General features: G+C 45.0%; 2 protein-coding genes across 2 annotated transcripts in view; one reads left to right on the top strand and one right to left on the bottom strand.

Moving 5' to 3' along the window:
- Positions 1 to 1,198, top strand: part of MKRN2OS (MKRN2 opposite strand) — a gene marked incomplete at both ends in the record, with an annotated part of 5,429 nt that extends 4,231 nt beyond the window's left edge. The window contains 2 exons of the mRNA XM_080718157.1: positions 33 to 195; positions 982 to 1,198. Coding sequence (XP_080574283.1) covers positions 33 to 195; positions 982 to 1,198 — 380 coding nt within the window. The remainder of the gene's footprint in view (positions 1 to 32; positions 196 to 981) is intronic.
- Positions 1,199 to 8,209: 7,011 nt separating this feature from the next.
- On the bottom strand, positions 8,210 to 33,893 carry TSEN2 (tRNA splicing endonuclease subunit 2; the record flags this gene model as incomplete). The annotated part of the gene is made up of 11 exons (XM_080718156.1): positions 8,210 to 8,269; positions 9,343 to 9,432; positions 12,670 to 12,781; positions 15,094 to 15,130; positions 16,552 to 16,690; positions 19,284 to 19,334; positions 21,532 to 21,609; positions 23,713 to 24,232; positions 25,804 to 25,840; positions 29,531 to 29,612; positions 33,705 to 33,893. The coding sequence occupies 11 exons, from the start codon at positions 33,891 to 33,893 to the stop codon at positions 8,210 to 8,212; spliced, it is 1,395 nt and encodes a 464-aa protein (XP_080574282.1).
- Positions 33,894 to 68,800: the final 34,907 nt, after the last annotated feature.

The raw sequence follows: 68,800 nt of genomic DNA, 5'->3' as shown, positions 1-68,800 counted from the left end.
CGGCGCTGCATGACTTTGGTTTGAGTTTGCAGGGGTTGTGTATAATTACAATGAGCACGGCGTCCAGCGAGACGAGGCGGGATGGGAGCAGAGCCTGAGCATTCCACTGGTGCAGCCCACCATGTTCGGACTCGTGGACCAATGGGACAAGTACCTGGAAGACTTCTCCGCCTCCAGCGCGTGGCTGCCCCACAGGTAGGTGGCTCCGAGACCACGCACTCTGGCACTCCTGTGTCACGAGAGCGATTCCTGCTGCGTGGCCCAGCTGGCCGGCCACATTTAGTCTCAAGTTGAACCCACACAGAGACATTAGAGCCTGTGAGGAAATTTAAACAGGGTTGTATTACTTAGGTTTTCTTTTTTTTTTTATTACTTAGATTTTCTGCAGAGGTCAGTTACCACATTTATGGAGGAAAGTCAATGGCATTGGTGCTATAATAATAATAGTTATTAATATATAAACATAATTATTATTAATATAAATATCATTATACATATGATTTTATTAATATATAAATATTCTCATAATTATAATGATATGTGAATATTATTGTAATTATAATAATTATTATTAATCCTGATGATTTAAGCCCAGAGGCATACTTTATCAATGAGCTATAGTCCAGCTACAAAATCACACACCCCCTTTTTTTTTTTTTTGCGGGTCTGGGGATTGAACCCAGGGCCATTCTACCTCCAAGCTAAACCCCCATCCCTACTTTTTTTTATTCTTTATTTTGAATCAGAGTCTCACTGAGCTGCAAAGGGCCTCACTAAGAAGCTGAGGCTGTCTGTGAAGGGTCTCACTAAGTTACTCAGAGCCTCACCACATGCTGAGGCTGTCCTCAAACCTGCGATCCTCCTGTCTCAGTAAGACCCTGTTTCGAAATTAAAAAATAAAATTGGAATTTACACACACACACACACACACACACACACACACACACACACACACACCTCAGCCTTCTCTTCTCCCAAAAGGTACGAAGAAGCCCAGCACAACTGCTACAGCTACACCCTCAAGTTCATTAACTGCATTCTGACCACTGAAGGCAAAGACCCACTGGACAAGGCAGAATTCACAGAGAAATATGTGATTCCCAGGACGAGGCTGGCCTCCAAGTACATCACGCTGTACCGGGCAGTAGAGGAGCGCGGCTTCCACGTGACGGCCCATTCCAAGCAGGACACGGGCTGAAGGCAGTGGCTTATGCTGAATGCTCTTTTTAGAAGATGCGGGAAAGGACATGAAGGGGTCACTACCTGTTGTAACCAAACAGTGGAGTTCTAGATGCATCCAACTGTGCTGAATAACAATGGGTGTGGTCCTTTCTTTCTTTCTTTCTTTCTTTCTTTCTTTCTTTCTTTCTTTCTTTTCTTTTGCAGTACTAGGGATGGAAACCAGGGACATTCTACCTCTGAGCTACACCCCCAGCCTGTTTTTTTTTTTTTTTTTTGTATTCTTTATTTTAAAACAGGGTCTCACTGAGTTGCAGAGGGCCTCACTAAGTAGCTGAGGCTGTCCGTGAACCGCGATCCTCTGGTCTCAGCCTCCTGAATGCTGGGATTACAAGCGTGCGCCACCACGCCCGGCTACGCCTTCATTTTCAAACAAAGCTTTAGACAGTCTTACTTCCCTACTTTAGGGCTGCTCTATAGTCTGGAGGTGATGTAGGCAGTAGCCTTTTATTTCTACTCTTGTGTCAACAGGCTAAGAATATCCTTTTTTTTTTTTGTGGTACTGAAAATTAAATGCAAGGACATTCTACCTCTGAGATACATCTCCAGCCCTACCTTATTTTCTATTTATTTATTTATTTATTTATTGTGTGTGTGTGTGTGTGTGTGTGTGTGTGTGTGTGTGTGTTACTGGGGATGGAGCCAAGGGGCATTCTAACTCCAAGGTCTACCCCCAGCCTGATTTTCTAATTTGGAAACAGGGTCTTGCTAGGTTGATGAGAGTCTCAAAACTTACTAATACTGTCCTCAAACCTGTGATACTCCTGTCTCAGGCTCCCAAGTACTGGGATTACAGGCATGCACCACCACATCTTCTCAAATTCCCTACTCTTAGTAAACCATAGTACTGAGCTGAGCATGGTGGCGCACGCTTGTGATCCCATTACTTGAGAGGCTGAGACAGGAGGATCGTGCAGGACCGAAGCCAGCCTCAGCTACTTAGTGAGGCTCTCAGGAACTTAATGAGACCCTGTTTCCAAATAAAATATAAAATAGGTCAGGGGTATAGCCCCGGAGGTTGAAGGCCCTTGGGTTCCATCCCCAGTACCACCAAAATACATACATACATACATACATACATACATACCACAGTACCAAATCTATAGGCTTGCCCATAATAAAGGAAATCAGGCCTGGAAATATCACCAGCAGGTGGCAGTGTTGCTCAGTCGTGGAGTGGTGGGGAGACTCCCTCCACAGAACTCGGGAGCTTTTACACTTGCTCCATACCAACCAAAGCACCCTCCGGAGGCTCAGCACCCACACCAACTGCTCCCAGGATGAAGCCTCAGCGCTCTCCCTGTCATCTCCCCAAACGTGCACTGCCAGGTCTGCATAAATGCTCCTGGAGCTGGGTGTGGTGACACACGCTTGTAATCCTAGTACTTGGGAGGCTGAGACCGGAGGAGCGCAGGTTCGCAGCCAGCCTCAGCTACTCAGTGAGGCCCTCTGCAACTTAGTGAGACCTGTTTCAAAATAAAGAATAAAAAATAGGGTAGGGGGTGTAGCTTGGAGGTCAAATGCCCCTAGGTTCCATCCACAGACCCGCAAAACAATAATAATAATAATAATAATAATAATAATAATAATAATAATAAATTAGGGCTGGTGGTATAGCTTGGAGGTAGAATGACACTGGGTTCAATCCCCAGTGAAGGAAAAAAAAAAAAAGCTCTTGTACTGAAATGGAACACATGGGCTGGGCGTGGTGGCGCACGCTTGTAATCCCTGCCCTTGGGAGGCTGAGAAGGAGGATCACACAGGTTCGAAGCCAGCCTCAGCTACTTAGTGAGGCAGGCTCTCAGCAACTCAGTGAGATCCTGTTTCCAAATAAAAATATAAATATAGGTCTGTGAGTATAGCCCGGGGGGGGTAGAAAGCCACTGGGTTCCACTCCAGTACCACCAAAAACAAAACAAAACAAAACCCACACATGGACATTTTTCCATAGCCTCTCTAGCAGATATTAAATGCTCTTAGAAACAAAAAAAGCTCAATGACCTTATGAAAGAAAAAACAAAACAACAAAGAAACGAACTCCAGCTGGGCGTGGTGGAGTAGGCCTGTAATCCCACACTTGGAAGGCTGAGACAGAAGGATCAGAGGTTCAAAGTCAGCCTTTGCAATTTAGTAGAGCTCTCAATAATCTAGGGAGACCCTGTTTCCAAAGGAAAAATAAGCAAAATAAAACAAAACAAAATAAAATAGGGCTGGGTTTGTAGCTCAGAGGTAGAATGCTCCAGATTTAATCCCTAGCATGCATACAGCGCCCGCTAGCGCCCGCGTGCGCGCACACACACACACACACACACACACACACACACACACACATTCACACATGCTAGCAACAGTAACCAGAGTGTATCTTTGTATCTTTTTTATTAGTGTGTACTCTTGGTAATGTTTTCACAAACAACCAAAAATAAACAATGACTTCTTGTGGGTAGATTCCAAAATGAAATGTAAGTTTTTACAAATGAACCTAGTTGTATCGCAAGACAAGTGACCCGCTACAGATGATGGAGAAGGACAAACTAAGAAACTTTGAGATTATGTTGTCTGTGCTTGGCCCAGAGGATATACTCAGTAAACACTGGATTAAAGTAGTAATTCCAGTATTTGGGAGGTCGAGACAGGAGGATCACAGGTTGAAGGACAGCCTTAGCAATTTAGCAAGTCTTTTTTTTTTTTTTTTTTTGCGGGTCTGTGGATGGAACCCACAGGCATTTGACCGCCGAACTACACCCCCAGCCCAGTTTTTTATTCTTTATTTTGAAACCGGGTCTCACTGAATTGCAGAGGGCCTCACTAAGTACCTGAGGCTGTCCAAGAACTGCGATCCTCCAGTCTCAGCCTCCCGAATGCTGGGATGACAAGTGTGCGCTACCACGCCTGGATATTTAACAAGTCTTTCAGCAACCTACTGAGATCCCTTTCAAACTAAAAAGTAAAATAGGGCTGGTGGTGTGGCTCAGAGGTACAATGCCCCGGGGTTTAGGAAAAGGGTAAAGAAAAAGAAAAAAGAAAGAATGAATGCCAGGCACGCTGGCACACGCTTGTAATCCCAGCATTCCGGAGGCTGAGACAGGAGCATCAACGGGTTCGCAGCCAGCCTCAGCTACTTAGTGAGATTCTTTGCAACTGGGTGAGACCCTGTTTCAAAATAAAGAATAAAAAATAAGGCTGGGGGAGTGTACCTTGGAGGTAAAATGCTCCTGGATTCCATCCCCAATACCGCAAATAAATAAATAAATAAATAAAAATACAAAAAGGATACATGAAAGATTCTAAAAAGCCAGGTATGGTGGCGCACACTTGTAATCCCAGTACTTGGGAGGATTGCAGGTTGATGGCCAGTGTCAGCAATTTTTAAGGCCCTTGGCATTTTTTTTTTTTTTTTTTGCAGTACTGCTGTGGATTGAACCAGGGACATTCTACCTCCGAGCTACATCCCCAGCACTATCTTATTTTTTCATTTTGAAACAGGGCTCACTAAGTTGCAGGGGGCCTCACACAGTTGCTAATGCTGGCTGTGAACGTGTGAACCCCCCCCCCCCCACTTTAGCCTCCTAAACACTGGGATTACAAGTGTGCCACCACACCCAGCTTTAAACTGACCACTGAACAATTCGGTGGCAACTTGTATGCTCCCAATATTGTGGGAGATGGTTACGCCAAAAGCAGATTCCATACCCACGTTGGCCTCCCACCTCTCCCAACCTGTAATCTCTGGTCACCACCAACATGCATTCTGTATGGATTATGAAAGGACAAAGTCTGACCACACCAGACCACCTTGTAGCCAACAGATTTATTGGGGGGGGGGGCTGATATGAAAGGAGGAAACAAAGGGAGAGACAGGGGGAGAGAAAGAATAAAGGAAGGGAAGGAGTGCATGCTGGGATCAGTGTTATATAGGGGCTTGGGGCTCCAGATTGGGGGCTCATAGGCTAGGAGAAATGCCCTTTGAACTAACTGGCTAGAGTTTCATGGGAGGGGTCCTGCCGCCAGGTAATTGGCTGGGGTCAGCGGGGAATGTCCCTTTCACTGATTGGCCAAGGGCACCAGGAGGGGGCAGGTCTCCCAGGTAAGTGACCAGGTGTGGTCAGAGGGGGATGGTAGGTTAACTGATCAGACCAGGGCTTTTCAGGAAACTTACCTCTGAAGTAAGAACTTAATTCACCTAACAAATTGACGTATTTATATTGGATATTGCACGTAAATGTATGCATGGAATTGTGTGGCAATTTCCCGTCTGGCTTCTTTTCCTTGGCAGTTTTTACGTTCATTTTGTTGTGGCAAGTGTCTATGCTTCCTTTCTTTTGATGGCTGAATCACGTTTTATGTATGTACACCTCAGTAACATCCAATTTATTTATTTATTTATTTATTTATTTATTTATTTATTTATTTATTTATTGTGTGTGTGTCTGGGGTTCCTGGAAACTCTTCTACCTCCAGGCTACACTCCCAGACTTATTTTATATTTTTTTATTTGGAAACAGGGTCTCTTAAGCCAGCGAGGCTGGCTCTGAACCAGCGTGATCTGCCTGTCTCCGCTTCCCAAGCACGGGGATTACAAATGTGCACCACCACACCCGGTTATTTATTTATTTTTGTAGTACTGGGGTTGGACCTCAGGGGCATTCTACCTCTGAGCTACACCCCAGCCCGATTTTTATTCTTTATTTTGAAACAGGGTCTCACTGAGTTGCAAAGGGCCTCACTAAGTAGCTGAGGCTGTCTTCGAACCCAGATCCTCCTGTCTTAACCTTCCCAAATGCTAGGATTACAAGTGTACACCACCATGCCCCACTTATTTTTTGCGGTATTGGGAGTGGGAACCCAGGGGCATTCTACCTCTGAGCTACACCCCCAGCCCTATTTTTTTTTATCTTTATTTTCAAACAGGGTCTCACGAAGTTGCAAAACAGGGGAACCGTGATCCTCCTGTCTCATCCTCCCAGATGCTAGTAACATTCATACTAGATTGAGATGAAGATACTGAGGTTAGGATTAAGCTGGTACACTAGCTGAGCTAGTATAAAGATACATTGGGTCTCACTGTAAACTGCAAACCAAGGAATCTTGACTATCCTGCCTCCACCAGGAATTGCTGATGCCTAGAACCCAAACCATAGTTATAAACATGTGTGTTGCTAGGATTGAATCCAGGGGTGTTCTACCTCTGAGCTACATGCCCAGCTCTATTTTATTTTTTATTTTTGAGCCAGGGTCTTCTTGTGAAGTTGTTGAGGCTTGCTTGGAACCTGTGATCTTCCTGTCTCAGCCTCCCAAGTACTGGGATTACAAGTGTGTGCCACTACACTCAGTTCCTAAACACCTTTTTTGGTGGTCCTGGGGATTGAACCCAGGGGCATTCTATCTCAGAGCTACACCTCCAGCTCTATTTTTTATTCTTTATTTTGAAACAGGGTCTCACTGAGTTACAAAGGGCTCAGTAAGTAGCTGAGGCTGTCTGCAAACCGTGATCCTCCAGTCTCAGCCTCCCAAATGCTGGGATTACAAGCGTGTGCCACCACGCCCGGCTCTTTACTTCAAAACAGGGTCTCACTAAATTGCAGAGGGCCTCACCAAGTAGCGGAGGTTGGTGTTGAACCTGTGATTCTCCTGTCTCAGCCTCCCAAGTAGTGGGATTGCAAGCATGCGCCACCGTGCCTGGCTCCTGAACACTTTCCAAACCCAGAACACTGTGGGCTGCTAGCTAACCTGAGGAGGGGGTTCCCTCAAGGAAGGGTAATCTGCTGTCACTGAGGCACCCGTATGCCCGCTCACTGCTCTGCCAGCCGCTCCAGCACCTTCCAAGGGGCTCCGGCTCTTAAGTGAATGGGATGAGGGCGATTTATTTATAACAGCCCCTCAGGCACCCAAAAGGCCTCCATGAAGTCTCTGGCCTCACGCCCCAATGTCCACCTTTGTCATCTGGGCCTCCTCTCCTTCTCAACTAAAAGGGCACTGCGTCTTCTTGGTCTCTGGCCAGCTTGGCGGGTTTGTGTCACTCGTGCCCGGAAGGAAGGAACACTCCAGTGGGGGCCAGATGCTTTTTGAATCCTCTTGCTTTGTCCATATGACCACATGAGGAAAGCGTGATCAGGGTCCCATTTGAGAATTAAGGGCGTCAAGGTGAATAAAGGGCAAGTCGGCCGCCCGAGGCCACACACCGCAGAAAGGCAGACCTGAGATCTGACAGCCCCTTTCTAGAAGGTTCACTCCAGTGCACACCCCTCAGGAGCGTTCTCTCTGGGAATCCAGTGAAAACAGCACCACACATTGTAGAGAGGTTTCCAAGCCTGGGTCTGCTGGGGGTCTGCACCACCATGCCCGGCTTAAAGAGTCCAAGTTGCTGAAGGTCTTGGTTGGCCTCGATTCTCCTGTCTCAGCTTCCCAAGTGCTAGGATTACAGGTGTGCGCCACCATACCAAGCCTTACACTTTGAAACGAGGTCTTACTAGGTTGCTGAGGCTGGCTGAAACCTGTGATCCTCCTGTCTCAGCTTCCTAAGTACTGGGATCACAGTGTGCACTGCGCCTGGCTGACCTTGTAGGTTTTTTTTTTTTTTTGTAGAACCCAGGGGCATTCTACCTTGAGCTATACCCCAAGGCTGATGGTTTGTTTTTTTTTTGGCGGGTCTGGGGATGGAACCCAGGGGCATTTGACCTCCGAGCTACACCCTCTGCCCTATTTTTTAGTCTTTATTTTGAGACAGAGTCTCACTAAGTTGTGGAGGGCCTCACTAAGTAGCTGAGGCTGTCCGCGAACCAAGATCCTCTGGTCTCAGGCTCCCAAATGCTTCGATGATAAGTGTGAGTCACCACACCCGGCTCAGCCAAAACTCTTAATCAATGGGTGTTTACAACAAAAGGACTTTTTACTTAGCCCTGAACTTGACACACTATAGAAAACCTGAATAAATAGTTGCTGGTGACATGACAAGTCTGAGGTTGAGTCTTCACAGTTCATCTTGGTCGCTCCTCTCTCGTGAAGAAACCCAGCGACTGAGAATCACCTCCTGCAACCAAGCAAAACAAACACAGAAAGAAGAGAACCTCTGAGGATGTGACATCATGGCTTCACACCAGGGCTACTTTACAGAGCTGTCCATGGTCCCTGTGTTCTGATACTGTTACCAATTTCCTGACAGAAGGAAGGCAACAATACAACCCTATGCTCAAATAAGTGTCTGTGCAAAGACTTTTTCTTTGTTTTGCAGGTCTGGGGATGGAACCCAGAGGCATTCAACCTCCAAGCTACACCCCCTGCCCTATTTTTTTTCTTTTCTTGTTAATTCCTTATTTTGAAACAGAGTCTGAGTTACGGAGGGCGAAAGTAGCTGAGGCTGTCCGCAAACTGCGACCCTCCGGTCTCAGCCTCCCGAATGCTCGGATACAAGTGTGTGCCACCACGCCCGGATAGATTTTTTTTTAAAATGAACTTGCTTCTAATGAGTTATGCCAGCAACAGGCAAGCAGTATGAAAGCCAGTGCCAACATTGGAACCAGGTCTGTGATGGTGCTGGCATAGCCGGATCAGACACTGAGAAGGGAAAGGCGGATTTTGATTAGGGTGTCATGGACACAGTCAAAGACGTAGACAAGGCTCTATATGTGGGGCCCACTCACAAACACCAGATGACCTGAGTAGAAACTTGGCAGCCTTGACACAGAAAACTCAGCCAAGAAGACAAGAGGAAGGAAGTTCAACAGGGAGCCCCATGAGAGGCCCTGGGTTCAATCCCCAACACACACGCACATACACATGTGTCTGATGAGAGGGTCACGGAAGGAGGGAGCCAACAGAAACACTTCTCCCTGAGAATGAGACCTGCGAGGGGCCCTGGCCTGGCTGACTGCCAGAGAGTTAACAGCAGGTAAGTGACGGGTATTCCAGAGCCAAGAAACCAGGGAATTTATAAACAGTGGGAATTCAACGGGTTCTGTGGGGAGAAGTGCAAGACCTGAGAAGGCTTCTGTTGCCAAGGTGTGATGGTTTGCTTTTGTTTTCCTGGGACCATACGTTGCAGAGGATTCCACACAGGGCACAGAATCTTTGGGATAATGTCAATTTGTCTCTGGGTTCACCCACCTGAACTTTAATTCTTTTTATACATTCCGGGGACTCCATTTCTCCCCCGGTCATGGTAGAGGGTTTAATCAAATAGCACAGCATAAGTTCCTGTTGAGAAAAGAAAAGCAATGTCTATATTCCACGAAGTGATAGCACAGACTGGGTGCGTGAGCAGGGGATGCAGGCAGGTTCCACCCGCACACTGTGTGCCCCTGGAAACACCACCTCCTGCAAGCGCACAGAGAATATCAGTTTCCTCCTGGGAGCTTTAAAACCAAGGCAAGGTGGCGCGTGCCTGGAATTCCAGTACTTGGGAGGCTGAGAAAGGAGGATCACAGGCTCAAGAACAGCCTCAGCAACCTAGTGAGACCCTATTTCCAAATAAATAAAATCGGTCTGGGGGTGTAGCTCAAGGGTAGAATGCCTCTGGGTTCAATTAACAGCACTGCAAAAAATAAAAGTATAAAAATAAAAGAGCAACTAACGTGGCGGCTCACGCTTATAATCCCTCCTCCTGAGACAGGAGGATCACAGGTTTGTGGCCAGCCTAAGTAACTTTGCAAGACCCTCTCTGCAACTTAGTGAGACCTTATTTCAGAATAAAAAATTAAAATAAAGCTGTGGATTTAGCTTGGAGATAGAATGCCCTGGATTCAATCCTTGGTATCACACACAGAAAAAGCAGACCTACTGATTATAAATACTAATATAAATATTAAGCGTAACCAGGTAAGGTGGCACAAACCTACAATTCCAGCTACTCCGCAGCCTGAGGCAAGAGGACCACAAATTCAAGGTCACCTTGGGCAACTTAGAAAAACTTTGTCTCAAAAAGATAAATCAAGTTGGGCACGGAGGCGCACACTTGTGATCCCAGTACTTGGGAGGCTGAGACAGAAGGATCACAGGTTTGCGGCCAGCCTTACTTAGAAAGGCCCTTGGGAACTTAGTGAGACCCTGTTTCAAAAATAAAGAATAGCCGGGCGTGGTGGCGCACGCTTGTAATCCCCGCGCTTGGGAGGCGGAGACAGGAGAATCGCACAGGTTCAAAGCCAGCTGCGTTGGCTTAAGAGACCCTGTTTCCAAATTAAAAAAATATATATATAAAATATATATATATAAAAATATATAAATATATATATAACATATATATACATATAAATATATATATATATAAAAATAGGTCTGGGAGTGTAGACCGGAGCTAGAAGGGCTTCCAGAAACCCCAGTTCCACCAGTTTGCAGACAGCCTCACCTACTTAGTGAGGCCCTCTGCAACTTAGTGAGATCCTGTTTCAAAATAAAGAATTAAAAATAGGACAGGGGGGTGTAGCTTGGAGGAGGTAGAATGCCTCTGGGTTCCAGCCCTAGATACCCCCCCCCCCAAAAAAAAAAGTTTAGGAATATCACACCGGAGTTTAATCCCCAGTACTAAAAATAAATTAACTAAAATATGTTACAAATCCTATAAGGTGGACACATAAAAATATTAGAAGCCAGATCCCATAAAAATATTAGAAGCCTATAATCCCAGTACTTGGGAGGCTGAGACAAGAGGAATGCAGATTCACAGCCAGCCTCAGCAACAAAAGCCACCTAGCAAGACCGTTTCAAAACAATAAATAATAAGCCGGGCCTGGTGGCGCACGCTTGTAATCCCCACGTTTGGGAGGCTGAGACAGGAGGATCGCACAGGTTCGAAGCCAGCCTCAGCTACTTAGTAAGGCTTTCAACAACTTAGTGAGACCCTGTTTCCAAATAAAATATAAAAAAGGTCTGGGAGTATAGCCCGGAGGTAGAAAGCCTCTGGGTTCCACCCCCAGTACCACCAAACAAACAAACAAACAATAAATAAAGGGTTTGGGTGTAGCTTAGAGGTAGAATGCCCCTGGCTTCAATCCTTAGTACCACAAAATAAACAAATATATTAATATGCAACATTAATATATAAATATATATAAATATATGAATATATATAAATATATAAATACAATGCATAAAATAAACATATAAACAAAATCTATTTATATTTACAAATATATATGTCTGTATGCATATATATATATATATATATATATATATATATATATATATATATGAACCAGTACAGACTTCCTGCTTGCCTCGAGCCAGGCTAAGGCTAGGCACTTCCTCCACACTCAAGGCCAGTCATATCTGGCCCTGCTCAGCCCTCAGCCTCTCCGCCTACCCACCTCTAACAGTAACGGGACGAAGTGACAGGGCACCCATAGTTTGTTGTCAGTCAGTAAACACTGTATAACACAGAACCCACCAAACTTGCATTTTTAGGTGCAGGGCGTTGCTGGGAATTGGCCTCACATAGGCTAAGCAGGTGCTCGGCCACTGAGTTATACCCTCAGCCCCAAGCTGGCTCGCTTCAGAGCTCCAGTGGACGGTGACGCTTGCCGCCTGTCTTTGATGGAAACAGGATACAGAACCAAGTCAGGAAGCCAGACGGCCGCGGGTTCGAGCCCCAGTTCTGGCCCAGGAGCCACAAACCTGGATGAGTCACCGGGCATCTCAGGACCTCAGACCCTCATCCTTGGCACAGGGATAAAGGTGGCGAGAAAACAGGGCAGCAAAGTGTTGAGCGATGAATTTTAATTCCTTTCTTCTCTCAGAGATCTGCCCACGTTGAAAAGAAATGTGTCCATAGCGTTTTGGTTCCTTTGTGACAGTGTGTGACCAAGTTGCACTCAATCACTGGCGGTTAGCCCCAGGTGGTGGGAGGAAAAATACCAAAATATAATAAAAAAAGAGAACAGCTTCCAGCCTAATAGAAGGGGGCAAAAGACCCCCAATTTTTTTTTTCCCTGTGGGTCTAAGGATGGAATCCAGGGCATTTGACCTCCAAGCTACACCCCTGCCCTATTTTTTATTCTTTATTTTGAAACAGGGCCTCACTAAGTAGCTGAGGCTGTCCGCGAACCGCGATCCTCCGGTTCTCAGCCTCCCGAATGCTGGGATTACAAGCGTGCGCCACCATGCCCGGCTAAGACCCCAAATATTCTACAACTTCACTGTCAGGAACAGTATGATGACTTTATAAAAAAAATGAGTGCCTCGATTCTACTACATTTAAGAGACTAAATGCAGTGTGTGTGTGTGTGTGACTAAGGATTGAAGCGAGGGGCATTCTGCCTCTAAGCTACATCCCTGGCCCTATTGTATTTTTTATTTTGAACAGTTGCTAAGGCTGTCCTTGTACCTGCAACCCTCCTGTCTCAGCCTTATCGGCACTACAGGTATGTGCCACCATGCCCGACACAACTGTATTCTCATAGTGACACTTGAATGCCCGTGTTAAAGCAGGTGTTGTATTACCTTTGAGACATTGACTGAAACTCTGCTCAGGGCTGCGAGGGACTTCCAACTGAAAGGTCTGCGAAGGGAGCCTTCATAGTAGTCATCCACAAGCTCAACAATGACAGAATAGCTGGAAAACACACACGAGACATTTTAGAAATGCCCCTGGGTTCAATCCACAGGAGCACAAAAAATAAAAAAGATTACCATTTTTTCAAGAGCGACACCATAGGAAATAAAATTTACAGCCGGGCCGTGGTGGCGCACGCTTGTAATCCCAGCATTTGGGAGGCTGAGACAGGAGGACCACGGGCTCACAGCCAGTCTAAGCTACTTAGTGAGGTCCTCCGTAACTTAGTGAGACCCTGTCTCAAAATGAAGAATAAGCTGGTGGCGCACGCTTGTAATCCCCGCGCTTGGGAGGCGGAGACAGGAGGATCGCGCAGGTTCGAAGCCAGCCGCGCGCGCTGGCTTAAGAGACCCTGTTTCCAAATAAAAATGTAAAAATAGGTCTGGGAGTGTAGCCCAGAGGTAGAAGGGCTTTCAGGAACCCCAGTACCACCAAAAAAAAGAAGAAGGACGAGGAGGAGGAGGAGGAGGAGGAAGAGGAGGAGGAGGAAAAAAGAAGAAGAAGAAGAGGAAGAGGAGGAAGAGGAGGAAGAGGAAGAAGAAAAAGCCGGGCGTGGTGGCGCACGCTTGTAATCCCAGCATTCGGGAGGCTGAGACTGGAGGATCACTGTTTGCGGACAGCCTCAGCTACTTAGTGAGGCCCTCTGCAACTCGGTGAGACCCGGTTTCAAAATAAAGAATAAAATAGGGCAGGGGATGCAGCTCCGAGGTCAAATGCCCCATTATTCCACCCCCAGACCCGCAAAAACAAAACAAAAACAAAAACAAAACAAAACACTAGGGTTAGGATATAGCTCGGAGGTAGAATGCCACTTGGTTCCATCCCCAGTACTGCAATAAATAGATTAATTAATTAATTAATTAAACAAAAAATTACATCGTCTGACTATATATGCTCCTAGACTGCTATTAAGAAAAGTGTAATGAAGAACTCATATGTTCAAGTACAAATGTTCAGGCTGATTTCAACATGTACAGAGAATTATTTTTCCCAACATGACAGCTGTAAATCATTGAACTGTTTTGTTTTGGTTCTGGGAATTGAACCCTCTGGTTCATTCTACCTCTAGACCTTTATTTATTTTTGTGGTACTGGGATTGGTCCCTTGGGCATTCTACATCTGACTTACAGCCCTAGCCCTATTTTTTTTTTTTAAATTTGTAACAGGGTCTCCCTAGGTTGATGAGAATCTCCCTACTTGCTGAGGCTGTCCTCAAACCTGTAAGTCTCCTGTCTCAGCCTCGTAATCACAAGCATCGGGATTACAATATGTAATGTATGTGCCGGCATGCCTGGCTCTTTTTTATTTTCGCTTCTTTTATTTATTTATTTATTTACTTATTTATTTATTTTGTGATGCTGGGGATGGAACCCAGGAGCATTCTACCTCCAAGCCACACCCCCAGTCCTATTTTTTATTTTGAAACAGGGTCTCACTAAGTTGCAGAGGGCCTCACTAAGAAGCTGAGGCTGGCTCCAAACCTGCAAACCTCCTGTCTCACCCTCCCAAGTACTGGGATTACAAGCATGTGCCACCAGGCCCAGCTTTTTTATTTTTGAAACAGGGTCTCACCAAGTTTCTGAGGCTGGCCTTGAACCTGCAATCCTGGTTTCACGTACATGTGCCACCACATCTGGCTACTCAATTTTTTTCTTTTTTTTTTTTCGGCACTGGGGATGGAACCCAGGGGTGTTTCACCGCTGAGCTACACCCTCAGCCCTGTTTTTTGATTTTATGCTTTATTTTGAAACAGGGTCTTACTGAGTTGCAGAGGGCCTCACTAAGTAGCTGAGGCTGTCAGTGAATCGCGATCCTCCTGTCTCAGCCTCCAGAATGCTGGGATTACAAGCGTGCACCAGCATGCCCGGCTCTGGCTACTCAATCTCAATTAATTAGATACTAACTCTCACGGATGTTATTGTACCTCTAAGCTACGCCTCCAGTCATATATATATTTATTTTGGAAATGATCTCACTAAGTTGTGGAGGCCCTCATGATGTTGCTGAGGCTGGCTTTGAACCTGTGATCCTTCTGTCTCAGCCTCCCAAGTACTGGGATTATAGGCATGTGCCATCATACCTGGTGGCATGAACTTTTTTTTGTGTGTGCAGTGCTGGGAACTGAATCAAGGGTCTCACACTTTTAGGCTATTCTTCACCACAGAGCTCCACCTCCAGCCCCAACCTGGTCATCTAATACTGATCCCTATCAGGGATCAACTTTTAGTTGTCTCTAGAGACAGAAATCTAAACTGGAGGCCAGGTATTTCCTTGTGTCCTTCAAGTTATTTATTGAAAAACTTCTCCAAACCTTGCGTGGTAAAATGGAGGGCCTTTCCGATACAGCACTGCAAAGAAAAGAAAAGAAAAGTATAATCACTGAAAACCCAAAGCCTGCTTTATTACTAATATTTTCTCCTTCTCAAAGGAAGAAAACTTCTACATATCTATACGTAGATGCTCTACCAATATGCCATGTGGTCTATTTTTTTTTTAGTTCAAGCAAGTTTTTTTTTTTTTAATTTTTTTTTATTTTTTTTATTTTTTATTTTTATTTTTTATTTTTTGGTGGTACTGGGGTTCCTGGAAGCCCTTCTTCCTCCGGGCTACACTCCCAGTCCTATTTTATATTTTTGAAACAGGGTCTCTTACACCAGCACGGCTGGCTTCGAACCTGCGCGATCCTCCTGTCTCCGCCTCCCAAGCGCGGGGATTACAAGCGTGCGCCACCACGCCCGGCTTAAGTTTTTTTTTTTTTAATTCAAACAAGATTTTCCCCCAAAATAAAATCCAGCAAATGTGCTGTTTAGCCCTGACAACCTGTTCCCTCGACTCCCTCCACAAGGAATTCCCCAAGTCAAGCTCAAATAATCTTTTCCTTCCAGTGCTGGGGATTGCAGCCCGGGCCTCTGGCAATACCCCTGGCCATAAGGAATTCTTATCTGGCCACTTATCTTATTTCTCCAGGGCAAGAATGTGAAATGATATCAACAGCATGAAGTTTATATAATGTGGGTCAACATTTTGTTGTTCATTTCAAATCAACCGAATTCAACATAGACGGCGTGGCTATTTTGGCCAGTACTGTGATAGGTGCTGGTGCCAGAGATGAACAGACTCAGGTTTATCTTTAAGAAAGTCAAAGCCAGGCATGGGGTGCATGCCTGTAACCCCAGTACTTGGGAGGCTTAGAAGGATCACAGATTTGAGGCCAGCCTCAGCAATTCAACGAAGCTCTCAGCAACTTAACAAGACCCAGTTTCTTTCTTTTTTTGGCGATACTGAGGATTGAACCCAGGGACATTTTATCTCTGAATTACACCCCCAGCTCTGTTTTTTATTCTTTCTTTCTTTCTTTCTTTCTTTCTTTCTTTCTTTCTTTCTTTCTTTCCTTCTCTCTCTCTTTCTTTCTTTTTTTTGTGGTACTGGGGTTCCTGGAAGCCCTTCTACCTCCGGGCTATACTCCCAGACCTATTTTATATATATATATATATATATTTTTTTTTTTTGGTGGTACTGGGGTTCCTGGAAGCCCTTCTACCTCCGGGCTACACTCCCAGACCTATTTTTTACATTTTCATTTTGGAAACAGGGTCTCTTAAGCCAGCGCGCGCGCGGCTGGCTTCAAACCTGCGCGATCCTCCTGTCTCTGCCTCCCAAGCGCGGGGATTACAAGCATGCGCCACCATGCCCGGCTACAAGACCCAGTTTCTGGGGTGACTGTGAAGAAAAACCCATTCTCACACCTCCCGTGCCAAGAATTACTTACGGAAATCTGTCCCATACTTGAGCCCCACTTTGGGTACCCAGCCTTTGCTCCGGAAGTAGTGATAGGCCATGTAGGTGGTCCTGAAGGTGGGCTGAATTGCAGTGAAAGCTTTCCAGAGTTCCACTATTGTTAAACATTCCTAAAGTTATTTAAAGAGAGCAGATGTATTATATGCATATATTCAGTTTTCATTCACTAACCTCTCAACATCTACAGAAGCACGGAGCTAGGGCAGTGATGGGACAAAGCTGGTGCTCTACCAAACAAGAAAAGGTAACATTTAAAAATAAGAAGTAAGGCCGGGCGTGGTGGCGCACGCTTGTAATCCCAGCACTTGGGAGGCTGAGACAGGAGGATTGTGGTTCGCGGACAGCCTTAGCTACTTAGTGAGGCCCTTTGCAACTCAGTGAGACCCTGTTTCAAAATAAAGAATAGGAAATAGGGCTGGGGGGTGTAGCACAGAGGTAGAATGCCTGGGTCCTATCCCTATCTCCGCAAATAAATAAATAAATAAATAAATATAAAAAATAAGTCTGGTGTGGTGGCGCACGCTTGTAATCCCAGCATTCGGGAGGCTGAGACCAGAGGATCGTGGTTTGCGGACGGCCTCAGCTACTTTGTGAGGCCCTCTGCAACTCAGTGAGACCCTTTTTCAAAATAAAGAATAAAAAATAGGGCAGGGGTGTAGCTTGGAGGTCGAATGCCCCTGGGCTCCATCCCCAGACCCGCAATAAATAAATGAATAAACAAATGAGAAGTAGTCATAATATTCAGGGAGTTCACAGTCATGCTGTGTGCGGTGATGCACAGTTGTAATCCCAGTACTTGGAAGGCTGAGACAGGAGGACTGCAGGTTTGCAGCCAGCCTCATCATCTTGGAGGGTCCCTCTGTCAATGCTTAAAAAAAGAAAATAGGGAAACTGGGCGTGGTGGCGCACGATTGTCATCCCAGCATTGGGGAGGCTGAGACTGGAGATCGCGGTTTGCAGACAGCCTCAGCTACTTAGTGAGCCCCCCCACCCCAACTTAGTGAGACCCTGTTTCAAAATAAAGAATAGTCGGGCGTGGTGGCGCACGCTTGTAATCCCCGCGCTTGGGAGGCGGAGACAGGAGGATCACGCAGGTTTGAAGCCAGCCTCCCTAGCTTAAGAGACCTTGTTTCCAAATAAAAAAAATATAAAATAGGTCTGGGAGTGTAGCCCGGAGGTAGAAGGGTTTCCAGGAATCCCAGTACCACCAAAACAACAACAACAACAAAAGGAATAAAAAATAGGGCAGGGGGTGTAGCTTGGAGGTCGAATGCCCCTGGGTTCTATCCCCAGACTTGCAAAAAATAAAATAAAATAAAATAAAATGGGGCTGCGGGTGTAACTCTGAGCCCTTAGTTTAATCCCCAGAGCTAAACCACACACAGACACTGAGAAGCAGCTAAGGAAGAGGGATATGGGAAGACGTGTGTCTAGCTGCTGCCACCCAGCATCTCAGCAGCGTGTCTCACTGCACACCGCCAGCCTGGGAAAAGAGCCCAATTCAGAAGTCAAGGCACCATTTTAAAGAAAGTTGGAAAACTGCAGGGTAAGCCCTCATAAGCCAGGGATTGTCTCCATCTTGAACAGGTGTCATATTCACACGGTCTGCAATTCAGGAAGCACAGAAAGTGTCCAGTGAAAGCCAGCCTCCTCTGTGTCCCCGCCTCCTGGTCCATGGCTTAGAGGAAAGAGGTGCGACACCTTTCTTTTAAAGGTGAGAGGCCGCCGGGCGTGGTGGCGCACGCTTATAATCCCCGCACTTGGGAGTCTGGGACAGGAGGACTGCACAGGTTCAAAGCCAGCTTCAGCTACTTAGTGAGGCTCTCAGCAACTTAGTGAGGCTCTGTTTCCTAATAAAATATAAAACAGGTCTGAGAGTACAGCCCGGAGGTAGAAAGCCCCTGGGTCCTACCCCCAGTCCCACCCTACCCCCAAAAGACGTGAGAAGCCCATGGTATAAAATAATTACGGGCTTTGGAATCATCTGATTCCAGTTCAAATGCCAATTCTAACCAGATCAGCTGTGTGACACTGACTCCCTTCTTTCTGCTAAACTTGTTTTCCTTTTTTTGGAGTACTGGAGATTGAATCCAGGAGTATTCAACCTCTGAACTACGCCCCTACCCCGATTTTTAAATTTTTTATTCCAAAACTAGTTGCAGAGGCCTCATTCAGTAGCGGAGGCTGGCCACGAACCTGGGATTCTCAGCCTTCCCAGTACTGGGATTACAAGTGTGAGCCACCATGCCTGGCTATTGTACCTGATATTATATAAAACACTGTATGTCTCCTTGTCTCTGTGAGTGAAATTTGTATTTTGGCTCAAAGGTGTCTTTTGCCTGAATAATCTCAATTCAGAACCTAAAGCCAAAACTTAGGGGGAAAAAATAAGTACCCATTTTACTCAGTAGAAGTAGACACTTTTTTTTGGGTGGTACTAGGGATTGAACACAGCGGCATTTGACTTCCAAGCTACATCCCCAGGACAATTTTTTGTTGTTGTTTTGAAACAGGGTCTTGATAGGTTGCTGAGTCTCACTACTTGCTCAGGCTGTACTCAACCTACAATCGTCCTATCTTAGCCTCCTAAGTACTAGGATTAGAATTTGTGCCACCATGCCTGGCTGATATGAGAAAGCGATACGACCCTCTTTTATCATTGAAGAAACTTTAAGGGGTTTGTATCAAAACAAAAGACTTTACCTTCCCACGGTAAATATTCAGACATCCTAGAGCATAGACCAGGAAGAAAGCCTAAAAACAGGGAAAAGAGAAAATGTTCATTAAAAATAATTCCATCATCAAGCTGGGTGTGGTGGCACACGCTTGTAATCCCAGCATCCGGGAGGCTGAGACTGGAGGATGATGGTTTGCAGACAGCCTCAGCTATTTAGTGAGGCCCTCTGCAACTCAGTGAGACCCTGTTTCAAAATAAAGAATAAAAGCTGGGCGTGGTCGTGCACGCTTGTAATTCCCACTCTTGGGAGGCTGAGACAGGAGGATCGCACAGGTTCAAAGCCAGCCTCAGCTACTTAGTGAAGCTCTCAGCAACTTAGTGAGACCCTGTTTCCAAATAAAATATAAAAAAGGTCTGGAAGTATAGCCCAGAGCCCAGAGGTAGAAAGCCCCTGGGTTCCACCCCCAATACCACCAAATAAATAAATAAATAAATAAATAAATAAATAAATAAATAAATAAAGTAAAAAATAAAAAGACTAAAAGATAGGACTAGGGGTGTAGCTCGGAGGTATAATGCTCCTGGGTCCCACCCCCAGTACCAACAAAACAAAACAAAAAAAGAATAAAAAATAGGGCTGGGGTGTAGCTCGGAGGTCAAATGCCCCTGGGTTCCATCTCTAGACCCCCCCCCCCCACAAAAACCCAGAAAAACAAAAAAAAAACATTCCACTGAGGCAGGAGAGAACCAGCCAGGGCCCTATAATTTATTTATTTTTATTATTATTATTTTTTGCAGTACTAGGGATGGAAACCAGAGACATTCTACCTGTAAGCAATATCCTCAGCCTTTTTTTGGGGAGTCTCATTCAAGCTGCTGGGGGCCTTGCTAAGATGCCGAGGCTGGCTTTACACCTGAGGTCCTCCTGACTCAGCCAGTGTACCAAGGACTGGGCCTACAAGTGTGCACCACCATGTCTGGCTCATTTTCTTACTTTGAAATAGCCTCTCACTAAGACGTGGAGGGTCTCATTGTGTTGCTGAAGTTGGCTCAAACCTGTGAACCTGTCTCAGCCTCCTAAGTACTGGGAGTACAGGTGCGCCACCATGCCTGGCTAAACTGTCAAACTGTCATTCATTCATTCATTCATTCATTCATTCATTCATTGGTACTGGGGACTGAACTCAGGGGAGTCCTACCTCTGAGTCACGCCCCCAGTCCTATTTTTATTTTTTATTTTGGAACAGGGTCTCGATAGTTTGCTGAGAGCCTCACTACTTTGTTGAGGCCGTTCTCAAATCTCTGATCCTCCTGTCTTAGCCTCCCAAATTCTGGGATTATAAGTGTGCACCATCATGCCCGCCTAAATTGTATACTTTAAATGGATAAATTGCATGGTACATGAATATCTCAATAAAGCCATATCTGTTTTTTGTTTATTTTTATTTATTTATTTTGTGGTACTGGGGATGGAACCCAGGGGCATTCTACCACTGAGCTATACCCCTGGTCCTATTTTTTAGTCTTTATATTTTTTGAAACAGGGTCTCACTGAGTGGTGAGGGCCTCGCTAAGTAGCGGAGGCTGTCCGCAAACCGCCATCCTCTGGTGTCTGCCTCCCGAATGCTGGGATTGCAAGCCTATGCCACCATGCCCGGCCTTAGTCTTTTTATTTTTTTTTGAAACAAGGTCTCACTGAGTTGCGAAGGGCCTCGCTAAGTAGCTGAGGCTGTCCATGAACCTTGATCCTCCAGTCTCAGCCTCCAGAATTACAAGAGTGCGCCATCATGCCTGGCTCACATGCTGTATTTTCTTAAAGCCAACGAAAATTAGTGACATAATATCCAGCTAGTCTAAGCCGGGCAAGGTGGCACACTCTTGTAATCCCAGCATTTGGGAGGTTGAGATGAGAGGATTGTGGTTCACAACCAGTCTCAGTTACTTAATGAGGCCCTTTGTAACTCAGTGAGACCCTGTTTCAAAATAAAGAACAAAAAATTAGGGCTGAGGGTGTAGATTGGAGGTTGAATGACCCTGGCTTCCATCCCCAGTACCGCAAAAACAAAACAAAACAAAACAAAAAAATACCTGATGAAATACAGGTAGAAGAGTAAAATTTAGGTAGGTTTTCTCTGGGAGCTGCCTATGGCAATTTGAACATTTAACTGTGATATTCAATTATTGCCTGACATAGAACTGCGCTGTGAGATAGGTTGGCATATACAATATACACTGCTGAACCCACAGGAGCAGAAATAACATTATGAAACATACCTCTTCTAGGCTGAGTTGCAAATACTCAAAGATCCTATACGGATTTCTTCTGCATATTAATCTCTTTCTTTGCTCCGACTGGAAAAAAAAAAAAAAAGCAATACAAAGAAATACATATAGAACACATGGAAACGCTACATACAAGAGTTGGCATTTTATAATGAACATTTTCTGATAAATGCTCTAAAACTGACTTTAAGTAGCTCATATGGAAAAGGAAGCTTTCATTTTTTCCACTATTAACATTTTTTTGTGGGGGAGGGCAGTACTGAGGAGTGAACCCAGGGGCATTCTACCTCCAAGCTACACTCCTAACCCTATTTTATTTAATTAATTAATTAATTTATTTATTTTTGGTGGTACTGGGAATGGAACCCAGGGACTTTCTACCTCTGGGCCACACTCCCAGACCTATTTTCTATTTTATTTGGAAACAGGGTCTCTCTAAGTTGCTGAGAGCTTCACTAAGCAGCTGAGGCTGGCTTCAAACCTGTGCGATCCTCCTGTCTCCAAGTACTGGGATTACAGCATGTGCCAGCATGCCCGGCCTATTTTATTTTGAAACAGTAGCTGAGACTGTCCACTAACTGTGATCCTCCTGTCTCAGCCTCCCAAATACTGGGATTACAGACATGGGCCACCACTCCCAGCTCAGGCTCCCCATCTTAAAAAAAAAAAGTCTAAAGCCAGAGGTTGTCTAAAGTTAGAATGCCCCTTGGTTCCATCCCAGTACAAAAAAAAAAGCATCTAGACAAATATTAATATTTTCAGATTCTTGGGGAAACTTACCAAGTGCTGTATGTATATGTGTTCCCAATACTCTAACTCTGTTACAGTGTAATCACAAAAAAAGAATATTCACGCCAAGCATGGTGGTGCATACTTGTAATCCCAGTACTTGGGAGGATGAGACAGGAGGATCACAGCTTCATGGCTAGCCTCAGTTTAGTGAGGCCCTCTGCAACTTAGTTGAGACCCTGTTTCAAAATAAAGAATTAAAAGTACAAAGCCGGGCGTGGTGGCGCACGCTTGTAATCCCCCGCGCTTGGGAGGTGGAGACAGGAGGATCGCGCGGGTTTGAAGCCAGCTGCGCGTGCTGGCTTAGGAGACCCTGTTTCCAAATGAAAAAGGTTAAAAAATAGGTCTGGGAGTGTATCCCGTGGGAGTGTATCCCGGAGGTAGAAGGGCTTCCAGGAACCCCAGTACCACCAAAAAAATAAAAATAAATAATAAATAAATAAATAAAAGTAGAGCTGGAGGTATAGCTCAGAGGTAGAATGTCCCTGGGTACGCCCCCCCAACACACACTATTCAAGCTGGGCATGGTGGCACATGCCTGTAATTCCAGTACTTAGGAAGCTGAGACAGGAGGATCATGCAGGTTCGAAGCCAGCCTCAGCTACTTGGTGAGACCCTGCTTCCAAATAAAACATAAAATAGATCTGGGAGCCGGGCGTGGCGGCACGAGCTTATAATCCCAGCATTTGGGAGGCTGAGACAGAAAGATCGCGGTTCATGGACAGCTTCAGCTACTTAGTGAGGCCCTTTGCAACTTAGTGAGACCCTGTTTCAAAACAGAATTCAAAATAGGGCTTGGGGGAGTGTAGCTTGGAGGCAGAATGCCCCTGGTTTCCATGCCCAGTGCTGCAAAAACAAAATCAAGAAATATTTATAGGTCTGGGAGTGTAGCCCAAAGGTAGAAGGCCTCTGAGTTCCACCCCCAGCACCACAAATAAAAAAGTAAATAAATAAATTAATTAATTAATAGCAAGCCCTGGGGTTGTAGCTCAGAGGCAGAATGCCCCTGGGATCAATCCCCACTACCACACACATACAAAAGTTTATTAAAAAATACAGCCGGGCATGGTGGTGCACGCTTGTAATCCCCGCGCTTGGGAGGCTGAGACAGGAGGATCGCACAGGTTCGAAACCAGCCTCAGCTACTCAGTGAGGCTTTCGGCAACTGAGTGAGACTGTTTCCAAAAAGTATAAAAAAATAGGTTTGGGAGTATAGCCAGGAGGTAGAAAAAAAAAAAAAAAGCTCCTGGGTTCCACCCCAGTACCACCAAAAATAAAAAAGAAAAAAAGAAATATATATATTAAAAAATACTAATAATTTCAGACCCTGGTTGACCGTGAACAGTAAAGCTAGACGAAAGAACCACGGTGCTTTTCTCTTACTTTCTCGTCTGCAGCGTCCTCCCCCTGGTTCAGGACCTCGTCGTACACCTCTTCCTCCACGAGCACGTACTCATGGTCGGGTCCCCCCTCTCCAGCAGGAAGGAGCCCCGCTCGCTGGCTGCCTCCTTTAGGCTGGAGGACAGGCAGGGGACTGAGGGCATCTGGCTGGTGGTAACACGCGTGGGCCAACGATCCGGCGTCAACCAGGCGTCCATCGAGGCTGCATGCAGCAATGGGGCCAGGTCCAGAGCCCTCCTGCAGGCAGCCTGAGCACTCGCTGGAATTGTCTGTCACATCGGACTGCCCAGAGTCTCCACTCACTGTGGAGAGAGTCCCGGTCCCCACTGTGCCTTCCCGGGTGGAGAGTGTCTCAGGGACCGGTGACTGATCCTCCTCGTTTCCTTGGATACACAGATGCTTGAGTGGTTTTGTGTAATCCTTCAACATCTTGCCCACTCTCTTCTTACGCTGTCCCTGTCTACACAGGACACTTGTGGCCCATTCTACCCGACGCTGATACCTGCAAACCAATGCCGTCAGAGAGAGCATTTGCATTTGAAAGCTGAAGATAATGAAACATATAAAAATATTGGGACCAGCCAGTGTGAAATTCAACTGGCAAACCATTCAGCTTATGATTACTTATGTATAAAGCCTCACTAAGCCGGGCGTGGTGGCGCACGCTTGTAATCCCAGCATTCAGGAGGCTGAGACGGGAATCACGGTTCGCGGCCAGCCTCAGCTACTTAATGAGGCCCTTTGCAATGCAGTGAGAGCCTGTTTCAAAATAAAGAATAAAACATTGGGCTGTGGGTGTAGCTCAGAGGTAAAATGCCCTTGGGTCCCATCCCCAGTACTGCAAAAAATAAGATAAAAACCAAAAAAACCCCTCACTAAATGCATTTTAAATGATTTGATTCATTCAGCCGGGTGTGGTGGCGCACGCTTGTAATCCCAGCATTTGGGAGGCTGAGACTGGAGGACTGCAGTTTGCGGACAGCCTCAGCTACTTAGTGAGGCCCTCTGCAACTCAGTTAGACCCAGTTTCAAAATAAAAGAATAAAAAATAGGACGGGGGGGGGTGTAGCTCAGAGGCTGAAGGCCCCTGGGCTCCATCCCCAGACCCGCAAAAAAAAAAAAAAAAAAAAAAAAGATCCATATCTCTACAAGAAAAAAATGTGAGATTACTGTATTATAAAAGACTACCTAAAGCCAGGCATGGTGGCACACAGTTTGTAATCCCAGCATTTGGGAGGCTGAGACAGGAGGATCGCAGGTTTGTGGCCAGCCTTAGCTACTTAGGTCCTCTGTAATTTAGTGAGACCCTGTTTCAAAATAAAGAATAAAAAAATAGGGCTAGGGATGTAGCTCGGAGGTAGAATGCCCTTGGGTTTAATCTCCAGTACCACAAAAAAAGAAAAGACTACCTGAAACTAGATCAGATTTATTAATTTTTGGTCTGTGGTAATAGGGATTGAATCAAGGGGCCTTCTGCCTCCAAGTTACAACCCTCTGCTCTTTTATTTTTTATATTTGGAAATGGTCTTGCTAAGTTTCTGACAGCCTCACCAAATTGCTGAGGTTAGCCTCGAACCAGTGATCCTCCAGTCATGCTTCCCAAGTACTAGGAATACAGGTGCACACCACTACACCTGGCTTTGGTCTGATTTGTTTATTCTATTACCTTTTATTTTGGTACTGGGGACAGAACCCAGGGACATTCACCCCCCAGCTACATCCCAGCGCTATTTTTTCATTCTTTATTTTGAAACAAGGTCTCACTAAGAAGTTGCAGAGGGCCTAAGTAGCTGAGACTAGCCATGAACCTGCGATCCACTGGTCTGAGCCTCCCAAGTGCTGGGATAACAAGCGTACACCACCATGTCCAGCTCTATTTTACTTTTATTTGGAAACAGGGTCTCGCTAAAGTTGCTGAGGTTGGCTGCGAACCTGTGATCCTCCTGTCTCGGCCTCCCAAGTACTGGAATTACAAGTGTGCGCCACCACGCTTAGCTTTTGATCTGATTTAGATGACAATTTTAGCAATGACAACTACAAAATTTTAACAAAAACGCTTTCATCATGACTTACTTCTTTGACGTGATTATAGGCAAGTTTGTCTTCATATCTGTAACAATGAAGAGGTTCTATTAGCTTTACACTACCTTTCCGGAAGAGGGGGAAAACCCACTATAAAGTTAGGAAAGACAGATGTTTTCAAGACTCACAAAAGCACTCACTAGGTTAACACCATCCAGTGTGATGTGATGACAATGATGACACCGCTTTATGAGCCACTCTTCCCTGCTACCCACCTTGTAGGTGTTACCCATCTTTTGTTCGAGTGTTGCTGGGGATTGACCCGGGCATTTTACCTGAACCCCAGCCCTACTTTAGTCTTTATTTTCAAACAGGGCCCCACTACGTTGCTGAGGGCCTCGCTGCGTAGCTGAGGCTGGCCGTGAACCTGCGATCCTCCCATCTCAGCCTCCCAAGGACTGGGATTGCGGGCGGGCGCCACACTGCCTGGCTGCCACGGCACTCTGGTTGGCCTGTGAGAGGAGACCTCTCCACCCGTCACATCTGGAGCAACATGCTCTGCTGAGAGCAGTCCTGATGCAGCTTAAGCCCGGAGTGTGGATCTGGGCTCCAGCTGCAGCTCTGGGGACCAGGCGGGACAGCTGAGCTGCGTCCCCACGGCGATCGGCTTCCTCGTTACTGCTGATGAATGTTGGGGTGATACACCAAGCAGCATTGTGAAGAGAAACTGACCCCAAGTCTACCCTATTAGGATTGAACAGGCAAATGACTGTGTTTTAAGGTTACTTAAAATAGTGAATCCCTGTGCAGTTATATAGTCAACTTGATATGCCCTTTCAGTTGCTTGACTTTTACGAAAAAAAATTAATACTTTGAAAAACATTAACTTTGCTGTACAATTATATAATACATTTACAAGATTTCAAGGTCAAATTTATAAGGTCTCCCCTCTATCCTGTTTCATTTATTCCAACAGGCAACAGGCATTTTTTTTTTTTTTTTTTAATGGTACTGAGGGTGGAACCCAGGGGCTTTTTCTACCTCCGGGCTATAGTCCCAGACCTATTTTTTTTTTTTTATACTTTGTTTGGAAACAGGGTCTCACTAAGTTGCTGAGAGCCTCACTAAGTACCTGAGGCTGGTTTCGAACCTGTGCGATCCTCCTGTCTCAGCCTCCCATTCCTATAGGCATTTAAAAGCTATAGTTTTTTTATTTTTAATTTTTATTATTTATTTATTCATCCATTCATTTATTTTTGTGGTATTAAGGGTGGAACCCAGGGGCTTTTCTACCTCCGGGCTAATCTCCCAGACCTATTTTATAATTTATTTGGAAACAGGGTCTCACTAAGTTACTGAAAGCCTCACTAAGTAGCTGAGGCTGGCTTCGAACCTGTGAGATCCTCCTGTCTCAGACTCCAAGCACTAGGATTACAAGCATGTGCTACCACACCTGGCTTTTTATTTTTACTTATTTATTTTTTGTGGTACTAGGGATGGAACCCAAGGACATTCTACCTCTGAGCTACACCCCTAGCCCTCTATTTTATTCTTTATTTTGAAACAGGGTCTCACTGAGTTACAAAGGGCCTCCTTAAGTAGCTTGAGGCTGTCTGCGAACCACGACCTCCTGTCTCAAGCCTCTTGAATGCTGGGATTACAAGTGTGCACCAACACCCCCGGCTATACTCCCAGACCTATTTTATATTTTATTTGGAAACAGGGTCTCACTAAGTTGCTGAGAGCCTCACTAACTTAGCTGAGGCTGGCTTCGAACCCATGCGATCCTCCTGTCTCAGCCTCCCAAGAGTGGGGATTATAAGTGTGCGCCACCACGCCTGGCTGGCCTCAAAAGTTTAGTGAGTTCCTCATAAATTTAGAGAGAACCTCATAAATTTAGTGAGATCATTTCAAAATAAAAAATAAAATGGGAGTGGTGGCGCACGCTTGTAATCCCAGCATTCAGGAGGCTGAGACAGGACGATCGTGGTTCGCCACAGCCTCAGCTACTTAGTGAGGCCCTCTGCAACTCAGTGAGACGCTGTTTACAAATAAAGAATAAAAAATAGAGCTTGGGGTGTAGCTTGAAGGTATATTGCCCCTGGGTTCCATCCCTGGTACTGCTAAAAAAAATAAAATAAAATAATAAAATAGGGCTGGGGGTGTAGCTCTGAGGTAGAACGCCCCAGTTCAATCCCTAATAGCACAATAAATAAATACATACATAGAATATAAATTTTTTTTTTTTGGTGGTACTGGGGTTCCTGGAAGCCCTTCTACCTCTGGGCTACACTCCCAGACCTATTTTATATTTTTTTATTTGGAAACAGGGTCTCCTAAGCCAGCGAGGCTGGCTCTAAACCAGCGCGATCCTCCTGTCTCCGCCTCCCAAGCGCAGGGATTACAAGCGTGCGCCACCACGCTCGGCTTTAAAAGTAATGTTTTAAAAATTCTTTCTGAGCCAGGCAGGGTAGGGCAAGCCTGTAATCCTAGTACTTGGGAGGTTGAAACAGGACAAGTGCAGGTTTGAAGCCAACCTCAGCAATGTAGTGAGGCTCTCAGCAACTTAGCAAGATCCTGTTTCCAAATATAATTACCACGAATGAGAGTTTTTTTTAAAGAAATATACTAAGATAAGATATTTATAAGTTGATAAAAAAGGGACCAGCACTTTGGTATGTCTTGGTTATTATAAATTCTAATTCTGGAAAAAAAAATTTCAAAACTCATTTTGCACAGTACTACAGGTGAGCAAGCACTTAATTATTAGAGTCTACCATGCACACAGCATTCTATTAGGCAAAGCTTAACAACAGAAAAACAAAATAACACTGTGTGTATGGGGGGGGGGGTCCTGGGGGTTGAACCCAGGGGTATTCTACCTCTGATCTATACCCTCAGCCCTATTTTATTTTTTATTTGGAAAGAGGGTCTCACTAAGTTGTTGAGAGCCTTGCTAAATTGTTACGGTTGGCTGCCAACCTTGACCCTCCTGTCTCAGCCTCCCAAGTACTGGGATTACAGGCCTGTGCCGCCACACCTGGCTTGTTTCTTTTGAAACGCGGTCTCCCTAAATTGTTGAGGGCCTTGCTGAGTTGCTGAGGCTGGCCCTGAATCTGCGATTCTGCTGTCTCAGCCTCCCAAGTACTGTGATTACAGGCCTGTGCCGCCACACCAGGCTCATTTCTTTTGAAACGCGGTCTCCCTAAATTGTTGAGGGCCTTGCTGAGTTGCTGAGGCTGGCCCTGAATCTGCGATTCTGCTGTCTCAGCCTCCCAAGTGCAAGGATTACCAGCCTGTGCTCCCATGCCTGGCTTGAGTAACACTTTTGATAATTCCAGAAATAAGATAAAGCACATTTTCAACAGTTGTTAATAGTCTCTTCACTTTTTTTTTTTTTTTTTTTTGCAGTATTGGGGATAGAACCCAGGGGCATTCTACCTCCGAGTTACACCCCAGCCCTTTTTTTTTTTTAAATTCTTTATTTTGGAACAGGGTCTCACTGAGTTGCAAAGGGCCTCACTAAGTAGCTGAGGCTGGCTGCGAACCGCCATCCTCCTGTCTCAGCCTCTCAAATGCTGGGATTGCAAGTGTGCGCCACCACACCTGGCTTAGCCTCTTCACTTTGATTGGACTTATCTTCGTTTCTCTTCTGGGCAGTAAAACTGTCAGTGTGTCTGCTACTTCTCTGGAACTTTACTTTCTAACCTGAGATGCAAGATCACAAACGTAAGCAAACGATAATTTGTCCAAAGAACAGAATGATACACAAACTTACCTTTCCACTTAGCAACCAGCTTAGGGTCTGAAATTGTGAAGTTTGGGTGACTTCTTGAAAGAATACCTTTTCCAAAGTAACCCTTCCACGAAGAGAGAAAACAAAGTTTATTTTATGCTTAGTTATTTTTTTTTTCTTTTTAGCTGAGGCAGAATGCAACTATTTGAGTTAGTAAGTGGTCGCCCCACTTTTCACAGTTTTACAATTTCTCTCTGGTTATCTTGTAGTCATGCACAACAATTTTAAGATTTTATGCCTCCAAAACGTTTCTTTTTTCTTTCTTTCTTTTTTTTTTTTTTGGTTTGTGGTGCTGGGATTGAACCCAGGGGCATTCTACCTCCAAGCTATACCATCAGCACTATTTTATGTTTTATACGGAAAAGTCTTGCTAAGTTGCTAAGGGTCTTACGTAATTGCTGAGGCTGGCCTTGAACCTACAATCCTGTCTCAGCCTCCCCAGTACTGGAATTATAGAAGACCACCACCATGCCCAGCACCTCCAATCCTTTGAAAAGTACAGGTAAGAGCCCGCTTGTAATCCCCACGCTTGGGAGGCTGAGACAGGATCGCACAGGTTCGAAGCCAGCCTCAGCTGGCTTAAGAGACCCTGTTTCCAAATAAAATATAAAATAGGTCTGGGAGTGTAGCCCGGAGGTAGAAGGCCCCTGGGTTCCATCCCCAGTACCACCAAAAAAAAAAAAAAAAAAAGTACCGGTAAGTTTTTAGTACACCTTAATTTATCTTTTTTTTTCTTTTTTCTTTTCTGTGTGGGATGATTTGTCTTGAGCCTGCGGAGAACAAGCAGGCCCCTGCCTTGACTTCAAGTCCACATTTCTTTGCCTCCAATTCTTACGTATCCGAAGACAGGGAACCAAAGACACGCCTTTGTAGGAGGATTCAATTTATCTTATAAGTAATGTTTTCAATATGGGCCTGATAACTGAAGGCCACAGGGCAGGGAGGGGCAGTTTCTTCTTTGCATGTGGCTCTGGAACAGTGGGCCTTCGAGCAGGAGCTATGCCACTAAGCACAGAACACTTCTGAGGTTCCTTTGAAACCCAGAATTGAAGGATTCCTCCTGTGTGTGTGTGTGGTTCTGGGAATTAAACCCAGGGACATTCTCCCTGCAGGCTACATACCACCCCCAATCCTTTTTATTCCATTTTGAAACAGACTCTCACTAGGTTGCCAAGAGTCTCCCTCCGATGCCAATGCCGAGCCTGGCTTTGAACCTCTGATCTTGTCTCAACCACCCAAGTACTGGGATTATAGGTGTGTGCCACCACACCTCGCTGCTTCTCCTTTTTTCTTTTTTTTTCTTTTCATGTGTGTATATGTGAGATACTGGGGGTGAAACCAGGGTCCTTCTATCTGTGCGTTATACCCTCAGCCCTATTTTATTTATTTATTTTTTAAATTCAGTAACAGGGTCTTGCTAAGTTGCTGAGGCTGACTTTGAAAATGTGAGGTTCCTATCTCGGTCTCCCAAGTACTGGGATTACAAGTGTGCACCATTATGCCCGGCTTCCTCTCCTTGATAATTCCAAAATAAATACACATCTGCAAAATCTCTTTTTTTGGGGGGCGGTACTAGGGATGGTTGCTAGGCAAGTACTTCACCACTGAGCCACACTACCTACTCCTTTTTATTTTGTGACGGGGTCTCACTAAATTGCCTAGGCTGGCCTCAACTTGTTGATAGCTGGGATCACGGTGTGAGCCACCAAACCCAGTATATTTTTTTTCCCCTTTTGATTAGCTATTTTATTTTTTTAATTTGGGCACTGGGGATTGAACCCAGGGGCTTTCTACCTCTGACCTACACCCCCAGCCCTATTTTAATTTTTGTTTTGAAACAAGGTCTCATTAAGTTACTGAGGCTGGCTGTAGACCTATGACCCTCCTATCTCAGCTTCCCAAGTACTGGGATTACAAATATGTACTACCATACCTGGCTTGATTATAGACACATGGATAATTAAAATAAGCCAGGCATGGTGTTGTACACCTGTAATCCCAGTACTTGAGAGACCGAGACAGGAGGATCACAGGTTCAAGAACAGTTTCACCGATTAGTGAAAATCTCACCAATCTACTGAGACCCTGTTTCAAAATAAAAGTAAAATAGGGCTGGGGTAGCTCCAAAATAGAATGCCTCTGGGTTCAAGCCCCAGTGCCACAAAACAACAACAAACCCCAAAATTGAAATAATAAAATGAACACACTTTACCCTCCACATGGACTTAACTGTCAGAATAAAGACAACGTATGGAACTTAAAAAGCTTTTTTTGTGTGTGTGTGGTATTGGGGATGGAACCCAGGGGCATTCTACCTCTGAGCTATACTCCCAGACCCATTTTTTTTTATCCTTTATTTTGAAACAGAGTCTCACTGAGTTACAAAGAGCTTCACTAAGTAGCTGAGGCTGTTCTTAAACCGCGATCCTCCTGTCTCAGCCTCCAGGATGCTGGGATTACAAGCATGTGCCACCACGCCTGGCACAAAGCCTCTCGTGTGCAGTGATGGGAACAATCTAAAACTGGATTTTATAAAGCTGGGTGTGGTGGTACACCCCTGTAATCTTAGTACTTGGGAGGCTGAGAAAGGAGGACCACAGGTTCAAGTACAGCCTCATCAAGTAGTTAGAATCTCAGCAACCCAGCGAGAAAATGTTTTAAAATAAAATATAAAATTGGGCTAGGAGGCGTAGCTCGGAGATAGAATGCCCCTGAGTTCAACCCCCAGGATCACACTGGATTGTAGTTCAGGCGGAAAGCATGTGCCTACCAGGCAAAGGTCTTGGATTTGACCTCAACACCCAAATACATGAATGAATAAATAAAAGTAGGTCGTGATAGTGGTTGTGCCATTTTGCAAACTTATGAAATAACTGAACTATCCACTCACAAGGAGTGAACTTACAAGTCCCTAGCCAGGAGAGAGGCAAGAATGAAGGCCCAAGCACAACCTGAAGACTCTTCTGATAGGACCATGACCGACATGCTGGGGTCACCCATCTTGTGACTATTATCATAAGAATAGACGCCACTCAGGGTGAATAAGAAATTTTCATTTTTTTTCTCCATTACATTTTCTTATATCACTTGTTTTTCTGCTTTGACAACCAACGTGTACTGCTTTTATAATGAAAGGCAAAAGTGGTTTAGCTAAGGACCCTAATTCATTGTTGGATTGCGAGTCTGTCCGGTTGTTACCCTCGCAGTGCATGGCTTTGGAGCATCTGATTAAAACCCAATGGACGTGCCGGGCGTGGTGGCGCACGCTTGTAATCCCCAGGCTTGGGAGGCTGAGACAGGAGGATTGCACAAGTTCAAAGCCAGCCTCAGCTACTTAGTGAGGCTCTCAGCAACTTAGTGAGACCCTGTTTGCAAATAAAAAATATAAAATAGGTCTGAGAGTATAGCCCGGAGGTAGAAAGCCTCTGGGTTCCACTCCCAGTACCACCAAAAAAAAAAAAAAAACCCCTCAAAAAAACAACAAAAAGAAACCTGAATGGACGGGAACCGGGCGTGGTGGCACAGGCTTGTAATCCCCAGGCTTGGGAGGAGGAAAACAGGAGGATCGTGCAGGTTCGAAGCCAACCTCTCTGGCTTAAGAGACCCCGTTTCCAAATAAAATATAAAAAGTAGGTCTGGGAAATGTAGCCCAGAGGTAGAAGGGTTCCATCCCCAGTACCACCAAAAACAAAAACAAAAAAAACTGAATGGACGGCCAGACGTGGTGGCGCACGCTTGTATTCCCCGCGCTTGGGAGGCTGAGATAGGAGGATCGAGGTTTGTCACCAGCCTCGGCTGAGTGAGGCCCTTTGCAACTCAGTGAGACCCTGTTTCAAGATAAAGAATAAAAAATAGGACTGGAGGTGTCGCTCGGAGGTAGATTGCCCCTGGATTCCATCCCCAGTGCCACAAAATAATAATAATAAAAAGAATAAAATGGGGCTGAGAGTATAACTTGGGGGTAGAATGCCCCTGGGTTTAATTCCCCAGTACCACAATAAATAAATAAAAATAAAAAACAACCAAATGGACCAAGTGCAAGGAAAGGAGATGCAGCTTATGGTTTGCTCTGGATGGTTGAGAGGAACGGGAGGAGCAAGGGTTGCTTTGCTCAGGGCTGTCAGGAAGCAACCATATTGAGGTTGCTGGTACTCACTTTCCCGTACAGCTGCTTGATGTCCTCTGTGTTCTTGACAATTACGCTGTTGTTAATCATTTCGGCACAGAATACTTTGAATTCTCTCTCAGGATCTTGTTCCTGGCCAAAAGGAACTGGCAATGGGGACTCATATTTTTCATACACTCTTCTCTTCCTCTTTGGGGCATGAAAAACCGCTTCTGCCATTCTTCCAGGTTATCTGTTCTTCAAAGAGTGGACAGCAAGGAGAAAGAAAGAAGTGATCCATAAATGTGACGACCAAATTATAAGATGCAAAGTATCAGGATATTTATACCCAGGCCGGGAAGACCCTGTGGTCTGGGGATCAGGGTATTTAAAAAGCACTGAACTAAATGACAATCAAGAATCTGTGGTAAGCTGGGCGTGGTGGCGCACGCTTGTCATCCCAGCATTCCGGTGGCTGAGACAGGAGGATCGCGGTTTGCAGACAGCCTCAGCTACTTAGTGAGCCCCTGTTTTAAACTAAAGAATAAAAAATAGGGCAGGGGATGTAGCTTGGCAGTCAAATGTCCCTGGGTTTCATCCCAGACCCGCAGAAAGAAGGAAGGAAGGAAGGAAATTAAGAAATTAGAAAGAAAGAAAGAAAGAAAGAAAGAAAGAAAGAAAGAAAGAAAGAAAGAATAGGGTTGGAGCCGGGTGTGGTGGCGCACGCTTGTAATCCCAGCATGAAAGAAAGAAAGAAAGAAAGAAAGAAAGAAAGAAAGAAAGAAAGAAAGAAAGAAAGAATGGGGTTGGAGCCGGGTGTGGTGGCGCACGCTTGTCATCCCAGCATTCAGGAGGCTGAGACAGGAGGATCGAGGTTCGTGGACAGCCTCAGCTACTTAGTGAGGCCCTCTGCAACTCAGTGAGACCCTGTTTCAAAATAAAGAATAAAAAATAGGGCAGGGGGTGTAACTCGGAGGTCGAATGCCCTGGGTTTCATCCCCAGACCCGCAAAATAAACAAACAAATAATAAAAAATAGGAATGGGGGGTGTAGGTCGAAGGTAGAATGCCCCTGGGTTCCATCCCCAGTATTGACAAAATAAAATGAATGTGTTGTAGCCACAAGCCTGCAATCCTCACTCCTCCAAAAGCTGATAGAACTACAGGTTCAAAGCCAGCCTCAGCAAGCAGTGAGACGCTCATCCACCTAGTGAGATCCTGTTTCAAAATAAAATATACCCTTACCTTTCTCAGCCTTCCGCGCCACTACGTTAAGTCTCCGCGCGGGAAACCGCTGCCGTCAAGCAGTGCGGCCGTAAAACCGGCCGAGTGCGCAGGCGCAGAGCTCGCGGGCGCCCCCGCCCCGCCTCGCTTTTAGCGCAGTGCGCCTGCGCGGGGCTGGGCGGCTGCAGGTCCGGCCCTGGGGCTCCGCCAGCCAGATCCTTGGCGGAGGCTGCGCATCGCCTTGCTTGAATTCTGCCTACCGTCATCCTGCAAGATCCATTTTGCACAGGCGATACGAAGTCACCTGTCCAAAGTCACAGGGTCACGTGGGTAGAGGAACCAGTTCCTAAAGACCTGCTTTGGTGCTTGTCTGTAATCCCAGTACTCCGGAGGCTGAGACAGGAGAATCGAGGCCAGACTTGCAATTTAGCAAGACCCTCAACTCTAAGAGATCCTTTATTTTATTTTATTTATTTATTTATTTTTGCGGGTCTGGGGATGGAACCCAGGGGCATTCGACCTCTGAGCTACACCCCCAGCCCTATTTTTTTTTTATTCTTTATTTGGAAACCGGGTCTCACTGAGTTGCAGAGGGTCTCACGAAGTAGCTGAGGCTGTCCACGAACCACGATCCTCCAGTCTCAGCCTCCTGAATGCTGGGATTACAAGCGTGCGCCACCACGCCCGGTTTAAGAGATCCTTTTACAAAAAAAAAAAAAAAAAAAAAAAAGAGGCTGGACCTGGTGGCTCCTGTTTGTAATCCCAGTGCTTGAGAGGCTGAGTCACAGGTTTGCGGCCAGCCTCAGCTACTTAGTGAGGCTCTACACAATTTAGTGAACCCTGTTTCAAAATAATAAAAAATAAAAAATAGGGCTGGAGGTGTAGTTCAGAAGTAGAATGCCCCTGGGGGTTCCATCCCCAGTACCGAAAAAAAAAAAAAAGGCTGGGGGATAATTCGGAGGTAGATCCGAGGTTCAATCCCAAAATGAAGAAAGAAAAGAAAGAGAGAGAGAGAGAGAGAGAGAGAGAGAGAGAGAGAGAGAGAGAGAAAGGAAGAAAAGAAAGAAAAGCTGAGCGTGGTGGCTGCACTTGTAGTCCCAGTATTTGGGAGACAGAGACAGGAGGATAGCAAGTGTGCCGGCCAATCTCAGCTACTTTAGTGAGGCCCTCTGCAACTTAGTGAGACCCTGTTTCAAAAGCCAGAGCCCTAGCTGCCCCGGGCACTGTAAACACAACTGCAGCCCGGGAGACTTACCCTCTGAGCCTGTTTCCTCTATGAGAAATGGGTTGTCACGATCATCATAATCATTCAAGATTAAGTCCAGGGGTATTCTGTCTCCTGGCTACACTCCCAGCCCTTTCTTTCATTCATTCATTCATTTATTCCTGAGATTGAACCCAGGGGCTTTCTACCTCCAAGCTACACTCCCAGCCCAATTTTAGATCTTATTTAGAAACAGGGTCTCACTAGGTTGCTGAGGACCTCTTTGCTGAGGCTGACTTTGAACCTACAATCTTCCTGTCCCAGCCTCCCAAGTACTGGGATTACAAGTATGCACCATCACTCCCAGATTTTTTTTTTTTTTTTTTGTACTGGGGATGGAACCCAGGGGCATTCTATCTCCGAGTTATAACCCTAGCCCTATTTTTTATTCTTTAGTTTGAAAGAGGGTCTCACTGAGTTGCAAAGGTGCCTCACTAAGTAGTAGCTGAGGCTGTCCTCGAACCGCGATCCTCCTGTCTCAGCTTCCCAAATGCTGGGATTAAAAGCATGTGCCATATCGCCCAACTACACCCAGCCTTTATTTATTTATTTATTTATTTATTTATTTTTTGTGGTACCAGGGATTGAACCCCGGGGCATTCTATCTCCAAGCTATACCCCCAGCCTTGTGTGTGAGTGTGTGTGTGTGTGTGTGTGTGTGTGTGTGTGTGTGTGTGTGTGTGTTACCAGGGATTGAACCCAGGGGCTCACTACCTCCAAGCTACATAGCCCTATTTTTTACTTTATTTATTTATTTATTTATTTATTTATTTATTTATTTATTTTTGGTGGTACTGGGGTTCCTGGAAGCCCTTCTACCTCCGGGCTACGCTCCCAGACCTATTTTATGCTTTTTTAAATATTTGGAAACAGGGTCTCTTAAGCCAGCGCGATGGCTTTGAACCTGCGCGATCCTCCTGTCTCCGCCTCCCAAGCGCGGGGATTACAAGCCTGCACCACCACACTCTGCTTTTTACTCTTTATTTTGAAACAGGGTCTCACTAAGTTGAGGAGGGTGTCTCTAAGTTGTTGAGGCTGGCAGCTATCCTGTGATCCACCTGTCTCAGCCTCCCAAGTACTGGAATTACAAGTATCCACCATCACTCCTGGTTCCCCCCAGCCCTATTTTTAACTTTTTATTTTGAAACAGGGTCTCACTAGGTTTTGGAGGGCCTCACTAAGTAGCTGAGGCTGGCTGGAACCCACAATCCTCCTGTCTCAGCCTCCCAAGTACTGGGATACAAGCGTGTACCACTGCACCTTGCTCCGGCTTTAATTTTTATTTTGAAACAGGGTCTTATTATTATTATTATTATTTTTTGGTAGTACTGGGGTTCCTGGAAGCCCTGCTACCTCTGGGCTACACTCCCAGACCTATTTTTACATTTTTATTTGGAAACAGGGTCTCTTAAGCCAGTGCGCGCAGCTGGCTTTGAACCTGCGCGATCCTCCTGTCTCTGCCTCCCAAGCGCGGGGATTACAAGCGTGCGCCACCACGCCCGGCAAAACAGGGTCTTATTAAATTGCTAAGGGTCTCGATAAATTGCTAAGGCTGGCCTTGAACCTGCAATCCTCCTGTCTCAGCTCCTCAGGTACTGGGATTACAGGTGTGTGCCGCCATACCAGTCGTCTTTTAATTATACTGGATTCTTAGACACATAATAAAATCTTGTTTTCTTTCTTTTTCCTGTTATCAGTTTATTGTCAGTTTATTTCATAATCTAAAAAAGCTTAAGAGGGGAAAGAGTCAATTTAAAATGTTTTTTTATTTTCTTGTGTGTGTGTGTGTGTGTGGGTCTGGAGATGGAACCCAGGGACATTCGACCTCCGAGCTACACCCCCTGCCCTATTTTTTATTCTTTATTTTGAAACAGGGTCTCACTGAGTTGCAGAGGGCCTCACTAAGTAGCTGAGGCTGTTCATGAACCACAATCCTCCTGTCTCAGCCTCCCGAATGCTGGGATGACAAGCGTGCACCACCATGCCTGGCTTAAATTTAAAACTTCCCTGGTTTTTGCCTGTGTGACTTTGGACAAGTGGTTCTGTGACTCAGGTTCAACATGTATAAACGGGTGTCATTAAATATGTACCTCAGGCTCGGCGTGGTGGTGCACCCTTGTAATCCTAGTACTTGTGAGGCTGAGACAGGAGGATCATAGGTTTGAAGCTGCCTGGACAAATTAGTGAAGCCCTCCACAATTTAATGAGACCTTGTTTCTAAATAAGAAATTAAATCAGGCTGGGGGTTTAGCTCAGAGGTAAAATGCCTCTGGGTTCAATCCCCTGTGCAGGCTGGGGGTATAGCTTAAAGGTAAAAACGCCCCTAGGTTCTGTCTCTGGTACCTAAATAATAAATAAATAAATAAATAAATAAATAAATAAATAAATAAATAAAATATGTACCTTATAGGGCAGCCGTGACCACTAGATTGGGTTAATATACATAAAAAGCTAGGAAAATACCTGACACTGTTGTATGTTTGGGAGAAATAAGAGCCTAAGGGAAATGTGCCAATTGAAGCCTTTATTAGCTGGTGAGCAGCAGAGCCCCCAGTCTAAAACCAGACCAGAGGGGTGCGCTGACTGGCTGGGGGTAGGGGGCTTATAAGGGGCAGGCAAGCGGGTCACAGAAGCGGAATTCGCGGTTAGGGGGTGTTGGGGAAAGGAATACTGTTGTACACTAGCGAGCAAGAATGACTGTCCATAGCCAATTGTTTGTCTGAAAAGCCACACTTTATTAACAGGTTCAAGCCTGGACCCAAGCATCTCTGCTCAGCAGATAGTGACAAGGGCCCCGTTTTTTGTTAACCCTTTCCTTATATATCATCTTGTTACAAGGTCATTAGTCATTCTATCAGCCTGGACATTTTTGATATTTACAACCTGAAAAGCAACCATAAAGCACACAACTGACCTGGGAACAGGGTCCCTCCTCTTATGGTATGTTTACCCAGATGTTGAGGACTGAGATAACGGGGATGTGTGAGTCGGCTGCTGCTTTATTTTACCTTCCCCCAGGACAGCCGGGGTTCCGTGCCCCATTTGTCTTTCTATCTGCCAGTTAGATAGAGGAGATGAGGGAGAGCAGGCTTGGGAAGGTATACACTTTTCAAATTTATAACTCCTATGTTTAAATTGCCTGAGAAGCATAGATGTTCAGGGGTGGCAGGGGCTCACGGAAGAGGGTCTCTTATCTATGGAATATTTGTTCAGACACAAAGGCAGTGGAGCTGGCTCCGGCTGGCACTTGTTCTTTAACTGCCTTGGGAATTTTCCTATAAGTTATTTCCCGCCCTGTGCCTGGATTTAAATCTCAAGAGGAAGTTAAGCTAAAAAACTTAAATTTAACAAATTTTGTATTAGCAAAACTTAAACTAAGCCTTAATATCTAACTTAAAACAAAACACTTAAAGCAAGGCACAACAATACTGTTGTGCTTTACATTTTTAAATTAAATACTTAGGTTTTAGTTTAATAGTATAGATGTGTTGAGATGTTTTGAATTAATATGGGTTGACTAATAATTTGGAGTGTTTTTAGAGAGTGAGCTTTAATAGAGTTTTAGCTCAGTCCTGAATAATACCGACTCCATGTCAAAGCCTGTCTTCATTTTAAATAAAGTTTTTAAAAAGTCAGGCACAGGGTGGGAATAGTTTGCAAGAAGGTTCCCGAGATAGAAAGGAGGCGGCAGCCGGTAACCCAGCTCCACCCTTGTATCTGGGCAAACATACCCTACATAAGAGACCCTCTCTCATGTGCCCCTGCTGTCTTCCAGAACATCTGTGTGCCTTGCGTAGCCGCTTTAAAATATAGCGGCTTTAAAATTTACTATGTTAATATTCTTAACATAGTAAATGTTAAGAATGTTAAGGCCGGGCGTGGTGGCCCACGCTTGTAATCCCCATGCTTGGAAGGCTGAGACAGGAGGATCGCATAGGTTCGAAGCCAGCCTCAGCTACTTAGTGAGGCTTTTGGAAGCTTAGCGAGACCCTGTTTCCAAATAAAATATTTTAAAAAAAGGTCTGGGAGTATAGCCTGGAGGTAGAAAGCCTCTGGGTTCCACCCCTAGTACCAAAAAAAAAAAAAAAAAAAAAAAAAGAATGTTAAGGATGATGTAATAAGAATGACTTGTAAAATAGTATATAAGGCACCTTTTTTGCTGGAATCGGGGCCCTTGTTGACTGACTCTGTTGAGACAGATGCGCTTGGGTCCAGGTTCGAACCTGTAATAAAGTGTGACCATTATGAACTCAGTTGGTGTTGGACGATTTGTCTCGCGTGGGGACACCGCAACAATACCACACAGGAATTTTAGGTAGAGATAAACCATGATGTTGAGGGAAGGGAGCAGTCTCCTTCCTGCTGGATGTAGCGTAGTCATTCCTAGAGGAGGAAGATTAAACTTTAGATTTGCCCCTAGAAAGAGGAAGAGGGAGGGCTTGAAGGAATTCAGTTACAGGGTAGTGTCGGGTGAGATCAGACCGAGTCTCCTCTGCTTCCACAGCACGAGTGTGTATTATGTTTTTTTGTTTTGTGTTTTGGTGGTACTGGGGATGGAACCCAGGGGCCTTCTAACTCTGGGCTACGCTCCCAGACCTATTTTATATTTTATTTGGAAACAGGGTCTCTTAAGCCAGCTGAGGCTGGCTTCCAGCCTGCGCGATCCTCCTGTCTCCGCCTCCCAAGCGCGGGGATTACAAGCGTGCGCCACCACGCCCGACTCGAGTGTGTACTATGTATATGTATATGTTTGTTACTGTTAGTATTGCTATTATCTACTGACCCTGATATTCAAGAAATTCAGCAACTGCTCACTTCATCTTCTTGAAAAACTGGCCCTGAATTTTGGAAGAAATTGTGTTGGCCAAGAACTTCCTCAGAGGAGAAAGTATTCATTGCTGTCTACTGACTCTATTTCCAGCCACCAAAGTCTACAGTCTGTCCCCAATTTGTAGCCTATCCCAGAGTGGGTTTCAATGAACGATTATTTGGAAAAGAAATTAAGCTTGGGGAATTTCGAGTTAAGTAGAGACCGATGATTTATTTGCTAGGGGATTTCTCAGAGCATTAATATATTAATAAGCATTGTGAATCTTCACAAGGAATATAGACCACGTAGCATTTCCAATTTCCTAGACTCGATTTCCCTCCTGTCTCCCTTCTCCTTTTCTTCTCATCTGAGAATAATATTCTGTGGCATCAATTCAGGAAATGTTGTTAGTCACTCCCTTGTCACAGAATTGTCTCAGTGTCCCAAACTAATCAAGGCCAATTTATACGGAATCTTTTTGCCTGAAGACACCAGAACAGCCCATAGCCAAGAGAGAAATCGTGTAGCTCCTGACACACGATTTCCTATTGTCAGTGGACAAAATTACAGAGGCTTAGTTTGAAGATCTTAACTGGTTTATTTTTTATTCTAGAATCAGGCAACAGTTCACTCCATAAAATGGAGTAAGCGTTCCAATGAGCCTGGCAGAGGAGGTTCGTTTTATAGAGAAGGGCAAAAAAGAAAAAAGAAAAAGAAAAGAAGAAAAAGAAAAAAAAAGAAAAAAAACCCACAAAAACATGAAGCAGATCGGTCATTTCCTCGTCATGCAGGGACAGAAAATGAAACAATAGGAAAATAAACAGTTGGTTAATATCAGGTTACTTTAGATTACATTTTTGGGGGATACTAGGGATGGAACCCAGGGGCTTTCTAACTCCGAGCTACACCCCCAGCCCTATTTTTTATTCTTTATTTTAGAAACAGGGTCTCACTGAGTTGCCAAGGGTCTCACTAAGTAGCTGAGGCTGGCTGCGAACCTTGATCCTCCTGTCTCAGCCTCCCGAATGCTGGGATTACAAACATGTGCCACCACGGCCTTTAGGTTACATTTTTGTGTAAGAATTAAAACAGAGAGAATTTCATTATCCTGCCAATTGAAACAGGCCTGTTTGGGAAATTCGGCTGTTATTTCCCTCCCCCTCCTGGTTTCTTGGAATGTCAGATGAAGATCAGATAAACAGCTTCGTTTCAGACAGCACCAAGGAGCTTGAGCCTGAGTGACTCCATTTTAATTTTTAGTCTTGACCTATTTAGGAGCTTAATCAAAACAACAGGCTCCTATCATTAGATTTGTCTTAACACTGGTATAGTTTGTGGCTATAAGAACCCAAACATTTTTCGATTCTTCAGATTCTAAGGATGTCTGTTGTTCAGACCCAGCACTAACAAAACTCTAGATACAATTTTGTATCCAGAGTCTGAGTCTACAGACCTTTCGCCTTTTATCTTTTTTTAAATTGTGTGTGTGTGTGTGTGTGTGTGTGTGTGTGTGTGTGTGCGCTACTGAGAATGGAACCCAGGGGCTTTTCTACCCTACCAGACCTAACTTAATTCTTAATTTGATTGAAAACAGGGTCTCACTAAGTTGCTGAGCGCCTCACTCAGTAGCTGAGGCTGGCTTCGAACCTGTGCGATCCTCCTGTCTCAGCCTCCCAAGTGCTGGGATGACAAGCGTGCGCCACCACGCCCGGCTCTAAATTATTTATTTATTTATTTTGAGGGACTGAGGATGTAACCCAGAAGTATTTTACCTCTGAGCAACACCCCCAGCCCTATTTTTTATTCTTAATTTTATTTATTTATTTATTTATTTATTTATTTATTTATTTATTTATTTTTGGTGGTACTGGGGTTCCTGGAAGCCCTTCTACCTCCGGGCTACACTCCCAGACCTATTTTTACATTTTTATTTGGAAACAAGGTCTCCTAAGCCAGCGCGCGTGGCTGGATTCGAACCTGCGCGATCCTCCTGTCTCTGCCTCCCAAGCGCAGGGATTACAAGCGTGCGCCACCACGCCCGGCTATTCTTAATTTTAGAAACAGGGTCTCACTGAGTTGCCAAGGGCCTCACTAAGTAGCTGAGGCTGTCTGCGAACCGGGATCCTCCTGTCTCAGCCTCCCGAATGTGCCAGCATGCCTGGCACCTGGCATCCTATTGCTCTGCCGTCATTTCAGTTCCTTTATGGATAGAACAACTGAAGGAGACATACTTCAGCTGGTGCATAAACACTGAGTTGTATAAAAAGAAATATGAGCCGGGCTTGGTGTCACACGCTTGGAATCTCAGTACTTGGGAGGCTGAGACAGGAGGATCGCAGGTTCGAGGACAGCCTCAGCCACATAGTGGTGCACGCTTGTAATCCCCGCGCTTGGGAGGCGGAGACAGGAGGATCACACAGGTTTGAAGCCAGTCGCACTGGCTCAAGAGACCCTGTTTCCAAATAAAAATAGTATAAAATTGGTCTGGGAGTGTAGCCCGGAGGTAGAAGGGCTTCCAGGAACCCCAGTACCACTAAAAAAAAAAAACCCACAAAAAAACATAGGGCTGGGAAGCCGGGCATGGTGGCGCATGCTTGTAATCCCAGCATTCGGGAGGCTGAGACCAGAGGATTGCGGTTCGTGGACAGCCTCAGCTACTTAGTGAGGCCCTTTGCAATTTAGTGAGACTCTGTTTCAAAATAAAGAATTAAAAAAAATAGGACTTAGAGTGTAGCTCAGAGGTAGAATGACCCTGGGTTCCATCCCAAGAACACACACACACACACACACACACACACACACACATGCACGCACGCAAGTCATTATAGCTGGGCGTGGTGGGGCACGCCTGTAAATCCCAGTTTGGGGAGGTTGAGACAGGAGGATCACAGGTTTATAGTCCTCCTAAGCAACTTAGTGAGACCCTGTTTCAAAATAAAGAATAAAATAGGCCCGGGAGTGTGTAGCTCAGAGGCAGAATGCGTCTGGGCTCAATCCCCACACCACAACAAAAAAATAAAAATAAAAATAAGTAATCAAAGACCACAGGACATATATTGATACAGAAGTATTCATCAGAGCACAATTTTAATAGCCACAAGATTGGACACAATAGAAACTGTAAGAGGAGATGACAAGAAATTAATGTTTTTGTTTTTGATCTTTTCTATTTTCTGTTTTCTACAGTTAAGATAAATCGCCTTTGCAATGGCAGAATACAAACAAAGGCTGCTTTGGGGAAAGGAAAATAGATCACCTTTACAAATATTCTTTTGGAGGGCTGCCACTGTTCAAAACCTTCCAGGGATATAATGCACCAATAAAAAAAATTTAAGAGGAAAAACAAACAAACAAACAAACAAAAAACCTTCCAGGGACGTCTTCTTAGCAGTCATAAGATCTCGTTTCTGAGGCACATAGGAAATTAGTCTTATGATTCTGCAGTCATCGTTACAGTTTATATAAATACAGCTGTGATTCAGGTCCCTCGCCCACTTTATTCATCTGCCTCCATACTAAAATGACTCCAGGGTCTTGTGAAAAAACACTCTTTCAAAGAATAAAAATTTCCCCTTCACTGAAGAAACGCATAAGAATGCTGTTTGGATTTTAGGTATATATATATATATATATATATATATATATATATATATATGCACACATATATATGTTTATTATGTTTATATATATATATGTATATATATAAAATCCAGGTTTATTCCGATGCTCAGCATATGGAGTTCAATAAATAGGAGCAGTTGTTATTCTCATTTTCTTATTTGGTTTGATTTCTGCAGTTGTCTAGGAGGGCCAGATTGTTGGGGCCAGATGGATGAATTCACCAGCCAATTCTTTTGATAAAATACTCATTCTAAATATCAGTTATTCTGGGTGGGCAGTCTCTGACTTCCCACCTTAAACACTCAACGTCAGTATCCCAAGAGGCAACAGAAACACACCAAGGAAACATACTAGCAACACCCATGGACATGTGTGCGTGTGGTACTGGGGGTTGAACTCAGGAGCATTCTACCTCCAGGCTACATGCCACCACCCCAATTTTTTTGTTTGTTTGTTTTGAAACAGGGTGTCAGCCAGGTATGGTGGCACATGCCTGTAATCCTAGTACTTGGAAGGCTGAGATGGAAAGGCCATAGGTTCTAGGACAGCCTCAGCAAGTAGTGAGACTTATAAACCTAGCAAGACTCTGTTTCAAAATAAAAAATAAGCCAGGTGTGCTGGTGCATGCCTATAATCCCACTTCTTGGGAGGGCTGAGTCAGAAGGATCGCAGATTTGAGGACAGCCTCAGCAAGTAGTGATACACTCATCAATTTAGTAAGACCATTTCCAAATAAGAAATAAAATTGGAGCCGGGCCTGGTGGCGCACACTTGTAATCCCAGCATTTGGGAGGCAGAGACAGGAGGATAGCAGTTCTTGGACAGCTTCAGCTACTTAGTGAGCCCCTTTGCAACTCAGTGAGACCCTATTTCAAAGTAGAGAATAAAAAATAGGGCTGGGGGTGTAGCTTGGAGGTAGAATGCCCCTGGGTTCCATCTCCAGTATAAAGAAAGAAAGAAAGAAAGAAAGAAAGAAAGAAAGAAAGAAAGAAAGAAAGAAAGAAAGAAAAGAAAATTGGGCTGGGGTATAGCTCAAAGGTTGAATGTATCTGAGTTTAATCCTCAAATAAATAAATTAAAAAGGACTGAGAGTGTAGTTTAGAGATAGAATGTTCCTGGGTTCAATTCCTAGTACAAAAAAAATAAATAAAGAATCAGGGTCTCAAGAGCTTGCTGAAAGTCTTACTGAATTGCTGAGACTGGTTTCGTTTCATCTTGTTTTGCAAAACTAGGGATTGAACCCAGGGGCATTCTACCTCCAAGTTACACCATTCTACCTCCAAGTTACACCTAGCCCTACTTTTTATTCTTTATTTTGAAAAAGAGTCTCACTAAGTAGCTTAGACTGGACGTGAACCTGCCATTGTTCTGTCTTAGCCTCCCAAGTACTGGAATTACAATTGTGCACCACCACGTCCCGGCTAGCTGAGGCTGGTTTTGAACCTGTGATCCTCCTTTCTCAATCTTCAAGTGCTGGGATTACAGGCGTACAGTGTGTGTGTGTGTGTGTGTGTGTGTGTGTGTGTGTGTGTGTGTTACTAGGAGTGGAGCCCAGGGGCTTTTCTACCTTTGGGCTATACTCCCAGAGCTATTTTATACTTTATTTGGAAACGGTCTCACTAAGTTGCTGAGAGCCTCCTCAGTACCTGAGGAGTCTGGCTTCGCACCTGTGCAATCCTCCCGTCTTAACCTCCCAAGCGCTGGGAATACAGGTTGTGTGCCACCATGCTGGCTTCAATTTATTATTATTATTATTTATTTTTTTTGCGGGTCTGGGGATAGAACCCAGGGGCATTCGACCTCCAAGCTACACCCCCTGCCCTATTTTTTGTATTATTTTATTTTGAAACCGGGTCTCACTGAGTTGCAGAGGGCCTCACTAAGTAGCTGAGGCTGTCTGCGAACCAAAATCCTCTGATCTCAGCCTCCCAAATGCTGGGATTACAATCGTGCGCCACCACGCCTGGCTTTCAATTTATGATTTTTTAAAATATATTTTTATTGGTGCACTGTAGTCAAGCATCACAATGGAATGCAAGACTTGTGAGGATTTCTTTTTTTTTTTTTTTTTGGTGGTACTGGGGTTCCTGGAAGCCCTTCTACCTCTGGGCTATACTCCCAGACCTATTTTAACATTTTTATTTGGAAACAGGGTCTCCTAAACCAGCGCGTGCGGCTGGCTTCGAACCTGCGCGATCCTCCTGTCTCTGCCTCACAAGCGCAGGGATTACAAGCGTGCGCCAACACGCCCGGCGACTTGTGAGGATTTCTAAGCACACATCATCCAATTGGCCCTTATCCAATCCCCATCCCACTCCCTCCCCCTCCCTCAGTCCCATACTTGATTAACTTTGATTTATTTGTTTACATACATCATGTGTATAAAGAGGTTCCATCTTCCCCCATCCCATCCTCTCTGATTGGTCACCTTAATTGCTCCTCCATTGGGCCCCTTCTTCAATCAGATTTCCTCCTATTACCCATTTCTTCCTAGTTTTTGCAAATTAGAGAAAGCATCTGATTTTTTGTTTAGTTTTGTTTTCTGTGATATTTCTCTGTGTATGCCACATTGCAAGTTCTGATCCCACTCTTGAAGGCACCAGCACCGGCCTGGCCACCCGGCAGACTCTAATCTTGGCCTCGCTGGCTCCAGTACTGGCCTTGCCTCATGGCAGGCTCCATCCTGGCCTCGAAGGCTACAGGCAAGGCGGGCGCTCAATTTATGATTTTTTTTGTGTGTGTGTGGGTGGGGGGGCTGGGGCTGGAACCCAGAGGCATTTGACCTCCGAGCTACAACCCCTGCCCTTTTTTTCCCTTTATTTTTGAAACAGGGTCTCACTGAGTTGCAAAGGGCCTCACTAAGTAGCTGAGGCTGTCTGCGAACTGAGATCCTCCTGTCTCAGCCTCCCGAATGCTGGGATTACAAGCGTGCGCCACCACGCCCGGCCCTCAATTTATGATTTTAAGGTCAAAGATTTGAGTTTGGGGCTGAGACCTGGTCTGCCCTCCACTGCTACCTAGGGGCAGATAGAGGAATTGCTGATTCTCAGGCCACTGTGTATGGCATGGTATCACCAGTAGGGGGAGCTCAAGCTTGCCTTTCCCTCACCAAAGCAAGCTCTGCCTGGAGATAAGAAATAAAAACGAACGGATGGAAACTTGGAACCCAGTGAATCTCTAATGCAATCCAAGCTTTATCACTAACAGCTGCAATGAGTGACCTGGAACCGTCGTTTTACCTCTGAGTTTCATCCTCTGTTCAAAAGGGGCACCCAGAATGGCCATTTCATAGGGGAGTTGTGGGATGAAATAAGATTTAAAAAAAATCCCATAAAATAAAGCCTGGTACACTGCAGGTGCACCACAGATGGTACCTCTACAAAAAGACTCAAAGCATATGATTGGGCCATACTGCTGGGGTAGGGGGGCGCATACAGAGATCATAAATAGAGCCAGGTTGGGGAAAACTCTCTTGGCCTTTTCTCTCTTTAAACTTCAGGGTTGTACTTCTCTCTCCTCCCTCCAGCAAATCCAGGGCTAGAGCTGCCTTGCCTACAGCCAGGCTCTGGCCACGTGGCAGATGGACCTGGGGCTAGGGGGCAGTGGAAGTGTGGTGGAGTACCTGGCAAGACAGCAGCTTTAAGTTGCCAGATGAGCCAGGGTCAGTGAGGGGCTGGATAAAAAATGAGGGGGATCCTATAGCGTTCCTGTTGCATGCTCAGTCTAATTTGGGGAGGGATGAAAACGCACTGGAGAGTGAGCACTGCGATCGATTTGTAATGCCTGCTTTGGTAGAGGGACACAGAACTGGGGGGGGGGGGACCACAGATTTGCTCTATGCAGCCTAGCAAGGTGCTTTTCTGTCATAGTTAGTGGGCCAGTGCTGTTCTGTTGTAGGACCAAAGCGGGGCCATGACAGGCTTCATCCATACAGCAGACACGCCAGGCCTGAGTTTCAGTTTCCCAGGAATACAACTAACAGTTAAGCACCAGTTTGGGCACCTGGGTCAGGATGAAAAGCTCCCAACCAACCCCAGGAGGCACAAACCAAACGGGAGGCACCAAGTATCCTGTCCGTTGCTTGTGATGACAGCAGTCAAAATTATTTTTGGTCTAAAGCTAACTCCTTTGAAAATCACAGCCCGAGTGACTGAAATGTATAAAACTGCCTCGGAACAAAGACTCGGGGTCCTTGTCAAGACTCCACTGCATTGGAGGGACTTGGACCCCAGCTCGAGCTAGTTCCCCAATGACTCCCCCCTTCCTGCCTTTGCAGTATTGTGTGTGGTGGTGGTCCCTGTCACCCTGGGGTCCTGGACTTTGAGTATAACACTGTAAACCATTTGAATAGGTCTATGATAAGGTAAGAGCTGAAATCACAGGAGTTGAAAACTTTTTTTACAGCAATTTGACAAAGGAAGCTTCCGTCTATTGAATCTAATAAAACATTTGGGCCTTTATATGTCTCTCTTCTCTTATATGCCTTTCCCTTCCTAGTAATTCATTTTATTATATTTCATAAGAGTGTAAAGATGTCCTTTCACCAGAGACACTAAGGAGCCCTAGCTGAGAGTTCAGCTAAGAGGGCAAAAGGAATTCTTTTGGTTACTATACTGACCACCAAACTTATTAAAAAAGGAGACAATAGCCGGGCGTGGTGGCGCACGCTTGTAATCCCAGCATTCGGGAGGCTGAAACCGGAGGATCGTGGTTCGTGGCCAGCCTCAGCTACTTAGTGATGCCCTCTGCGACTTAGTGAGACCCTGTTTCAAAATAAAGAATAAAAAAAAAAATAGGGCAGGGGAAGTAGCTTGGAGGTCGAATGCCCCTGGGTTCCATCCCCAGATTCGCAATAAATAAATAAATAAATAAGGAGACAACAAAGTTGGGTGCGAAGGCACATGACTAGTCCCAGTACTTGGGAGGCTGAGATGGGAAGATCGCAGGCTCAAAGCCAGCCTCAGCAACTTAGTGAGACCCTGTTTCCAAATAAAAAATAAAATAAGACCCGGGTGTGGTGGTGCATGTCTGTAATCTCAGTACCTGGGATGGTGAGACAGGAGGATTTGCAGGTTCAAGGAGAGCCAGAACAAGCAGTGAGACTTTCATCAACCTAGCAAGACTCTGTTTAAAAATAAAAATAAAACAGGACTGGAGTATAGCTGTAGTTTTCTGTGGGAGATTTGCAGAAATTCAAGTAATTCCTATCCACTTATTACTTTGTCATCTCTCTCCCTCCCTCTTTCTTTCTTTCTTTTCTTTTCTTTTCTTTTCTTTTCTTTTCTTTTCTTTTCTTTTCTTTTCTTTTCTTTTCTTTCTGGGATTGAACCCAGGGGCATTTTACCGCTATACCACCAACCATATTTTTTTTTATTAATGGTGTTGGGGATTGAACCCAGGGGTCTTCTACCTCTGAGCTATACCCCTAGCCCTATTTTATTTTATTTTGAAACAGGGTCTTGCTAGGTTGATGAGAGGCTCATTACGTGCTGAGGCTGGCCTTGAACCTGCGATCCTCCTGTCTCAGCCTTTCAATACTGGGATTGCAAGTGTGTGCCGCCATGCCCGGCTAGGACTTTTCACAGAAAGGTTCTGACATGAGATTGTTGGCATGGGTATGCAGCCTCCCTCGGAGATTATGAGAAGGCTCCGTTTTTAGGTCTCCTGTGTGGCAGGCCCAGAGACACACCACTGCATAAAGGATGCAGGGGGCAAGCACGGGTGGGCCCCTTTCTGTCTCAATTGTGGTTGCTTAAAAGGTAAGAAAATGCATACTTCCTCTGTTCAACACAGCCGTATATTTGGGCAATCTGATTTCTACAGCAGACTGAGCAGTCTCGGGCCTGCCAATTCCCAGTAAATTATTTATATTGAAGTCATAAAATAAGAAGGCATAATAGAGAAAATGCCAAGGGCTTCGCAGAAAATTGCAATTGTGTAGGCAGACAATGCACAGGGAAGATCAGTGGGTGTATGACAGCCCTGCCCCTCCCCCGGGAGCTCTTTCAAATGCCACCAGAAGCAACAGTATCTTCTCTGTAGCTGACAGCATACCACTACATCCAGCTGTGAATTACATGTCAATAAAGCTGTAAAAACAAACAAACAAACAATCCCCCCAAAGTCTCTCCATTAAAAATTACCCTTGGAGCTGGGCTTGTCATCCCAGCATTTGGGAGGCTGAGATAGGAGGATCATGGTTCGCGGACAGCCTCAGCTACTTAGTGAGGCTCTTTGCAATTCAGACCCTGTCTCAAAATAAAAATTAAGCCTGGCGTGTGGTGGCGCATACTTGCAATCCCCACGCTTGGGAGGCGGAGACAGGAGGATTGCGCAGGTTCATAGCCTTGCTGGTTTAAGAGACCCTGTTTCAAAAAAAAAAAAAAAAAAAAAAATATATATATATATATATATATATATATATATATATATATATATAGAGAGAGAGAGAGAGAGAGAGAGAGAGAGAGACTGGGAGTGTAGCCCGCAGGTAGAAGGGTTCCATCCCCAGTACCACCAAAAAATAAATACATAAAAATAAAAATAAAAATAGGGCCGGGGGCATAGCTCAGAGGTAGAATGCCCCTAGGTTCCATCCCCAATACCACACACACACACACACACACACACACACAAACACACACACACACACACACACACACACACACACACACACACACACCATCCTTGGGCTTGAGTTATAGCTTGAAGGTAGAGTGCCTTTGGGTTCAATTCTCAGTACCAAAACCAAAACCAAAATCCAAAAAGCCCTGCCATTAAGAAGGTGAAAAGGCTGTCCACAAAATAGGGGGAAAAATAGCTGCAGTGCACATATCCAATGAAAGATTTGTATTCAGAATATTTAAAGAATTTCTACAAATAAATAAGAGAACTCAATGTAGAATGAGGAAAATTCTTTTTTTTTTTGGGGGGGGGAGGTAGTGGGGATGGAACCCAGGGACATTCTACCTCTGAGCTACACCCCCGAGGCTGATTTTATTTTATTTTATTTTATTTTATTTTATTTTATTTTATTTTATTTTATTTTACAGTACTGGGAATGGAATCCAGGGGCATTCTACCTCTGAGCGACACCTTCAGCCCTAATTTTTATTCTTTATATTTGAAACAGGGTCTCACTGAGTTGCAAGGAGCCTCCCTAACTAGCCGAAGCTGTCTGTGAACCGCCATCCTGCGGTCTCCGCCTCCTGAATTCCGGAATGACAAGTGTGTGCCACCACACTTGGCAGATTTAATTTTTTATTTTGAAACAGGGTCTCACTAAATTGCTGAGGGCTATGCTAAGTAGCTGAGGCTGGCTTCGATCCGGTGATCCTCCGGTCTCAGTCTCCCAAGTACTGGGATTACAGGTGTGCAGCACCATACCTGATGATCAAGAATTTCAATGAAGGATATATCAAAGTGAGAAATTTTCGAGAAGGTGCTCAATTTCATTTGTTTTAGGGGGAATGAAGATAAAAGCATAGTATAATACTGCTATAAACCCATCTGCGTGAACAGACAACTAAGAGTTGGCAAAGAGCCAGCATGGTGGTCCATACCTGTAATCTCAGTACTTGGGAGGCTGAGACAGGATCAGCAATTTCGCAAGGGCCTCAGTAATTTAGTGAGACCTGGGTGGTGGTGTATGCTTGTAATCTTACTACCTGGGAGGCTGGGACAGACAGATCCCAGGTTCAAGGACAGCCTCAGCAAGTAGTGAGACTTTTGTCAACCTACCTAGACCCTGTTTCCAAATAAGAAATAAAATTGGGGTGGGGATGTAGGTTCAAGGAGAGAATGCCTTTGGGTTTGATCCCCAGCACCACACACACACACACACACACACACACACACACACGATTAAAATAGGGCTGAGAGTGTAGCGCAGAGATAGAATGCCCCTGGGTTCCATCCCTGGTACCACAAAAAGCAATCATTTCCAGACCAGAATAGATCCAAGTCGGCAGATGAGCTTAGAATCCACCCCGGGGTCCAGTTATTCACAGGCTCGTTAGCTAGCTCTGAACTGGAGGGAAGACGTTTTCTCATTACCTTACAAGGTTTAAAAAAATTAAAAAAAGGAAATTGAATTTCTTTGCTTACTAAATTGTTAGCTAGCTAGAAGCCTGGATATAAAGTTTGCTCCCAGGTCTAAGTTTGCTGCTGCCCTGGCCAAGACACTCCTAATGTGGGTTCCTAAAGGGCAAGCTGGGGAATTTTATTTTTAGTTTTTTGATACTAGAGATTGAACCAAAGAATATCTGCCTCTAAGCTACACCCCCAGTCCTATTTATTTATTTATCCAACTTTTTTATTATTATTATTATTATTATTATTATTATTATTATTATTATTATTACGGTTCTGGAGATGGAACCCAGAGGCATTCTACCACTGAGCTATACCCCCAGCCCTATTTTTATTCTTTTTTTTGGTGTGTGTGTGGTACTGGGGATGGAACCCGGGACATTCTACCTTCAACCTACACCCCCAGACCCATCTTTTATTCTTTATTTTGAAACAGGGTCTCACTGAGTTGCAAAGAGCCTCACTAAGTAGCTGAGACTGCCTGCCAATTGGGATCCTCCTGTCTCAGCCTCCCAAGTACTGGTATTACAAGCATGTGCCACCATGCCTGGCTCTTATTTTATTATTTGTTTCTTTATTTTAGAATTGAACCTCTATTTCTGAGCTACAACCCAGCATATATATATATATATATATATATATATATATATATATATATATGTTTTTTTTTTTTTTTTTGCAGGACTGGGGATGGAACCCAGGGGCATTGGACCTCCGAGCTACACCCCTTGCCCTATTTTATTTTATATTATTTATTTTGAAACAGGGTCTCACTAAGTTGCAGAGGGCCTCACTAAGTAGTTGAGGCTGTACGTGAAAGGCAATCCTCTGGTCTCAACTTCCTGAATGCCGGGATTATAAGCCTGCCCACTCAAATTGGGGATTGGGGAGTGATTTTAGGCCTTTGAGAGCTCCTATTCTGGAAACATCGCCTCTAGCCTATCTTGTGATTATCTGCCATTAATAAGCCTTTCCTCTAATTATGGAAAGAGACCTTCTGTCCCGTCCTGAAAGGGCTTTTAGGCTTCAGAGATCAGACGGGGGAGGTAGATGGTGCTGAATCCTGGCAGTCACCTTGCAGAGGACACAAAACCATGGTATGCCCAGGGGCGAAAGAATAAAATAAGAATTACTAACAATACTGCTCTTTAGAACAGAAACCTGCCAGCTGGTTCAAAATGTCACCAGGGCTTTTTTTTTTTTTGGAAAGGAAATTTAATGGCCAGGCTTGTAGCTGTTTCTGCATGAATTCTTCAGAACAGAGGGGTTATCTTTGCCGATTCCCCAGGCAAATTCAAACAGCATAAAATTCTGACAAAAAAAAAAAAAAAAAACAAACCCACAGACAAATGATTCAACGCTCACCCCTCTCTCTAAGGTGCTGGCCCCTTCAAAGCGGGGTGTGTTCATTAGTTCCTCTCTTTGGGGTCCTTCTGCCATCTCCAACTCTGTCCCTTTCATGGCTGTGGACCAGGAACTTGGGGAGATGGATGTGGAAACAGAGGCCCAGCTGGGTTCTGCTTCTCCTCAGCTCAGCAGGGAAGATGGTTACACTCCATAATCAAAGGAAGAATATGTCTCTCTGCGTTGAAAGGCCCAAGTAGGCAGTGATATATGAGGTTCAGCTACACAGTAAAGAGCTGAACAGAAACTGGCTGCAACCTCGGGTTGAGTTCAAACTCCAGCGGTGCCACTGACCCAGCTGCTGACCTTGGGGCTTCTCCTATGAACTTGGACTCCCCTTCCTATTGAGAGAGTCCGCAGAGTACCTACACTTCTTAGGGCTGTGGTGATAATTAGATGAAATAATGCAGAGAAAGGAGATAGCAAAGAGTGTGGGACAGCCGGGCGTGGTGGCGCACTCTTGGAATCCCAGCATTCGGGAGGCTGAGACCGGAGGATCACAATTCGAAGCCAGCCTCAGCTACTTAGCGAGGCCCTCTGCAACTCAGTGAGACCCTGTTTCAAAATAAAGAATAAAAAATAGGGCTGGGGGTGGAGCTCAGAGGTCAAATGCCCCTGGGTTCCATCCCAAGTACCGCAAATAAATAAATAAATAAATAAATAAAGCGTGTGGGACAGGGAAGGACCTCTAGAAATGACAATTATTTTGTCTGTTTTGTCCTTCCTTAATTCTCTCCCTCTCTCTTTCCTTCTTTGTTTCTGTTTTAATTTTGGTACTCAGGATTGAACCCAGGGGCATGCTATCTCCAAGCTGAGGCTGGCTGCAAACTGCGATCCTCCTGTCTCAGCCACCCAAGTACTGGGATGACAAGCGTGCACCACCACACCTGGCTCCTATTTTATTATTTGTTTGTTTATTTTAGTGCTGGGAATTGAACCCATGGGCTTTCTACCTCTGAGCTACACACCAGCCTTATTTTTTACTTTTAGTACGTATGTATGTATGTATGTATGTATGTATGTATGTATGTATATATTTTGCAGTACAGAGATGGGACCCAGGGGCATTTGACCTCCGAGCTCCACCCCCAGCCCTATTTTTTATTCTTTATTTTGAAACAGGGTCTCACTGAGTTGTAGAGGGCCACGCTAAGTAACTGAGGCTGCCCACGAGCTGCGATCCTCCAGTCTCAGCCTCCCAATTGCTGGGATTACAAGCGTTCGCCACCACGCCTGGCTTTTATTTTTAATTTTTGAAACAGCCCTTTTTATTTTTTTATTGGGGAACAGGGGCTCACTGAGTTGCTAAGGCTGGGCTCAAACCTGCAAGCCTCCTGTCTTAGCCTCCCAAGTACTGGGATTCCAGGTGTGTGCCACTGTGCCTCGGCTTCGCTGGGAATGGACCTCAGGACCTCACCCGTGCTAAGGGCTTCCTCCTACCCAGAGCTTTCCCCTCAACCCCCACTGCTCTGATTTTTAGTATCTGTGTCAGGTGGCGCCTCTCTAGGCTGCTGAAATCAGAACCAGTCTTCCTGGACGTTCCCTTCCCCACCCTGAATCTTCCAAATAAATTTTGTGGCTGGAATGTTTGTCGGCCTCGCGAGGGAGGTCTGGTGTTCTCATCAATCAGACCACAGACCTGCATCCCTCGGAGACATTCGGCTGGGATAATTGGTAGGAAATTGAGTTAGGGGCGGTTCCAGTCCTCTCAATGTTGTCCAGTTGCGCCTGTCTCATTTCGGGGCCTGGGATAGCCTGTGTTTTGTCTCCATTTAAAAAAAGCTGTAAGCGTGGGTGTGATCGGTGAGTTAGGCTCAGCAGCTGCTACTGCTATTTGGAGAACTGCCAGCAGGAGAGGGAAGCGGCAGACACCCACGCCGGCCTGCTGGTGTCTGCCCCCTGCTGGGGGAAAAGCGCAGAGCTCTCTCTTCACCCGCCAAACTTGGCTGGTCCTGTTGGCCGGGCCCTCCTCGTGCTTGAAAATTCCAGATTCGAATTTTGTAATAATAATAATAAAAAAAAATACAATCGAGTTGGGATGTAGCTCAGAGGTAGAATGTCCCTGGGTTCAATCCCCAGTACCACAAAAATTAAATAAATAAATAAATAATAAATAAATAAAAATTTTAAAAAGGGGCTAGAGAATGTAGCTTACTGGTAGAGCAACACTGGGTTCCATCCCCAGTCTCTCTCTCTCTCTCTCTCTCTCTCTCTCTCTCTCTCTCTCTCTCACACACACACACACACACACACACACACACACACTTGTAAGCAATAATTCCCAATACTTGTGTACTGGTATTGGGAAGAGGGTTTAAAATGTATTAATGTGTCAATACTGGGAAAGATGTCCAATCTTGAAATATGTCTTCTTTACTAAGAAAGCCAGGGTTAGCTAACATGTCCTTGCATTCCTAAGAACAATTTAACACATTTTGGGGGAGAAGACGAAAGGTAAAAGCTTGTGTCTGGAGACAGAGATGCCTCCCCCTCAGGCCATAAATCTGGGCCTGTGTCTGGAGACAGAGATGTCTCCCCTTTTAGGCCATAAATTCGGCTGGAGAGATAACAGAAGCAGAGCCGGGGTTGGAGATAAGGGGTAACATGATCTCCAAAAATCAGAGGGACCTGCTGGACTTAGACAGGATAAAAACTCAGTAAACTGGAGTTCGTTGGCATTTTCATTCGAATTGCCCCCCTGTGCCCCGCTCCGGCACAGGGCTGTAACTATCTCTATATTTCTATCTTTTTAATAAACTTCTTTAAATCTTCAGCAGCTGTCCAAGTGATGAATACTTATTCTTAGCTTAGGACAAGAATCCACGGTTTTTTCTGTTTGTCTGTCTGGGTGGTGGTGGTTGGGTTACTTTTCCACACACACACCACACACCTTCCCCCCCCCAACCTATCCCCCGCAACACTTGGCTACCATACATTTTATTTCATCGTCTCCTCTTGTTCGACTTACACTATTTCCCATTTTATCTTTACGAGAGACAATCTCTATAACAGATTCCTAGAGCTAGAATTACTAGCAATATGAGAAATGTTTCTAGCCGGGTGTGTGTAATCCCAGTATCTGGGAGGCTGAGACCTGAGCATGCAAACTGCGATCCTCAGCTACTTAGTGAGGCCCTTTGCAACTCAGTGAGACCCTGTTTCAAAATAAAAAAATAAACCGGGCACGGTGGCGCACGCTTGGAATCCCAGCATTCGGGAGGCTGAGACCGGAGGATCGCGGTTCGCGGACAGCCTCAGTTACTTAGTGAGGCCCTCCGCAACTCAGTGAGACCCTGCTTCAAAATAAAGAATTAACAAACAGGGCAGGAGATGTAGCTTGGAGGTCAAATGCCCCTTGGTTCCATCCCCAGACATGCAAAATAAATAAATAAATAAATAATAAAAAATAGGCTGGGGGTATAGCTCAGAAGTAGAATACCCCGAGTTCTATCCCCAGTACTGAAAAAAAAAAAAAAAAGAAGAATAAAAAATAGGGCTGGGGGTATAGCTTGAACGTAGACTGCCCCTAGGTTCCAACCACAGTATCACTAAAAAAAAAAAAAAAAAAAAAAAGTTTCTATTGTGGTAACACAATACCCAAATAATAGTATTTCCTCCCTCTCATTTAACAAAAAACTCAGAAGAAGAAGCCCAGTGCAGACTTAGTAACAGCATCAGTGGCCCATACTTTTCATTTTGTGGGGGTGGTACTAGGGATTAAACCTGGGGACATTCTACCTCTGAGCTATACCTCGCAGGCCTATTCATTTTTTGCTTAGAAACAGGGTCCTATGTTGCTGAGGCGGGTCTCCTGAATGGACCACACTCTTACTGTCTTTTTATTCTGCTGTTCTTAGGTTGTTTTATCAACTCATGGTTACATAATGGCCCCTGTAGTATCAGGTACCACATTCTTGTTTAAGGGAGGAGAGGAAAGGAAAGGCAGCTGGGCGTGGTGGCACATGCTTGTAATCCCAGCATCCCAGCCTTCAGGAGGCTGAGACCAGAGGATCCCCGACAGCCTCAGCTACTTAGCGAGGCCCTTTGCAACTCAGTGAGACCCTGTTTCAAAAATAAAAGACTTGCCAGGCGTGGTGGATCACACTTGTAATCCCAGCATTCGGGAGGCTGAGTCTGGAGGATCACGGTTCGCTGACAGCCTCAACTATTTAGTGAGGCCCTAGGGCAGGGGGTATAGCTCAGAAATAGAATGCCCTGGGTTCCGAGGAAAAGGCAGCACTTTTTTTTTTTTTAAATCAGGAAAGCATACTTTTGCTTAAGTCTCTGTAGCCAGAACTACATCATATGTCTGTAGGTCTCTAAAGGAGACTGAAAAAGTATTTTTTAGACTGAAAAGCTATTTTAGTGAAGGCAGATAAGGGAGAAGAGTGTTAGTATTGGGTTTGGGGTCATCAGTTAGCCACACAGGGCCTAAGTTTTTTAGGCATTTTATTACTAGTATTATTTTGTGGCATTGGGGATTGAAACTAGGCTTGTTCTACCTCCAAGCTATATCCCCACCCCCCCTTTTTTTGTGGTACTGGGGATGGAACACAGGGGCATTCTATCTCCGAGCTACACCCCCAGCCCTACTTTTTAGTCTTTATTTATGTATTTATTTTTGCGGGTCTGGGGACGGAACCCAGGGGCATTCGACCCTCAAGCTACACCCCCTGCCTTATTTTTCATTCTTTATTTTGAAACTGGGTCTCACTAAGTTGCAGAGGGCCTCAAGTAGCTGAGGTTGTTTGTGAACCTCCAACCTCAGCCTGTCTAATTTGGGATTTGTATAATCCCAAATGCTGGGATTATAAGCCTGTGCCACCACACCCGGCTTAGTCTTTATTTTGAAACAAGATCTCACCAAGTTGCAAAGGGCCTCACTAAGTAGCTGAGGCTGGCCGGGAACCGTGATCCTCCTGTTTCAGCCTCCCAAATGCTGGGATTACAAGCATGCACCACCATGCCCGGCTTATTCTTTTTTTTTTTTTTTTTTGCCAGTACAAGAGATTGAACCCAGGGACATTCTACCTCCAAGCTATACCCCAAATTTTATTTCTTATTTGGAAACGGGGGTCTTGCTAGGTTGCTGAGAGTCACACTAAATTGCCGAGGCTGGCTTTGAACCTGGGATCCTCCTGTCTCAGCTTCCCAAGTACTGGAATTACAGGCGTGTGGCACCATGCCTGGCTTCTAGGCATTTTTTTTTTTTTTTGTGGTGGTACTGGGGGTGGAACCCAGGGGCTTTCTACCTCTGGGCTATACTCCCAGACCTATTTTATACTTTATTTGGAAACAGGGTCTCACTGAGTTGCTGAGAGCCTCACTCAGTAGCTGAGGCTGGCTTCGAACCTGCGCGATCCTCCTGTCTCAGCCTCCCAAGCGCGGGGATTACAAGCGTGCGCCACCACGCCTGGCTCGACTTCTAGGCATTTTAAAGGAGTTGCGCGATGGTAGTCAACTATTTGAAAGCACTTTATTAACCAAAAAATCATGTGCAAATGTGGAGTCTATAATTTATTAGGAGCGGTGCTGTGTTTTCTCAGCAGATTGAATATGTGTTATTATTGCTAATCCCTCAATACCTGCTTTGCAAATTGGCCACCTCTGTTTGGAAAGATATTGCTAAAATGCTCTTTTTTACAGAAACAATTTTTCATACCCACTGACCAAATTGCTTGTCTGGACCCTGTGTTGATATTTCAATGACCTCCCGCAGGGTACAGAGAAACAACATTAGGCACAGGGTCCAAATACCTGAATTTTTTTCTAAGCTTTGCCACCTGATCACAGGGAGACATTTCTTTTTTTAAAATTTTTTTATTTTTATTTAATTAATTAATTTATTTATTTTTGCAATACTGGGGATGGAACCCAGGGGCATTCGACCTCCGAGCGACACCCCCAGCCCTATTTTTTATTCTTTATTTTGAAAAAGGGTCTCACTGAGTTGCGGAGGGCCTCACTAAGTAGTAGTAGCTGAGGCTGGCCGTGAACCACAATCCTCCTGTCTCAGCCTCTCAAATGCTGGGATTACAAGCGTGTGTCACCAAGCCCGGATCTTTTATCTTTCTTTGTTTTTTTCCCAATACTATGGATTGAACCCAGGTGCATTTTACCTCTGAGCTTCACCGCCAGTTCTATTTTATTTTATTTTTTAAACAGGGTCTCACTAAGTTGTGGAGGGCCTCTCTAAACTGCAGAGGCTGTTCTTGAACCTGTGATCCTCCTGCCTCAGCCTCCTAAGTACTGGGATTAGTTTGCAACACCACTTTCTGCTACTATGGCTGATTTCTTTCTTTCTGAATAATATAACTGGGTTTCTAGGTTCTCCATTTTGCCCAGAGTAGATCATAGGACTCTTGGCCTTCCTAACCAATAGAACCAATTCCTATAATAAATCCCATCTCCTCTCCTCTCCTCTCCTCTCCTCTCCTCTCCTCTCCTCTCCTCTCCTCTCCTCTCCTCTCCTCTTCTCTCTCTCTCTCTCTCTCTCTCTCTCTCTCTCTCTCTCTCTCATCTCCCTCTCCCTCTTTCTCTCTTTCCATATATATATATATATATATATATATATATGCAAATGGGATACATATTATATATACATATTTTTCCGGAAAAGCCTAAGGCAGGTTCAGTGCTCGACAGATCAAAACAGCAGATGTCCACCACAAATCCAGTGTGGTCACCACTGTCCTGGGGAGATCTGCGTGGTACAAGAGGCAGCAGTTTCAAATATAGCTCCAATATCCCTTGGTGTCAACAGCCTGTGCTCCCCAAGGGGACGTGTTACATTAACACTCATTTTAAAAATTCATTTCTAAAAACTGCTTATAAAGGTGGCCCCTGTGGGATTTCTGAAAGTCCCACTGAAGAAGCTTGGCTTACTGTTTTCAGAAAAACTGCCTGGCCAGCACCCTGCTCCTTATTGCTATCCACTAGGGCCACAAATATGGACACGAGGCAGGCCCATAGTCTCCTAGAAGAGGAGAGCGAGATACATTAGACATAGTGACTATAAGCTGCGCATGGTGGCGCACGCTTGTAATCCCACTACTTGGGAGATGGAGACAGGAGGATCCAGGTTCGCGGCCAGCCTCAGCTAGTTAGGGAGGCTCTCTGCAATTTAGTGAGACCTTGTTTCAAAATAAAGGCTGGCAGTGTAGCTCGGAGGCAGAATGCCTCTGGGTTTAGCCGGGCATGGTGGCGCACGCTTGTAATCCCCGCGCTTGGGAGGCTGAGACAGGAGGATCGCGCAGGTTCGAAGCCGGCCTCAGCTACTTATGAAGGCTCTCAGCAACTTGGTGAGACCCTGTTTCCAAATAAAATATAAAATAGGTCTGGGAGTATAGCCCGGGGGTAGAAAGCCTCTGGGTTCTACCCCCAGTACCACAAAACAAAACAAAACAAAACAAAAAAGAATGCCTCTGGGTTTAATCCCTAGTACTGAAAAAAAAAAAAAGATCTAGTGACTATACATAATGGAAGTGTGTGTGTGTGTGTGTGTGTGTGTGTGTGTGTGCGCGTGCGCGCGCGCGCGTGTGTGTGACTGTGTGTTGCAGGGGGCCTCCCTAAGTTGCTGAGGCTGGCCTTGAACCAGAGATCTTCTTGTCTCAGCCTCCCAAGTAATGGGGTTACAGGCATGTGCCACCATACCCAACTTGTATTATTTCAAAAAGCTGGAAGAAAGGTCCTATTTTAAGACATAGAATATAGGGGTGCATGCCTGTAATCTCAGGTATTCTTAAGAAGCTGAGGCAGGAGAATCACAAGTTTGAGGCCAGCCTGGGCAATTATTTATTTATTTATTTATTTTTGCAGTACTGGGGCATTCTACCCCTGAGCAACACCCCCAGCCCTATTTTTATTCTTTATTTTGAAACAGGGTCTCACTGAGTTGCAAAGGGCCTCACTAATTAGTAGCTGAGGCTGTCTGTGAACTATGATCCTTCCTGTCTCAGCCTCCCGAATGCTGGGATTACAAGCGTGTGCCACCATGCCCGGCTTTAAATATGTAAAATTTTTATGTATGGGTTAAAAATAAATTTAAAGAAGAGTTTTCTTTCTTTCTTTCTTTCTTTCTTTCTTTCTTTCTTTCTTTCTTTCTTTCTTTCTTTCTTTCTTTCTTTTGGTGGTACTGGGGTTCCTGGAAACACTTCTCCCTCCAGGCTACACTCCCAGACCTATTTTATACTTTTATTTAGAATCAGGGTCTCCTAAGCCAGCGCGCGCGGCTGGCTTCGAACCTGCGCGATCCTCCTGTCTCCGCCTCCCAAGCGCGGGGATTACAAGCGTGCACCACCACGCCCAGCTTTATTCTTTATTTTGAAACAGGGTTTCACTAAGTTGTAGGGGGCCTCACTAGGTAGCCGAAGCTGGCCGTGAACCTGCGATCCTGTGTCTCAGCTCCCAAGTACTGGGATTACAAGCATGCGCCACATGCCCAGCTGACCAGTAATTTATACGTGACCAAACAGGTGGCTAATAACCTTGATCAGGCTGAGTTGGTAAGTGTCAGAACAGGGGTTTTGGTTTGGTTTGGTGCTGGGGATGGGACCCAGGGCCTTGCACCTGCTAAGCACATGTTTTATTACTGAGCACCCAATCCTAGAGTCAGTTTTTGTTTTCTTTTTTTTTTTTTCTTGTGGGTCTGGGGATGAAACCCAGGGGCATTTGACCATTAAGCTACACCCCCTGCCCTATTTTATTCTTTATTTTGAAACAGGGTCTCACTAAGTTGCAGAGGGCCTCACTAAGTAGCTGAGGCTGTTGATTCTCTGGTCTCAGCCTCCCAAGTGCTGAAATTACAAGCATACGCCACCACGCCTGGCTTTTCTTTTCTTTTTTTTTAAATGGCACTGGGGATTGAACTCAGCGGCATTCTACCTCCATACTACACTGCTAGTCTTATTTTTTGTTTTGAAAGAGGGTCTCACTAGGTTGCTGAGGCTGGAAAAGCCAGAATTTGATAACCAGCTCTTCTGATTTTCAGTCTAGCATTCTTCCTTGTCACCCTGTTTATCTTCTAGGCAGAATCAAATCTAACTCAATTTGGCATTAGCTTCGACCGTAGAACGGTGCTTTCCTCAGGAGAGATGTTCAATTAAAGTTGAATGAATACAAGAACCTTGTACATGGTCCTTAGAGGCCCCTGATATGTAGGGACTGAGCTCACTAGTATAGGCCAGTGTTAAAGACTGGCCAAATTCATATATAGAACTCATAATGAGCCCCCACACCAGGTATGGTGGGGCATACCTGTAATTCCAGTATTCAGAGGCTGAGACAACAGGATCTCAGGTTTGAGGTCAGCCTTAACAACTCAATGAGACCCTGTTTCAAAAAATAAAAATACTAAGAATAGGGCTGGGGTGTAGCTCAGAGGTATAATGCCCCTGGGTTCCATCTCCAGTACCTAAAAAAAAAAAAAAAAAAAGCCGGGCATGGTGGTGCACACGTTTGCCATCCCCGTACTTGGGAGGTGGAGACAGAAGGATCGTGGTTTGCTGACAGCCTCAGCTACTTAGTGAGGCCCTCTGCAACTCAGTGAGACTCTGGTTCAAAATAAAGAATAAAAAATAGAGCTGGGGGTGAAGCTTGGAAGTAGAATGTCTCTGGGTTCCATCCCCAGTTCCGCAATAAATAAATAAAAATAAATAAATAAATACATGTAAAAATAAAAGTTGGGCATGGTGGCACATGCTTGCAATACCAGTACTTAGGAGGCTGAGACTGGGGGATCACAGGTTCTTTAGCTCAGCTATTTAGTAACCTCGGCTACTTAGTAAGGTCTTCCACAACTTAGAGATATCCTGTTTCAAAATAAACAATAAAAATTAGGGCTGGGGGTATAGATCAGAGGTAAAATGCCTCTGGGTTCAATTCCAGTACTGCAAAAATAAAATAAAATAAAATAAAATAAAATAAAATAAAACAGGGCTAGGGATGAACACAGAGGTAGAATGCTCCTGGGTTCCGGCCCCCATACCCCTCTCCCCCACACAAAGAAGTCATGACCCTCAGGACTCCAGAATGTGAGTGTATGTGGAGACATGGTCTTTACAGAGGGGATTAAGTTAAAATGAGGTCATTAGAGTGGCCCCTGATTCAATAGGACTAGTGGCCTTATAAGAAGAGGAAATTTGAAGGAACACACACAGAGGGGCACGGGGTGATGAGAGCCACTAACAAGCCAACGAGAGAGGCCTCAGAAAGAACACACCCTACTGTCCCCTTAATCTTGAACTCTACGGCCCTGGGATTGTGAAAAAAATAAATTTCTATTGTTTAAGCCTTTGCTATGGCACTCCTAGGAGACTAATATAGCCAGGAAATATTGAAGGAAGAATGTCCTTTGCTGATTTTTTTTTTTTTTTTTTTTTTGTAGTGGGGATGGAACCCAGGGGCATTCTACCTCTGAGCTACACCCTCAGCCCGATTTTATATTCTTTATTTTAAAACAGGGTTTCATTGAGTTGCAGAGGGCCTCACTAAGTAGCTGAGGTTGGCCATGAACGGGATCCTCTGGTCTCAGCCTCCCAAGTACTGGGATTACAAGCCTGTGCCATCACGCCTGGCCTTTCTTGATTTCTTTTAAAAAATTGAATAAGAAGAGCCAGGCGTGGTGGGTTACGCTTGTAATCCAAGCATGTGGGAGGCTGAGACTGGAGAATTGCACAGGTTTGAAGCCAGCCTCAGCTACTTAGTGAGGCCCTTTGCAACTCAGTAAGCTCCTGTTTCAAAATAAAGAATAAAAAATAGGGCAGGCGGCATAGCTTGGAGGTAGAATGCCCCTGGGTTCCAGCTCCAGTACCACACACACACACACACACACACACACACACACACACACACACACACACACACACATTGAATAAGGAGTCGTGCATGGTGGCACAGGTTTGTAATCCCAGAATTTGGGAGGCTGAGACCGGAGGATCGTGGTTCTCAAACAGCCTCAGCTACTTAGTGAGGCCCTTTGTGACTCAGTGAGACCCTGTTTCAGAAATTAAAAAAAGACTAAAACATAGGGCTGGGTGTAGCTTAGAGGTAGAATGCCCCTGGGTTCCACCTCTAGTACCGCAAAAAAAAAAAAAAAAAAAAAAAAAAAAAAAAAATAAATAAATAAATAAATAAAAAGGAGTAGTTCACAATCCTTTTATCTCTGTCTCTTTTACTCTCAAAACTTCAACTCTGTCCCACCTCCACCCTGTTTCCCTGCCCACAGACAAATGGCTACCAGCCTCCTGTGTCCTTCCAGAGATAATCATTCTTTCTCCCTCCACAAATAAACAGCAATGCATGTTCAGATTATTTTTCTCGCCCTTCCATCCTGTCCCTGCACCTTGCTTTTGCATTTAATGAAACATCCTACAGATCCTGCAGGCATGACTTTTACAAAGTGTGTTTGGAAAGTCAGAGAAAAGCCCTGATGAATCAGCCCCAGGATCGGAAAAAAGAAAAGCAATGCTTTAAAACAAGGCGGCCGCTCCAGGCGCTATTTTAAGCCTGCTGTCCTCAGAGGCCGCAGAAAGAGGTGAGAGGGGGCGCTCAGAAAGGGTGAGCCTTGGTTCTTCTCTTCCCCAGGAAGGCTCTGCCCTGCCCTTCTCTCCCCACCACACAAAGTAGGTCAGCGTGAGAGAGACGCTGCCTCCAGCGAGCAGGAGGGAGATGGTCCATGCTGCGTAGGAGGGCACGATTCTGGGCCCATATTGGGATGCCATCTGTAATTATAGACTCTCAGAGCTGTGAGATCTTAAAGATCATCTTGTCTAATTTCCCTTGTTTTGCAGATGGTGAAGCTGAGCCCAGAGGGAAAGAAGGAACTTTCTGAAGGTCACGGGGCTAGGGAGGGGCAGAGCAGGGTCCGGAGCCTGGGTATCCCACCTCTCGTCCGCTGTTCTCGCGTGTCGCTGTGATGCTTCTGTCGACGATGCTCTGTTCTAAAGCTTCGTCTGCGAGATGTCCAGATTTTACTTTACCTTCTTTCTTACGCCTCATGCATCTCCCCTCTAGAGTTGAAAAGAAGAGAAGAGATCCTGAGTTTCAATACTGGTTTTATTTACTAGTTTAACACCTCCACCCCTTAGGGTCTCTTTTTTTTGGGGTGTGTGTGTGGTACTGGGGTGGAACCCAGGGGCCTTCTACCTCCATGCTATACCTCCAGACTTATTTTATATTTTATTTGGAAATAGAGTCTCACTAAGTTGCTGAGAGCCTCACTAAGCTGCTGAGGCTGGCTTCGAACCTGCGACCCTCCTGTCACAGCCTCCCAAGTACTGGGATTACAAGTGTGTGCCACCACGCCCGGTCCCCCTTAGGGTCTTGACAGGGCAGTTAGGTCTCACAGCTCCAAGGGGCACCATTCACAGTACCGTCCCTCACGTAGACGCGGTATTAGTGGTAACCCTTGAAGTTGTGAGGCTCACAGTCTGGGTGGCCACACACAGTGTGGTCCTGGTTGTGAAGACTTAGATGAGACCATCCTCATCAATTCATCAACACACTAGGAGCGCATTCAATGTTGGCTATTATTATGATCCTTTTTATTGCCATCAGGAAGAACCAATTGTAGGTATGTATGTACGTACGTATACATGTACGTATGTATGTATGTATGTATGTATGTATGTATGTATGTATTTAGTGTTTGAGGTACTGGGGATTGAACCCAGGGACATTCTACTTCTGAGATAAACCCCCAGCCCTATTTATTTATTTATTTATTTATTTATTTATTTATTTATTTACAGTACTGGGGATAAAACCCAGGGGCATTCTATCTCTGAGCTATACCCCCAGCCTTTTTTTAAAAATTTTTTGCGGTACTGGGGATAGAACCCAGTGGACATTCTACCTTCGCAATATACCCGCTTCCCCCCCTTTTTTTTTGCGATACTGGGGATAGAACCCAGTGGGCATTCTATCTTCAACCTACACCCCCAGCCCTATTTTTTATTCTTTATTTTGAAACAGCGTCTCACTGAGTTGCAGAGGGCCTCAGTAAGTAGCTGAGGCTGGCTGCAAACCCGGATTCTCCCGTCTCAGTCTCCTGAATGCTGGGATTACAAGCATGTGCCATCATGCCCAGCTTATTTATTTATTTATTTTGAATCAGGTCTCACTAAGTTGCAGAGGGCCTTGCTAAATTGCTGAGGCTGGCCGGGGGTGGTGGCGCACGCTTGTAATCCCGTGCTTGGGAGGCAGAGAAAGGAGGATTGAGCAGGTTCAAAGCCAGCCTCGCTGTTTTAAGAGACCCTGTTTCCAAATTTAAAAAAATATATAAAAAAGAAATAGGTCTGGGAGTGTAGCCTGGAGGTAGAAGGATTTCATCCCCAGTACCACCAAAAAAAAAAAAAAAAAAGAAAGAAAGAAAAAATGCTGAGGCTGGCCATGAACCTGTGGTCCTCCCATCTTAGCCTCCCAAGTACTGGGATTACAGGTGTGCATCACCATGCCTGGCCCCAACTGTCCTTAGAAAAAATAAGGAATGGGAGACTGAGTAGAAAAGTCATCTTCGCATAAGTTTCCTTTCTACAATTAAAGGTAACAAACATTTGGTACAGAAAACCTGGAAAACATATAGGAACAAACAAAATTACAAAAATAATCCCACTGACTAGAAATATCCTCTTTTGACATATGGCAGATGTTTTGTTTTGACTTTTTTTTTTTTTTGTGGTTCTGGGGTTCCTGGAAGCCCTTCTACCTCTGGGCTACACTCCCAGACCTATTTTCTTTTTTTATTTGGAAACAGGGTCTCTTAAGCCAGTGCGGCTGGCCTTGAACCTGTGCGATCCTCCTGACTCCACCTCCTGGCTTGTTCTGACTTTCAATTTTTTCTTTAATGCTTGCCTTTTTTACTTACTAATATGTTAGGAATGTTTTCCCAATACTTTTTCACCTACAAGAAGAGGAGCCCAGCATAGTGATTGAGAATAAGACCGTGCCATATTATTGTCATTAGACTGGTGCATTTGGGAGCTATATACTACTATCGTCTCTTATCACTGACCTTTAGGTGGTTTTCAGTTTTTATTTATTTTATTTTATCTTATTTTATTATTTTTTGTGGTACTGGGGATTAAACCCAGAGGCATTCTACCTTCAAGCTACACCCCTAGCCCAATTTTATTTTTTATTTGGAAACAGTATCTCAGTAGGTTGATGAGAGTTTCATTACTTGCTGAGGCTGTCTTTGAACCTGTGATCCTCCTTTCTCAGCCTCTAAGTACTAGGATTACAAGTGTGTGCCACCACTCTTGGCTATTAATTAACTAATTAAGTAGAACCCAGGGAACTTCTACTTCCGAGCTACACCCCCAGCTCTAATTTTTATTCTTATTTTGAAACAAGATCTCACTAAGTAGCTGAGGCTGACTGTGAACTGTGATCCTCCTGTCTCAGCCTCCCAAGTACTGGGATTACAAGATTGGGCTACCACGCCCATCTAGGCCCAAACTTTTTAAACATAATAAATGATCTATCTTCCCACCTGAAATTTCTGAGATGCTTGGTAAACAGGGATCCCCGAAAAAGTCTGACTATTGGTCATCACCCAGCATCCACCAATGAAATGGTGGGTACCTGAGGATTCCAAAAGAGGGGACCCAGATCCCACCCATGTAGTGCACTGCTACCCAACCCCCGATGGGGGTCTTCTATAAGAAGGACTATTAAGAACCCAAAGCTGAGTTTTCCCCTTAAACATGTACCCTCCATTTTCCTAAATAAACCT

Source organism: Muscardinus avellanarius (assembly GCF_963383645.1).
Source record: "Muscardinus avellanarius genome assembly, chromosome: 22".
Lineage (NCBI taxonomy): Eukaryota > Metazoa > Chordata > Mammalia > Rodentia > Gliridae > Muscardinus > Muscardinus avellanarius.
The sequence above is the reverse complement of the archived record's forward strand: the minus strand, read 5'-3'. Positions and strand labels throughout refer to the sequence as shown.